Consider the following 72,089-nt stretch of genomic DNA (forward strand, 5'->3'; position numbering starts at 1 on the left):
AAAACAAATAGTAAATTAAAATTAATATTATACAAAATTATACTAATTATTAATATGCAAACTAATATAATATACAGCGTTTTTCTAATGATATAATGCACGTTGTTTTAGTTAATTCTTTGTGTTTCGTTTGCAATGAAGTGCTACTTATGTTATAACAAGTGCAATGGCACAAAGTTATTATAAATACGTGGATTAAAGTGAAGCATGTTTATTAATTGAAGCATATAATATTATTTGGAGTAAATTGAAGCAAATATAAATCGCGTTTATAGGTCATAGGCAGAGCTGGGCAGCGCTACTTTGAAATGTAGCGGCCGCTACCGCTACATGCTCTAAATGTAGCGGGCGCTACCGCTATACTCACTAGATTGTATCGGTCGCTACCGCTACATTAAAATGTAGCGCCGCTACAATGGCCCAAATTATTGTAAATCTCTAAATTTTTATTGTTCTGCAATTGGGATTTACTCATAAACATTTAATGATAATAAAACATTTTCAAAACATATCAATGCAACTTTATTGCCATTAACCTAACGGCCCGAACTAGTAAGGGTTAGATACAGTAAATAAAAGTTAGTTATTTTTATGTTTTACCTTCCCTACATGGATGTCTACTTTAATCTACCAATCTCAAAAATTATCCACATATACATATAAAAATCAGTCTTTTATTTGTATCTATATGTGGATAATTTTTGAGATTGGCAGATTAAAGTAGACATCCATGTAGGGAAGGTGAAACATAAAATTAACTGTGTAAAAATAACTAAGCAAACTGAAAAATTAAAAAATACCTGTAAAATTTACTCGCCAGTCGCAAGCAAATTGAAATATAAAAATAACTAACATTTACTCGCAATCAAACAACACGGAATAATATTTCCATTTAGTTGAACTTTTTCTTTCAAAAATACCAGTATTTCAAAATGAACATCCGACAAGCTTGAACGCTTTGGCTTTAGGATATCCTTTACCAAGGAAAACAACCTCCGCAGTACTAGAAGGGATTGGAGTGTTGTTCAAGGAACGCGTCACAAGGAAATTAATGATTCAGGAGCAGATAGAGCGGTGTTTAGCGGACTTTCAAAATAATTGTTCACTAGTCGATCTTCTTCATTGATGTGACTGAGATTTCGCGTTTTCTGGAGTTCATTAAAGAACGAATCAGCATTCTCCTCGTCATCGCTGCTGCTGCTGGTAGCTTGTGTGATTGTATCAGAAGCTTCACATCAACCAGAGAGATCATTTTCTGTCTGACCTCTCTCAGTTTAGATTCGTAAAATCTATCAAGCAAAATCTAGTAATCTAAAAATTAATTAAAGTAAAATCTAAAAGTACTATTAAGTGAAATGTAAAGGCTTTATCTATATATGTAGCGGTAGCGCTGTAGCGGCAAAACCTCGTACCGCTACTTAAATATCTAGCGGGCGCTACCGCTACCGCTACAATTGCTTAAATATAGCGCCTCTACCGCCACTGAAAATGTAGCGCGCTACTGCCCACCGCTGGTCATATAGGTTGGCAATAATGGCACCATGCAGCCGTTAAAATTACTAAATTATTTATTAATGTAGCTATATATGATTGTGCAATTTTTATTTTTAATTACACAATTACGTAAAGTTTTTTATGCAGTAATGCGTGTAATTTAAAAAATAGTTCAACTTGAACTCAACTTGATATTTCGGTATTTTTAACGTTACGGATGCGAGCGGTCGCGATGAAACGCCGAGTTAAACTCGTCTTGTTCAACTTACAATTTAAATTTTGTTTAAATTTGAATATTTCAATCTTGTCGCAGCCTATGGATTTATTCTCAAATTAATTTAATTTTTTACGTTTGGAAGACATTGAATTGAGCATCAACTGAATTTTAGGAAACATTATTTATCAGTAACATTTTGACGGATAAATCTTAGAGTGAATTGAATATTGGCGAAAATTAATATCGCTTGCAGCTCTTAATAAGTGAACCATCCATTAAGAATATATATCTAACCATCTATACTTTTCATAAATAATATATCTCTCACCAATTCTGCAATTCTTTAGTAATATATCTCTCACCCTTCCTATCATTCATACGAAATATATCTCGCACTATTTCTATCACTTAAACGTAATATTTCATTGTGCAATAAAAACCGCATTAAGGTTTTATGTCTTTATGACAAAAAAAACTTAATAAGGTTATGTCAGAAACCTTATTAAGGTTTTATGTGAAGGTGAAATGAACTTATGTTTTTTTAAGGTGAAATACAAGTGAAATACATTGTCGACTGTGTGAGGAGTAAATGCATCATAACGTGAAAAGCTAACGCTTATCACAAGTGAGCATTTATTCATTGTGGGCAAATGTGGTGTGCAAACGCTCATTACATTTAGGCATCATAATGTGAATAGCAAACGGTCATCACATTAGCGGCACTGCAGCAGAGACTTTAGAATTCACGTGGGCGTCCGTAGCGGCGAGACTGAACTTTGATTGCAATACCAGAGAACCGGACACACTGCTGCTGCTGCTGCTGCTGCTGCTGCGGTTGTGCTGCTGCTGCTGATGCTGTGGTGCTGTGTTGCTGTTGCTAGTGCTGCTGCTGTGGTGGTAGTTCTGCTGCTGTTGTGGTGCTGGTGCTGTGGTATTGCTTCTGCTGTTGCTGCTGCTCCTTCTGTGGTGCTGCTGCTGCTGCTGTGGTACTGCTGCAGTGGTGAAGTTAATGGAAACCATCAGCTGTTCTGAACCTTTCCTAGTTGGCTAAAAGGTGATGCTACCGTGGTGATGCTGCTGTGGTGCTGCTGGTACTGCTGCTGCTGCTATTGTGGTGTTGTGCCGCTGTTTTTGTTGTGATGCTGCTTTTCCTTTTCCACCTGAAGCGCTGTTTTTGTCTCGTCAGGAACTTGACGACAGTTGGTGTTACTACTGTCGAATTTTATAGCTGCTGTTGTTACTATGGTTATTAATATTGATCTTATGTTGATCTTCTGGCTTTAATTATTTTTCTGTTGTCGGTGTTTTTAATTGCTTCTGCTGTAGTTCTTTTTACCTGTTGCTTATGCATTGTACCTATTATTGCTGCAGGTATCTATAAGTTATTCGTGAGCGATTCTTAACTACATACCTAATACATAGCTAATTTAACGTGGCTAGTAGCAACTGATAGGATAGGTAACTCGGTAACCATCAGATGACAGAGTAAAATGTGTAAGGTATAATGGTGAAAGGTATGCTACAAATTGTTTCCAAAGTGTCTCGAAAAATCTCCAGAGAAAATATCCCTTATGTATAATGTGAGGATGTGTTAGCAAGTATTTTTAGAAGAAGTGTTCTTCTGAGAAAGTTCCCCCTAGTGTAACCTGCTAAAATGTCCCCAAGTATGCCCAGGGAAACTTTTTGCATGTATGAATGGATAAAGTGTATTTAGAGTACACCTGCTGACGGAAATTAAAGACACCTGCATCTGAAATTATAGACACCTTTTTTGAAATTACAGATACTTTCACATGAAATTAAATGCATATGCATCTAAAATTGGAGACATATACACCTGAAATTAGAGACACCTGCATCTAAAATTATGAACACCTGCATCTGAAATTAGAGGAACCTGCATCTGAAATTAGAGGCACCTGCATCTAAAATTAGAAACACCTGCATCTGAAATTAGAATCACCTGCATCTGAAATTAGAGACACCTGCATCTCAAATTAGAGGCACCTGCATCCGAAATTAGAATCACCTGCATCTGAAATTAGAATCACCTGCATCTGAAATTAGAGACACCTGCATCTCAAATTAGAGGAACCTGCATCTGAAATTAGAGACACCTGCATCTCAAATTAGAGGAACCTGCATCTGAAATTAGAGGCACCTGCATCCGAAATTAGAAACACCTGCAAGGTAGAACGCGTTTGAGGGTAGAACGTGTTTGAGGGTAGAACGCGTTTGAGGGTAGAACGCGTTTGATGGTGGAACGCATTTGAGGGTAGAACGCATTTAAGGGTAGAACGCATTTGAGGGTAGAACGCATTTGAGGATAGAACGCGTTTGAGGGTAGAACGCGTTTGTGGGTAGAACGCGTTTGATGGTGGAACGCATTTTAGGGTAGAACGCGTTTGAGGGTAGAACGCGTTTGAGGGTAGAACGCGTTTGAGGGTAGAACGTGTTTGAGGGTAGAACGCGTTTGAGGGTAGAACGCATTTGAGGGTAGAACGCGTTTGATGGTGGAACGCATTTGAGGGTAGAACGCGTTTGAGGGTAGAACGTGTTTGAGGGTGGAACGCGTTTGCGAGCAGAACGCGTTTGAGGGTTGAACGCGTTACTGAGTTACTGGTTCATGTAAGGTGCAATAACGTATTCGGTAAAGCTCACCGCTTCTGCTATGGTCCTGGAGATAAGCTGTTTAAATTATTTAATGTCTTTGCATGATGATAGAGTTTATTTTGAACTAGCAATGAAATTTTCTGTTTATCAGTACAGCTAGCCACAACAATAGTACACCTAACAACAGCAGCACGCTTAATCATAGCAACATCACAGCAAGCAGCATATCCAGCAACAGCGGCAGCACTGTGAAAAACTAAAACAATAAAAAAAAACTAAAAAAAAACTAAAACTAAAAAACTAAAAACTAAAACAATAGCGATGAAGTAAGCAGTGTTAAATTCAGTTGTAACTAAGAAATCAACGACAGCGGTGGTAATAAAACTGAATAAATACTTCAAGTAAGCAACTTGCAGTCGAGATGAGGAAGCAACCGCCACCATGCATCAGCCATCAGCAGCAGCGGCAGCAGTGGCAACATGGGCAGCAGCGCCAGAAAAACATGCCCTCGTGTGAGTGTCTAGCCACGGAGGCATCAGTAGGGTATGGGCTGCGCTCTGACCCTCACTTGCTGCCCTCACCGTCCTCAGTTGGGTTCGGGCTCTGGTCTGACCCTCATCTCAAGCAACTGCTAGGACCTCACCGGCGCCAGTCGGCCCTACAGAGCCGGCACTTCTCTCAGGCCGGCCATGGGGCTGCTCTCACGGCCGATCTTGGCCGCCCTCTTGCTGCTCTGGGCACGGACGGCGCACGGCAGAGCTGAGCCCCAACCTGATCCTAAACCCCAGGACTACAGCACAGGTGAGCCCCAACCTGATCCTAAACCCCAGAGCTATAATAAAAGTGAACCCCGACATGGTCCTAAAGCCCAGAACTACAACACAGGTGAGCCCTTAACAGGGACTAAAGTCACTAAACCAATCAAACAGCGATGTGGACAATGATGCAGATTGGTGTGGGTTAGTGCAGATTATTGTGCGTTAGTGCAGATTAGTGTGGGTCCGTTCAGATTGATGTGGGTTAGTGCAGATTATTGTGCGTTAGTGCAGATTAGTGTTGGTCCGTTCAGATTGATGTGGGTTAGTGCAGATTATTGTGCGTTAGTGCAGATTAGTGTGGGTCCGTTCAGATTGATGTGGGTTAGTGCAAATTATTGTGCGTTAGTGGAAATTGGCGGGGGTTAATTCAGAATGGTGTGGGTTAGTGCAGATTATTGTGCGTTAGTGCAAATTAGTGTGGGGTTAGTTCAGATTGGTGTTAGTACAGATTATTGTGCATTAGTGCAGATTAGTGTGTGTCCGTTCAGATTGTTGTGGGTTAGTGCAGATTATTGTGAGTTAGTGCAAATTAGTGTGGATCAGTTCAGATTGGTGTGGATTAGTGCAGATTATTGTGCGTTAGTGCAAATTAGTGTGGGGTCATTTTAGATTGGTGTGGGTTAGTGCAGATCATTGTGAGTTAGTGCAAATTAGTGTGGGGTCAGTTCGGATTGGTGTGGGTTAGTGCAGATTAATGTAGAACTGTGAAAGCGAACTTTTCGAGTTAATACGTCTCGAAGGAAGTCTTCAGATATATTCATATTGATTTGCGATGCATTTCACCCTCACTGACAACAGTAAATGTATGTGGCAAATTCTGAGATTTCCACTAAATTGATGGCTGAATTCCTCGATAGTTGTTGCCGATAAATCGGACATAGATCGTACATGGCTTGCTCTTACTGGAAGATGTAGCTTCTAAATTTTTACCGTGCGGTAACAAACTACAGGATTTCTCTACCATCTTTATGAAATTGTACTAGTATATAAAAAGCATGCATCGAAAAGTTTATTCGCGATATTTGCCCATCCACAAAGACGATTACGTATAAGCAAATACTGCAACCCAAGTGTGGTCAAGCAATATGACTAGAATACAGGCTACATAGGGGCTCTAGACAGAATATTACTTCTGTATAATGTATTATATACAATCGTGATAGTTTGCTCATTTGTCGAGTGCGCATCCAACATAACTGTCGGGAAGGGATTTTACTGTGTCTAAAAACTGTAAATCTTTTTATGATGGAATCGTGAATCAATACAAACAGTGGGAATTGAATTCCAAAATAAAAATTCAATTTTTAATTTGGCGTATTTATTCAGAAGTTAACAAACAAAGGTTGCAACTGGCTTCTTATATACGTGTTACACGAGACTTCATACACGATAGTCGAACGGGTCATTGAATAATGTACTTTGGAATGTGATGTTGAATCAAAGTTGATTAAATGTTGATTTATCGCTATTTGCATTACTAAATTACTGTTGTTAGAAAATTATTAACGGGATTTAAGAAACAATTCAGGGATAAACTCACTGAGCAACATATTTGTAGTCAGTGCTTTATATTTTATTATACTATTTATGATAATTATTATCATCATAATTATGTTAATAATTATTATCATGATTATGATAATTATTATCATCATGATTATGATAATTTTTATAATCATGATTGGGATAATTATTATCATCATAATTATGGTAAGTATTATCAACAATACTATTAAAATTATTATCCTCACGATTATGATAATTATGTATAACTTACACTTGGGTCCACGCAACTTAGCTGGAAACTGATGGATTCGGGATTTTCGACACCTAATTATTAAAGGCACTAATTTTTAACGCACATCATGATTAGTTATTTAACTTATAAACCACAGCTCCTTTAACGATACAAGTTATTTCTTGAGTTGTACTTAAATGGGCTCAGTGAAATGACTAACTTGCAACAGTTCCATTTAATTTATCATTATTATCGATATGATATTTTTCAGTATTCACTGAACTAATTTGTTGGCAGTTACATTTAACCAGCAATACTGAATGAGTAGAATAGTTCTGTTCGTAAAGTGCATAATTAAATATAAGATTTAAATTACTCGTAATATCGCAGTGCAGACAGAACTTTCACTGAATTTAATTAGTTGTTGCTAAAGGCCCAGGTAGGGCATTTCAAGGTTTTATTTCAGGATTTTCATTCAAGTCCACACATTTCACAATGAATTTAATTCATATGATTCAACATTGCAAATCCCTAATATAGAACATTAAATCACTCCGCAATAAATATTACAGATTCCAAAAATTTAACATCAAATTCCTTCCTCATCAATATCACAAATCCTAAATATTCCTTTCTAGTGATACCGATCGGCTAGAAATCTTGTATTCGCTGCCATATTACCTATAAGTCGGAGCTGTGGTAAGTGCCTCATCCCTAACAAAATTTAGAGTCGCCCCAGCTTCTGGTAACCCAAATTAGAAGCTGCCGCGTCTGTAAATTTTCACTGGGTAACAAAATTTAGAGTCGCCCCAGCTAGCCCCAGCTTCTGGTAATCCAAATCAGAAGCTGCCGCGTCTGTAAATTTTCACTGGGATTGAACTCTGGATCTCAAAGTTAGGAGTAACGGTAAGGAAACTGCAGGACTTGGTGCTGATCTGTCTTGAAAATTATTAGAAATTTGAATATAGCAATAATTTATTTTTTATGTTATTTGTACTTTTCTATGCAATGTTTCGAATAGACCTATACTCATAATAACATACAAATAGGCATGTTTAGATTTCTACCATTCATAGAATGAAAGAAATATCACTTGATTTATTTGATAATATTGATTTCACATTTGAAATATATTAAACATGCAGTATTAAATGTTATTAGTTATAATGAATAAGATTTGTAGCTTTGGCTTGAATAAATCCCGACATAATGAGCAAGATTCCATTTAATATATAGAGAAATTTTATTATAATAAACTTAGTTTATTTAACAGTATAAATTAATAAAAAAGCAGTTGACCGTATACGTAGCATAGCTCTATATTGTCTCTAGAGATAATTTACTAATGATAATAGCAAGATCAATGAAGATAAATGAGAGATGAATAGATAGATTTATCAACTAATAAAGAAATGGTTACTACTTACTAGCAAGATAAATGAAGTAAAATGAATGCTGAATAGATAGATTTATCACTAACTTCATTAAATGCGTGGCGTCTTGCTGAAGACTTGGATTCATGTAGAGCGAGAGAGTGAAAGAGGAAGAGGGGCTTGTGTGAGTGACACAAGAGTTCCTTGTGTGAGTGACCTCAAATGCTGGGGCTGTGTAGCGCCTTGTGTATTGGCTACATGCACTAGTTAGTGTTCACTAGTGCACTATTGATCTCATCACAACACGCGCTAATCTTCACTAGCAACAGTCTGCACTATTCAACTCATCACAACACGCGCTAATCTTCACTAGCAACAGTCGGCACTATTCAACTCATCACAACACGCGCTAATCTTCACTAGCAACAGTCTGCACTATTGATCTCATCACAACACGCGCTAATCTTCACTTCACAATTGTTATCATCACAACACGCGTTATTCTTCACTTCACAATTGTTATCATCACAACACGCGTTATTCTTCACTTCACAATTGTTATCATCACAACACGCGTTATTCTTCACTTCACAATTGTTATCATCACAACACGCGTTATTCTTCACTTCACAATTGTTATCATCACAACACGCGTTATTCTTCACTTCACAATTGTTATCATCACAACACGCGTTATTCTTCACTTCACAATTGTTATCATCACAACACGCGTTATTCTTCACTTCACAATTGTTATCATCACAACACGCGTTATTCTTCACTTCACAATTGTTATCATCACAACACGCATGACTGTAATGAAAGGCCATCTAGAAATAGTAGGAGTGAATGAAAATAATACGTAAACATAATCCAAGTCAGCATTAAAGCATCAGTTCGATAATCAATAGTAATATCATATAATTTCAAATAGAAATCGTTGCTAAAATTAAAATTTCTAATGTTCTTCAAGTGTGAACAATGTCTGATAAAGTAACAACTTCGGCATGAATTTGCTTTTTCCTTGAATTAAAGGAAATTAAATTAAAGTAACTAAGATTAATTAAAGTAATATGCCTAAGCTTATTACTTATTACTAATAAGACATGCCTAATATTGAACATTTATTTCTATTTTTTACTGTAATTTAGCCCTTATTATCGACTAAAACCGTATATCATGTGTAAACCGTATATTTTGTGTAAACCGTATATATTCTTATTTATTAATCTTCTAAGAATATTTATTTGATTTTGCTTTTGTTATTATAAAATAATAAAATGGCCATTACATGTTTTGTAACTAATTATTGTGATACATTTTGCTTTACCACCTGGAACGGACAAACGTTGACCTATGGAAGAAAGGTTCTCGATTCTTTAAAGTTAAAAGTTTTATAATCTAGAAATTTACGGTCGAAGTCCGATCAAAGTTGCCTTGTCGAGAATGGTGCAACGTTGAACAGAGAGTTATTTGAGTCAAGCTTTGAACTTAACTATCTCTAGAATAAACTGAATAAGTTTCAAAACAAGCAATGGTTCATTTTTGTTCGTTTTTAATCTTGTACGCATGAATAGATAAAGGCACGAAGGAAATCACTAAACGGGTGTATGACTCCCAAGTGATCTCCTTACATTGCCGAAAGCACATCAATAAATTTATACTCTAAAATATCTTACATGATTACATTTAATTACTGTACATTCACTTCTCTGCTTGACGCAACAATGGCTCTTTTGTTCAACCTTTGCCCACTTCTCTCTGTGCAGCGGACTATGACTACAACGATTACGGAGACGGAGACTATTACACTAGCCCTTCGGAAGTAGTGCCTACAAGCCCGCCCGTTGATGTCGCAAGCTACGGCCTAAACTGCGAATTCGAAGGCAAAACTTATGCCGACGGCGAAAGCTTCGAGCCTGAGGCCTGCACTCGATGCACCTGCTTCCAAGGGGTCGTGAACTGTGAACGCGACCTGTGCAGCGAGAACACTTGTGCCGGAGTGCTCTGTCCAGAGATCGAATGCGAGAACAAATACGTTCCACTAGGTCAATGTTGTCCCGTTTGTCCAGGTGGGTTAAATTGCAGAATTTTTTGCATTTTCTTAATAGTTGTTTTCCTCTTCCTTTCTCTGTGGCGGTGGCCGATGGTTCCGATGCGCACCGTGAATTCGACGTGCAGACAACTACGATGAAGAGAATGGCGCGTATGACTATGAGCCGTACGAAGAATATCCGTATGAAAATTATGTAGATTATAATGAAGGGACCGAAACGGATACCGATCCGGTCGAAACGGATACAAACGGTTTCGACCCTTATGGTGCCTATGATCCGTACGTAGTGGATACACCAGGGTTTGATTCAGCGGCAACGGAAGCCCCAAGGTATGACCCGTACGCAACAGAGGCTCCAAGGTACGACCCGTACGCAACGGAAGCTCCAAGGTACGACCCGTATGCAACGGAAGCTCCAAGGTACGACCCGTACGCAACGGAAGCTCCAAGGTACGACCCGTACGCAACGGAAGCTCCAAGGTACGACCCGTACGCAACTCCAGCTCCTTATGACCCGTACGGTCGTGATCGATACGATCCGTACGACCCGTATGACAGACGTACAGAACCTGACACAACAACAGAACCACCAACTACTACGCCTACCACCTCTACTACTACAACCACTACTACCACAACAACCACTCCGAGACCTCGTCGTCGACCAGACCGAGAGCGGAATGGTCGGAGAAGAAATGGACGTCGAAGAGAACAAGGGGGTGTTAAAAGAGAACGTGGTGGGTTCAGTGAATGAAAAAGCGAGGTAGTAAAATTGTAAGTTGAACGCCGTTGAACTTTGTATTTCTTACTGTGAAAGATAATGGATTTTGAAGTTGATCTTGGTAAGTTTTTTTTGCTAGAATTCTTGCAGAGCATCGAAGTTGAGAGGATTATAATCCGATTAAAAACTGCGGCTGAAGTGGGAGCCTCGAAGTTGAATTCTATTCATTCATGCCTAACTATATCGATTAATAATGAGTGAAAAACAAAAATCTGTGATCCGAAAATTGAGACAGTCAAGTGTCTTGAACTGAGAATGACAAAACCCAATTATTTCTTGATTATCAACGATATATCATGATATATTATGAAATTATGCTATATTAACGGTGTTATCGTAATTATTAACAAGTATTTAGCAATATATGCGGCAAAGACTTTCTCAAGTTGAATAATGTAATATTTCTTTTGTTACAGAAGAGGGCCCCGACACTGTAGTATCTGCAGTAAGTAAACCATGTATACTTTATTATAAATTACTTATATACATGGTATCTCAAGGTTCTAATTTATATTTTTTTTAACATGCTAACGCTTTGTATATTATTCATATTTGCTAGTTTAAATCTGATGTAACAATTTTGGCTTTCATTTCTCGATTGAATAAAATTTCAGAAGAATATTATTGCAACGCTTGAGTTCTGTCACAAAAAATAGGCATGTATTGACGAAATCAGCCCTATTAGGTGTATGTGGACAAAAAAAACCTATTAGGTGTATGTGGCCGAAAACAACATATTAGGTGTATGTGTTTTTTAGATGTTTAATGTGTCTCATAGAAACACAAAGTAGCCATCCAATGTGTATTTAGACGAAAAATTATGGTAGAATAATTAGAATACAATTTTATACCAGGTTGGCCCCGACGGCGAATATGGAACCACTGGACTTCCCGGTCAAGCCGGTTCACCCGGAGACGCTGGAGAACCGGGTGCACCGGGAACCCCTGGAACCCCTGGAAGTCCCGGACCACCTGGACCCATGCCAGATGTACGATAGATAGCAGTTCAAATTGAACCGTGCCAGATATAATATAGTGGTTTCAGCGTTTATTAGGCCGTAGGCCTGTCGCCGATTCTTAACATCGCAGAACATTCACAGCTTGTTGCGGTCTCGAACGCACAACTCACTGCTTCAATTTTGCTTTGCTTAACCGCCCGGCCTCCTCGCCGATTCTGACCAGAAACTACAATACAAACTACTACAATAGTTTGCAATTAAAATTGAACCTTGCCTGGTATACGATAGATAGCAATTAAAATTGAACCTTGCCAGATGTACGATAGATAGCAATTAAATTTGAACCATGCCAGATGTACGATAGATAGCAATTAAAATTGAACCATGCCGGATGTACGATAGAAAGCAATTAAATTTGAACCATGCCAGATGAACGGTAGACAGCAATTAAAATTGAACCATGCCAGATGTACGATAGATAGCAATTAAAATTGAACCATGCCAGATGTACGATAGAAAGAAATTAAAATTGAACCAAGCAAGATGTATGATAGATAGCAATGAAAATTGAACCATGCCAGATGTACGATAGAAAGCAATTAAAATTGAACCATGCCAGATGTACGATAGATAGCAATTAAATTTGAACCATGCCAGATGTACGACAGAAAGCAATTAAAATTGAACCATGCCAGATGTTCGATACATAGCAATTAAAATTGAACCATGCCAGGTGTACGATAGATAGCAATTAAAATTGAACCATGCCAGATGTACGATAGATAGCAATTAAAATTGAACCATGCCAGATGTACGATAGCTAGCAATTGAAATCAAACCATGCCAGATGAATGCTAGATAGCAATAAAAATTGAACCATGCCAGATGCACGATAGATATCAATTAAAATTGAACCATGCCATATGTACGATAGATAGCAATCAAAATTTAACTGTGCCAGATGTACGATAGATAGTAATTCAAATTAAACCATACCAGACGTACGATATAGCAATTCAAATTGAACCATGCCAGATGTACGATAGATAGTAATTAAAATTGAATCATGCCAGATGTACGATAGATAGCACTTCAAATTGAACTATGCCAGATGTACGATAGATGGCAATTCAAATTGAACCCGTACACGTCAGAATACGTTTAACTATTTCTAATCAAAGCCCTATTTCAATTTCATTGACGAATAAGTACGGTTTATAATCATAAGTTGACATATCCTTCTTGTCTTAGTATCTATGTGCCTTTAATTTTAATAACATCATGTAAATTAAATTTTACATTTTCTTGGCAAGGTGGGGTCTGTTTTCTTCTTTATCAAAGCTTGGATTTAGATTTAAAATATTTATTCAACAGATCACTTGACTAGTTCATGCATAAATCTTGCAAATTATTTAGCAAATTATTTGGAAAATATATTTCACGAACAAATTTATAGTTTTTGAAATTTGATATATCATAGTAATACATTTTTCCCAGATCGCACCTTGGTTGTCGCAATTGTCCCAGTCCCAAGGAGGAGAAAAGGGACCACAACCTGACCCGTTCAGCTACTTGCAGGCCCAAGTGGGCCCCATGGGACAGCGAGGCCCTGTTGGTGAGTTCATAAACGATTATTAGCTTTACCAATTTTCCTCACAAGAATAAAATCTCTTGAGATGGAATGGATGATGGGATTATAATCACTTTTCAAAAGCGATAAGGAATAAATAAAAGATTATTACTCCAACCAATTTTCCTCACAAGAATTAAATCCCTTGAGAAAGAATAGATGTTGGGATTATAACCACTTTTCAAACATTGCATAAAAGTAAATGGTAGGTAAACGTATGAAGTATCATTATAGTATCAAAACGCGATAAGGAGTAAAATACGTTCAAACTGGTTTGTGGTTAGATCGTATATAACATTTCCATAGAACTATTTTCCAATTAATGTGATGTCAGAATTGTTATAAAAAGCGAATTAAAAGTTTGCCTAATTACAACACTTCTCTTTGAATTCACTTCTTGTTTGTCAGCTACAAATCTTATAATCGATATTTAACACACTTTTACCTGTCCAATCGATCTGAAATCTTACACACTTGCGTAAAGTTGAAGACAATGCATGAATCAATTGACAGAATAAATAATTTTGATAATTAAAAAATTCATTATTAAAAAATTTTAAAAATATATATTTTAATATTTAAAACTAAAATAAGAAATTCATTGTATGTGTGTAATATCGGAGACACAAAATTCTTTAGAAGTGTTGTCTTTAAAAATTAATTTTTCAACACCTTATTTTTTTGTTCAGGTCCTTCTGGTCCCGCTGGGCCCCAGGGTTTCCAGGGCATCAGAGGCGAGCCTGGCGAGCACGGGCCAGTGGGTCCACCTGGGCCACCTGGGCCACGAGGCATGCCGGGGCTCAGTGGCAAAGATGTGAGATAAAAACAATATTTTAATTTTCAATTAAGGTAACAGAAATATAAGAAAATGTAGGTTACAAATAGCTGAATGAAATTTTTGAGGAAAGTCTATTAATTTTTTTTAAGAATGACAAGATTTGAAAGAAATATCATTATTTAGTTATCTAATTTTAGCTTATTTAAAATTAATTTAACTTCTTCATGGAAAAAAATTAAAAACTTTTTAATCGAGATGAGTGTATTTATTTCCGATAACCACGAAAGTTTTCAATTAAATAATTAATTCTATATTTATTTCTGATACAAAATAAAATTTTGTATAAATTAACTAATTTAATATTTTTTTCGGATAAAAAATAAAATTTTGGATAATTAATTAATTTTATATATATTTCTGATAACAAATAGAATTTTGAATAAATTAATTAATTTCATTCCGTCCGCTAGGGAGAAAATGGCGACGATGGAGCACCGGGTCCCCCTGGGGTCCAGGGCCCCCCTGGGCCACGAGGCCTGCCTGGCATGCCGGGTCTGCCTGGGGCCAAAGGGCACCGCGGCTTCCCAGGCTTGGACGGGTCTAAGGGCGAGATGGGGGCTACTGGAAGCAAGGGCTCCGCTGGACCCGGCGGCCCTACTGGACCCGTGGGCGCCATGGTGAGCTGGATTAAAATATTTTAATTGAAATTAGAGAATAAATTAATATAGTTTTAATATATTTATAATTGAAATATAATATATATAAGATGATTATAATTAAAATATGATATATTCAATTTAATTAAAATTAAAATATAATATATATATATATATATATATATATATACAAATATAATATAATTACAATTAAAATATAATAAGGATTTGTACAAAAAGTTATTAGTGAGTAGCAAAAAAATGTTATGAGAATGAACGAACTATTAGTAAAGATTTTGTGTTATATTTATATGAGAAAATTATTAATTTCGAAAAAAAATTATTCACTTCTTCAATTCTCTTTAACTATAACTTATAAATACAAGTATATAAATAAATATAAATATATAAATAAATATAAATATACAAATAAATATAAATATACAAATAAATATAAATATAAATTTACAGGGCCCAGCTGGGCCTCGTGGAGAAAGAGGCCGTGAGGGACCGCCTGGGCCACCTGGATTGCGAGGCATTGATGGCATTGCTGGGCCTCCGGGCCCCTCTGGAGGACCAGGCAAACCGGGCCCACCGGGCTTCCCTGGGTCAGCTGGGGCCAAGGGCGACCAGGGCGTGCAGGGCCACAAGGGCTCCGTGGGTCTCCAGGGCCCAAGAGGTTTGCAATTTTGCATTAATATTTTTTTATTAAAATTTTATCAATAATATTCGAGAAATTATCTATCATCAATCGAAAATATTTTTTTCACTTGAAAAGTTGAAATGTGCCATTCGTTTTTATATAGAAGGTCGTAATTTTGAGCGAATTTTTGCTATACATATTCGAGACCAACATTTTTACATGTAAATTTCAGTAGATTAAAATTCTGGCGTAATTGAAAAAAACATTTTCACTAAATGTCAAGATTTTTAATAATTTTTTATTACAATATAAAGTGAAGAAAAATATCATTATCAAATCATTCGTAATTCCTGCAGGCGACTCATTATTAAACATTCGTAATTCCTGCAGGCGACTCATTATTAAACATTCATAATTCCTGCAGGCGAGTCATTATTAAACATTTGTAATTCCTGCAGGCGAGTCATTATTAAACATTCGTAATTCCTGCAGGCGACTCATTATTAAACATTCGTAATTCCTGCAGGCGACTCATTATTAAACATTCGAAATTCCTGCAGGCGAGTCATTATTAAACATTCGAAATTCCTGCAGGCGACTCATTATTAAACATTCATAATTCCTGCAGGCGAGTCATTATTAAATCATTCGTAATCCCTGCAGGCGAGTCAGGCAAGCCAGGTTCGCCAGGCGAACAAGGCCCTCGAGGCATCCCAGGCAAGGATGGCCTCAACGGAGAAAAAGGCGCCCCAGGAAACCAAGGCGACCCTGGCCCCCCTGGCTTCCCTGGGGCGCGTGGCCCCCCTGGACTCTCTGGGAGCCCGGGCGTCGCGGGGGCAAAAGGCGCGAGAGTGAGTGAAAATTACGATAAAAAATCATGAAATTTTTATCGAAAAATTTCGAAGTATATTATTTGGTTCAAAATTTGTTATTTGGTTCGAAAATTGTTATTTCGCTCGAAATTAAATGCTCGTGTTAAAATTTGTTATTCGGCTCAAAATTTATTGTTCGCTCCTAAATTTTTTATTCAATCCAAAATTTATTTTCCGGTAAAAAATTTATTTTTCCAGTAAAGTGAAAAATATATTTTAGACCGGATCAAACCTCAAATTATCACAATTTAATTTCAAGATTTAACGGTTAAAAGACTATAACATTCGTATATTTAGGGAAGAGTTTAATATTTTAAATAATTTTTGTTAGAGCCGTACTTGCACATGGTTTAAATATTTTGTTTCAAAGGGTTTGTTTCTTCACCAAAAATTTATTATGGTAAAAAATGCTCAATTCGTCAGGGTTTGAATGGGGAACGCGGCTTCAAAGGAGACCTCGGCATGAAAGGTGAAGCCGGGGCTGCGGGTCCCCGCGGTCTGCCCGGACCCGCGGGCTCCCCCGGAAAGCGCGGGAAGCGGGGCATGGCGGGGCCTCCCGGGGGCATCGGGCCCCAAGGGGAGCGTGGGCCTCCTGGAGGTCGTGGCCTACCTGGTGCAGATGGACCACCGGGACCGAAGGGTTCGTGAATTATTTTTCTCCTAATAAACCTGAAATTAAGTTTTCTAGCCAAGTTCAATAATCTCTAATGCTGACAAAATCTAAATTTTTTCTTATGAAAACAATTATAATCTATGAACCATCAACATACTTATCCGATTTTTCAATATACTTCAAGGAGAATTAGTATAACACAAAAGAAATTTCCACAGTACAAGGAACTTCTTCAGTTTTTTCGAAAAAAGTTTTTTAAAAATAGTTTTTATCGCAATACAGGCGGCTCAGGAGACCCAGGCGTCCCTGGACCCGTGGGTCCCAAAGGGCGTGATGGAGATCCCGGAGCACCAGGTCTCCCCGGGGCCCAAGGCCAACGTGGCCCTACAGGAATTTCGGGCCCACCCGGCAAGACAGGACGGCCAGGAGATCGAGGCCTCCCAGGGGCTGACGGCAAGCCCGGGGACCAAGGGCCTCAAGGCATCCAAGGCCTTCCAGGCCCAATGGGACCACCAGGGGCCCGAGGACTTATTGTGAGTGCTTTTATTGTGTTGCTTTCACCAAACGATTGCCTTTGCTAAAATTAAATAAATTAGATCATGATAAATTTTAAATTTTGAGGGCTTAACAGGAAATTTTTCGCAAGTAATATTTGATAATTCACGAATGACATCTGTTGCCATGTTACATGTTTTTTTAATATTCTCTCTATTTGCTATAACAATCGCTTTTTATCTGTAGGGTGAGCCCGGAAAAGACGGATCTCCCGGAGACCACGGACCACCCGGACCTCGAGGCGACGCTGGAAAAGAAGGTTCACAAGGCCCAATTGGCCCTCCTGGCCCTACTGGGTCACCAGGTGAAAGAGGAGCACCGGGACCACCTGGATCGAGAGGCTTCCAAGGGTTGCCTGGAACTCCTGGAAACACCGGAGCTGCTGGAAAGGACGGAGAACCTGGACTACAAGGAGCTATTGGTCTTCCTGGGGCCGCAGGAATGAGGGGTGCACGTGGCTTCCCTGGAGAACGAGGGGCCCAAGGGCCACCTGGAGCAGCTGGAGCTCGAGGAGAATCTGGAATGCCGGGACCCGATGGCCCACCTGGTCTTGTCGGCAGCCCTGGACAGAAGGGACACGCTGGAGCACCTGGTTTGGTGGTGGGTGTTTAGCTATTTTTTTTGTTAAAATTTTTTCGGAAACCACTGTCTCACTCAAATATTATGGTTACAAAATTACATTGTATTTGCCAAAGAAAAATGTGAATTGAAAATTTTATCGCTCTAACCAAAATTTAATTTGCTAGGGTCTTCCTGGGACTCGTGGTCTCCCAGGATTGCCTGGAGAGAAAGGAGAGCGTGGGGCCCTTGGACTGGTAGGCCCCGAAGGCCCACCTGGAAGGGAAGGCAAACAAGGACCTCAAGGTATCATGGGCCCCAGAGGTCCTCCTGGAGAGCCTGCAGACAAGGGAGATCCTGGCCCTCCTGGACCACCTGGAGAACCCGGAGCCAATGGCATGATTGGTGAGCGCGGTCAGCAGGGCCCTCAGGGTCTTCAAGGCTTCCCTGGCCCAGTCGGACCCGGTGGTCCTCCGGGTCCCAAAGGTCAACGAGGTCTTCCTGGTAGCAAGGGAATGCAAGGCAACCCTGGCGCGGTGGGACTTCCTGGAAGCCAGGGACCTCAAGGTCTTGCTGGCCTTACTGGAGCTAAAGGCCAACGTGGCCTCTCTGGTGAGAGAGGTGAACCTGGCCTCATGGGCCCACCTGGACGACCTGGAAAAGATGGCCTCCCTGTGAGTGAAAATTACTATGTTATGTATGAATACAATTTAATGTGTTTTGTATATATTCAGTATTATCTTTTGCTGTTGGCTTAGTACGTGCAACAAATATGTTACGTTGCACAGTTTTCTCCAACTCCTCGTCTCTGCATAATATGGAAATTTTTTCTATTCACGGTAAAATTAATGTCTAGATTCTACCGCAGTTTTGGCTACTTTTGCAGCTACCTTGATATCGTGGCGCTCAGGTACAAAATTTACATGACAACCTGAATAAACTTGATTTCCCACTCCATCATCAAGGGCGCTCCTGGCAATACTGGACTACCTGGAGTTCCTGGAAACCCCGGCATTAAGGGCGCGTCTGGAGATACTGGACGTCCTGGATTGCCTGGCCCATCAGGACAGCCTGGAGCACCTGGACCCGAAGGAATTAAGGGCGAAGCTGGACCTGAAGGTAGAGTTGGGCCCCTTGGTCAACCGGGTCCTGCTGGAGCTGCTGGAGAGCGGGGACTGCCAGGTCTGCCTGGAAACCAAGGCCCACCTGGACTTAGAGGACCTCAAGGAGCACCCGTGAGTTCTGGAGCAAATTAAGTAAGGAGTCATCTATAAATAATTTATTATCAATATGAATAAATTTCAGCCCCGTACTCCTACCTATCATCCTTCACTTATTAATTGCTCTCCTTCACTCGCTTCATTCATGTAACTTTGCACTTCCATCTATTGCCCATGAAATTCTATGATGCACTTCATACCTCCCGATTGTGACACTTTCACTCTCAACTATCATCACTTCTCTCGGATTTTGCCCTCTTCACTTTCAATTATTGCTAATTTACTTCCAGATTGCACTCCTCTCTCAGCTATCTTTACTTCATTTCCAATTATTTACTTTCCTTTTTCAAGAATTCTCGTGTTGGAGCCATCTCCTCTCCACTGCCTACTATTACCCTTTCATCTCTGGATCGATCATGTACTTCTGAATGCAGTAGCATTACATCAATAGGTAGTATTTATTTACATATTGGAAAAGTATATAAAAGACAAAAGTTCTTTGAATCTTAAATTATCTCTAACTTAAGTCGTTCATTTTCGATATTTTACTCAAAAAAACATCCAAGTATTTTTATAGTGCAATAGTTAAGAAACGACAATTTATTTATTTATTTAATAATAACCTTAGTCGTTTATTCCTGATATTTTATTAAAGGATTGGCCGAGTCCATAGAAACACGGCAAAACATTCAAACATTCATTGCATTCATATTTAGTTTTTTTTCATCACATTCAATAAAAAAGTTAATTTTAGTACAATTTGTATGGAGAGTATATATTTGTACATTTATACAACATTTTCCAGGGTGAACAAGGCACAGAAGGCAAACGCGGTGCAGAAGGCCCCCCAGGACCTACTGGGATGCCTGGGCCCATCGGTCCAGTTGGCCCCGTGGGCGAGACCGGGTCCCCTGGAGCAGACGGCAAGCCTGGCCCGCCTGGACTGTCTGGACGAACTGGTGACAAGGGGCCTCAGGGAGCACCTGGACGGCAGGGAGGAGCTGGACCTCCTGGACTGCCTGTGAGATAAAAATAATTTAATATATATTATCGAATGATATATATCAATTCATTAAATTTAAATATGCCTTTGGACGAAAGTGAACTTACCATAGCAAAGGTCACTATTGTTTTTTCCCATGCTATTTGTAAAATAATTCTCACATTATTAAGTTTATTTATACATTTCATTGCTATTCAAATTTATTCATTGCAACAAACTGAATACTCAATTCGTCCTCGCTGAATTATAGTTTTCAAATTAACTTTTACTTATGAACAACTCTAAAAATTTGGTTGAGGGAATTATCTCTGAAATATTATTTGAAATTTTTGCCGAGTAAATTTTCTATTATGAATATTGAATACGATTGACTGCAGGACCACAATGTTTTTTGAACTTGTTTCTGTTCCTTCAAATAAAATTGAAGAATGTGATTGAAAGCTTTAAAAGTTATATGATTTTAACTCTTGCTAAACTTTGCCACCGATAGGGGCCTCCTGGTTCCGCCGGTCCCATTGGCCCCACTGGAGAGAGAGGGGAGCGCGGTGAGAGTGGCCCTCAGGGAGTCGAAGGCCCTCCCGGAGTTCGAGGTAAACCTGGTGCCCCTGGCCCTCAAGGAGACAAGGGCGACACCGGAAGTGCCGGACCCAAGGGTTCCAAAGGCCACAACGGGCTTATTGGTTTGCAAGGTTTGCCCGGTCCAATTGGTCAACCTGGAGAAAAAGGCCCACCAGGTTCCGTGGGTCCTGCTGGTCCACCCGGAGAGCCTGGCCAGAAGGGTCCGCCAGGTAGAGATGGAGGTATCGGACTCCAAGGTATCATGGGACCACCTGGACCGCGAGGTCCCAGTGGAGAGGAAGGTAAAAGTGGACCACCTGGTGCACCAGGTCCTGCTGGGCCCCCTGGTCCACCTGGAGAGTCTATGGGTTATGACGCGGCAGCTTTGGCGGCTCTTCTTGGACAAGGCCAGACGAAGGGACCTGATCCTCTGCAAGGCGATGACTCGACACTTCCTGCGCGAATCTTAGGCCGGGAAATAAGCGAGGATGAAAGGAGAGAACTTATCGTAAAGGCCTACGAGCAACTCAAGACTTCGTTCAAGAAATATCTTAAGCCTACCGGATCCAAAGAAGCTCCTGCCAAAACGTGCAAGGATTTGAACTTCGCTCATCCTGAACTACCAAGCGGTGAGTACTTTGTTTGGAAAGATTTTGAGAAATCTGCAACCGGTTGAATTTTATGCCAATTTTCAATAAAGTACAATTGAAATGAAAATTAGAAAATATAATATAGGATTACTTCCCCATAACCCTGACTGTGACAAGGATTTAGGCGCATTTAGTTTAACCACATTTTTTGCAATTAGCTGATTTATTGAGCTTATGGAACTTATTTTCGTGTCCATAGGCGAGTACTGGGTTGATCCCAACGAAGGAAGTGTCAACGACGCGATTGTGGTTCACTGCGACATGGACCAACGGTCGACATGCGTTCTTCCGCAGCCCGGCATGACTCAAGAGTTTAACTGGCAAGGAGACCCACAGGGCATCGTCTGGTTAGGCGACACCATCCAGCCTGACCAAGAGGTGAATAGTCAGAATTGAATAGTGAAGAGGTACAGTGAATTTAAAGAAGCATCTCACCTTGAAGAAGAAGTTCGTAAATTTAGTGATTGGCCATTCAGAATGACTTAAACAAGGTTGTAATTTCCATATACTGATGTTGGAGTAAAAGATCTGAATGAGGGAATTTCTGGAGGATCTTTCCTCATAATGAGGTCAATAAATTTCATCAATTACTGTAAGTAACAGGTTCCACCTCAACAAGTCTTCAGCAAGACGTGCCTAAAGATTTTGATCGGGAGGTTAGTTTTATTCTAGTTCTCGAGTTCCACTTTGGTGCAGCCACTTTTTATCTTGGCACAAGGTTGAGCTGGTAGGCCATCTTTCTTCATCAAGAAATCAGCTACGCTGAATATATTTTGATTGCAACAGTCTGTTCAAAATCGAGCATTATCGCGAAATAGACAGCCGTGAAAACTGACCGCGAAATGAATCGTAAGAAACCGCTGAGGCTGTTAACCCCATTGACATACCCCCATGAGGCTGTTAACCCCATTGTTAACCCCATTTTTGAGTTTAATCACAATCATTGTAGCTCATTGTCAGCTAAACCGAGATGAGACAGGATAGCCATGGGTTCCATCAGAACCTTAGCGAACTCAGTTCATTTTTTGGTGTCGTTGTTGGGGGTCGCATGAAAGACGTCGAAGGTGGTGCATCAGCACAACCATGGGTGGTTTTTCTTCGGGTTACCTGGAGTGATACTTGAGCCTTCATGTATAAACCATAATTTTTCCGTACAGTTCCCCTACAGGGTCGACAGAACCAAATGGCGTTCCTCCAATTTTTATCTTTATTTTTCTATTAGCCGTAGATTTACATTGGGAAAACTTTTCATGATAAATAGACTTTCATCAAAAATCATTTTTCTTCAAAAAATGATTTTCATCAAAAAATGATTTTTCATCAAGAAATGCTTTTTCATGAAAAAATGATTTTTCATCAAAAAAACTATTTCTCGTTGAAAATGGTTTTTATTTTTCATTATTAAATTAAATTAAAAGCTTATTTTTCATTAAAAACTATAATAATTTTCCCCGTACAGTTTACCTACAAGGTGGACAGCAACCAAATGGCGTTCCTCCAGCTTCTCTCATCCAAGGCGAGTCAGAAGTTGACGTATCACTGCAAGAACTCCGTCGCGGTCTTCGACGCCAACAACAGAAACTTCAGGAACTCTTTGAGGATCATGACGTCTTCTGACCTCGAGCTCAATGCTCGTGGTAACAAGAAAGTCCGCTATTCTGTGCTCGAGGATGGATGCAAGGTAAATTTGAGAAACTATAAATAATAAATTAGAAATATTTGTATTTGACGTCTGTGGGTCCGATCAAATTTAGAATCCAATAGATAGAATATTGAAAAAACAATCAGTGTTTTAATACGCGTTCTCATTTAGCTTGTTATGTATATATGCCTCATTTAAGAAAAATTTTCTTTAAAAAAAATTAATATTAAATTAAATATATTTGTATTTGACGTCTGTGAGTCCGATCAAATTTAGAATCCAACAGATTGAATATTGAAAAAAACGACCAGTATTCTAATACACGTTCTCATTAAGTTTGATGTTTGTATATGTATCATTTAAAATTTAATTATACATTTAATGATTTTACATTTACATTTATTTAATTTAATTTCAGACGCGGTCCAATAACTGGTCTTCGACGACGGTTATATACGAGACCGACAGGCCGCAGCGCTTGCCGTTTGTGGACATCGGCATGAGGGACATCGGGCAGCGCAACCAGTTCTTCAAAGTGGAAATCGGACCGGTCTGCTTCATTTAGGCCCGATCCTTCTCATTGCACAACGATGTTATAAATTTAACAAATTATGGGACTTCAATGCCAAAATTTAGTGCTACCACAACTATGAACTCGCAAAAAAAAACTTGAATTTACTTGAAATATTTTACATAACAAATCATATAGCGTAAAAAATGAAAAGCAAATACTAATAATCATCACGAATAAGGCGCTTTAATTAGAGATAACAACCGTGAGAGCGTAATTGGTGCATAACACTATTACAAAAATAAATTACACAACTACATTTATGAAGTCGAGCAATAGTTTTGCCACTGTTTTGGCATCTATAGATTAATATAAAGCTAACAAAACTGCCATTTTAAATTAGCATAATTCTCGAAGCTTTCTTTTATTTCAATGTTTACTTCAGTTATTTGCCGAATGGGAGTTAATTTGGCATTTGCAACGGACTTGTATAAACAACATTTTTTCTAGCATTAAGGAATATCGCCCTCCTCCCTTTCTTTTTATTTCTGAATCTATTTCTATTCTTGGACCTTCTAAGTCCAAGCTAGTTGCTGTGACTCAGTTGATGTTGTTTAAAAAGACCCAATTTAATAAGAAATTAACTTTTCTTATTTTAATTGTGGCAAGCGATGTACAATACGTCATGTGATTGTGTATGTGTGAGCGAATGTGTGTGACTTCGAGCAAACTGTGTACATTTTGTATAGATTCTAGTTTAAGGAACGATCGAATGGGATCGAATCGACTTTTTGTACTTGGGAATTAAAAAAAAGAGAGCATGACATGCACTTTATTTCAATAAACGAGAAAACAATAATTTTGCATTTTTTCACATCATTTTTGGAAAAAGGCTAATAAATCGAAAAAATCCTCTGCGTTTCAAACTTCTATTGACAGAAAGTTCCATAACGTTCAAAATAAATTATTAATTAATACTGGTCTACCGATTGAATTAATTCTTTTTTTTAGATCTTATTGTAGTATCTGAAAATTTTTTTACGAAGCAAAACACTCAATTTTTGCGTCAAATCAAACTTTTCCTTAATATGAGTTTGCTAATGATTTACTTAGTCATATTTCACGAAACAAAATACGTATTATTCCTATTGAAATAAACCCTTTTAAATAATCATCCAACTTTCCGACACAAAAAGTGGCTGAGACGCTAAGGATCTCGAAATTTATCGAGTTTTCAGTCATATTATGAAATCTTCAGAGAGAACATTGATATAACCTTTGGAGCACAGTAAAATAATCACAAATTAGGCTGCATCACTTGTTCCAACACTAATGAAATTCTGTGCTCCATTTCACAATACAAATTTACGCAACATTTGCTTCAACTTTCGTCCAATTTTCCTGAAGGCTTAGAACATTGTATCGCCAGACTAGTAGGTTCCATACTCCTCAACTCCATTGTCGTTCAACCTTGATGCCACAATCGACGAATTTCCAGTGAATTTAATTCGGAATAATTCGAAATTCATCACCATCACTCGCTGTTACGTTGTCTGCTGTAGAGGAATCACGTCCAAGTAGAGGCGGTCTTCAGAGTTAACTTGAACGCATGTGCCGAAAACCAAAACCTTCTGCGATGTCGTTTTGGAGGAGTTTTTCAAATCCTTTTCGGTGCAGTTAAACACTTGACTCATGATGTATACGTTGGCTTTTTCAACGTATTAAGTATCTTAGATTTAGTGCCCTCCGAACGACATGTTGAATGCGACGTTTTTGCCTCCATTAGGAAGTTAATTTCGTACTTTTCCACTCTTCTTGCACGATTCCTTCGTTTACTTGTTGCGTACTTAGTTCAAATGAAGAGAATTATTTTTTCCATCCATCCAATTTCCATAAACTGAACACGGTCCTTTGTACGATTCCAACCAGTCAGCATTCGGCAGAACAATAGCTTTGGCGACATCGTTTATCCGCAAACTACAACCCCATCCGATGATCTGAAGTAACAGGAGCTTTGTTAAACAGCACTTCTGTCGAACCGCCATTTCGCAGAGCTAAAATCCGGAAAATTTACCAGCAAAATGTTGACGGCTTAATATTTATTTACTTCAGTACTCTGCCATCGATATGGTGACAGTTCCTTTATTGAAGATGCCTCTTCGCTCGTATCTTCGCTACGCTGTGATTCACGGCCGAACTTTCAGCGTCATGTTAAACTAAAAAAAAAACTGTAAATAACATACATAGGAATAACATTGCTCACTAAAATAATAATTGCAGCTCCCTGGCGACACGGAGTAAAGTGAGAGCTCATTAATTCCTTCACGTTGATCATTAAAGGAAGAGAGCTCGCATCGATCGCTTTCCCTTCTTTGTATATCCTTGAGGCTCAACGAGTGCATTATAATTTACTTCAGATTAAAGGCGCCATCCGCCCTAGGGTGTGACTGCACATAGAAGCTGCCATGACGAACACAAATATGAAGGATTCTACACTCGTACTCTACAAAGAACACTTGAACCGGCATTGAATGTACTGGCATTGAGTCGCACATGCATTAATTTCGACAGATGTTCGCGAAATTCAGAGGGTTTCTTGCCTTGAATATACGTGAAACTTTACGAGTTTTGATATTCAGGTTTCATTGCTTCCTGCATCAATAATGTCGTTTTTTTTCGTGATTAAAAAAATTTTCGTTTGATATATAATAATTTTTTTATTTAACATCATTGATATCAAAGTTCATCCTGTCATTTTTACCCAATGAGGAAAAAATAGGAAAAAAATGTTTCAATTTACAATTAAACTCAATAAAATAGAGAGTAGCAGGATTTTCCTACATATAACATATGAGAAGATTCACCGGAGCTCATTTATTCAACAAACGCACCTCGTTCCAGTTTTTTAGAGCGTATAATGCGTGCAACGTTCTCTCTCTCACTCTCTCGCTCTCTCACTGTCTGTAACTTTTTTCTCTTTCAGTCTGTTTCATTATAAACCATTAAGCCAGAGCTAGTATATACCAACACTTCATCTCGAACAATGAAGCTGTTGCAGACCTGCGTTAAATTTGCTTATGCGTGCCTTTTGTGCGTTGAAATTACCCGCATTAGAGCTAACTCTCTCGGTGACACCAACACACTGTAAGATAAAAGTGTGTGAGAAACTTTGGGAATTTTGATGAAAATTTCGATATTAAAATAATTATCGTGAGTGAGCTCTCACGGTGGTTTTCTAGAGCAGCTGCCATCCAATATTCACTCAACTGCTCAAAATTGAATCAAATGAATTAATTTTTATATCAATAAACTAATTTTGTATATAAATAAACTGATTTTGTATATCAATGAACTAATTTTATATATCAATAAACTAATTTTTTGTATATCAATAGAGTAATTTTGTATACCAATAACTTTATTTTGTATATCAATAAACTAAATAAAACCAATAAAAATTTTTTTGGAGCAGAATTTATATTGATGAGGAGTGACACCATAAGCAACCTATGCTATTCCATATAACAACCTATGTCATTTACTTTCGATACGTTTGAATTTCTCTTTTTTATAATTGAAAATTAAGTAATAATTATTTTTTTATTCACTATTCAATTTGTTAACATACGTCATCGCACAAACCCGTGTTGTTAGAAGTACAAATTATAAACAAATTTTTCCAATAATTAAATTCAAAATTTTATTTGCTAACCCAAAATTTTCGCCATGCATTCTTTTGGAAACTCGAAGCTGCGTCGAGTTTCAACCAACTTATCAACTGCGTTGCTTTCAACCAACTACTTATGAAGCACTCCTGCAATTTCAACCCGAAAGTTTTTTAGGCTGAACATTGAGTTCCCTTTCACCGGGAAGCGCCAGGAAAAATCCCAAAGTAGGAAGAGTTAAAGTGAAGCCGAAGTGAGAGCTTCACTGGAGCTTAACTCCAGCCGCTACGCTCAGCTGATGAAGCAAGGCTGTTTCATCGTCTTTTGTTCTCGTTAATTTTCACAAAAATATTGTTCTTTATGATGTTTACAAAACTATAGTTCTTTCTAATGCTTTCAGAATTGCTATTCTTTCTAATGCTTCCAAAACTATTGTTCTTTCTAATGCTTACAAAACTATAGTTCTTTCTAATGCTTTCAGAACTGTTATTCTTTCTAATGTTTCCAAAACTATTGTTCTTTCTAATGCTTCCAAAACTATTATTTTCATTAATAATTGCGGAACTATCATTCTTACCACACTTCCAATACAATTTGTTCACTAATATTTTCGAATTGATTGAGGAACATATTTAAACGATTGACGATGATGTTTGACTGATTGAGGATAATGTTTGAATGAATTAGGTCGATATATATATAAAATCGAAGACGATGTTTGAATGATGGAAGCCAATGTTTAAATAACCGAGGTTGACGTTTAATTGGTTGACGGCGATGTTTGAATGATCGAGGACCGTGCTTGGAGCGTTAAGACAATGTTTTAACTGCTGAATGTAATGTTTTAATGACGATGGTCAAATGATCGAGGACAGTGTTTGGAGTGTTAAGATAATACTTGAGCAGCCGAATGTGATGTTTTAATGACAATGGTCAAATGATCGGGGATGATATTTAGATGGCTTACAATAATATATAACTAATATAAGTGATCTGGGACCATATTTAAATGGTTAACGAAGTAGTTTGTATGTAAGATGACGATATTTGAATGCTCGAAAGCGATATTGGATTGCTTGATGACCATATCCGAATTATCGAAGACGATGTTTCAGTGATAAACAAATATGTTTGAATGATCGAGGACGAGATCTGAATGGTTGACTACGATGTTTGAATGATCGGTGATGGTATTTGAACTGCTGGTGACGAAGTTTGAATGATCGAGGAGATTATTAAATTATAAAAATTATGATCTTCAGCAGACGAAAATAGCTGCAAATAAATCCTTTTATTACAAGATGCATGGAAATCCCGCGCCCAGCGACGAGCGGCTGTTTATTGGTAGTTTATTTCCGTCCAACACTCATTGAAATAAACGAGTCTTTGTCCAAATATCGATGCGCATTCTTTTTGCCCTCATGTTGGCCACCTTGACACAATTTGTCCCAGAATGTATCAGTGCTACTTGCAGCTAGGAAGCGGGTCGCTATTTTGGACAGTGTAACTAATTTATTTTTCTGAGTGAAAACAATTAGCAGCTTATAGAATGTCAGCGACTGACATCGCCCAGGTCGATATTACCGACTGCAGGAAATTATCATGGTAAGAGAAACAATAAAATCTATGAGTTATTTTTTGAAGACGTTATGTAAGTAATGAGATTATTACATAAGAAAATTTATACTACTTCTATAACAACTCAATGAACATAGACATAGATGAAGTAATCAGAAATTCATGTTATGACTTTGATATATTATCTGCGAAATCTCTAAAATATCAATATTTTGCTTGCAGAATTTTTTGGTTATAGTTGTCACAATAACTTACCAGTTGCGACTAGAAATTTCGAAATGTTATGTTCTTTTCAAACATAAGAACTTATCATTCGTACTTAGAACTTGGCATCGTTTTTGCTTACTCATACATCACATGGGATAAAGCGGAATATTGGGATAAATTGGGATATTTGGATAAATTGGGATATTTGGATAAATTTGGATATTTGTATAAATTGGGATATTTGGATAAATTTGGATGTTGGGATTAATTGAATATTGGGACAAATTGGATATTGGAATAAATTGGGATATTAGCATAAATTGGGATATTGGGATGAACTGGGATGTGGTGATAAATTGGAATTTTTGGATAAATTGGGATATATGGATAAATTGGGATATTGTGATAAATTGGGATATTGGGATAAATTGGGATATTTGGATGAATTTGAATATTGGGATAAATTTGAATATTGGGATAAATTTGAATATTCTGGTAAATTGGGATAGCGGGATAACTTGAGACATTTGGATAAATTGGAATATCGAGAGAAGTTGGGATATTGGGATGAATTGGGATATAGGAATAAATTGAGATATTTGGATAAATTGGGACATTTGGATAAATTGGGATATTTTGATAAATTAGGATTTAGTGATAAATTAGGATATTGTGATAAATTGGAATATTGGGATAAATTAATAACTGTAAATAAAATTTTGTTATTGCTACTCGCTTTAATTCGAGTTAAGCAAGTAATTTCATATGAAATTAAGCCATAGCGATCCATGTCAAGCCAAGTGAGAGCGAATAACATCCTATTAATTATATCAATGCAAGTTACGTTAAATCTAGTAAAATAGGATCATGTGAAGTCAAGTACAGCGCGCCATGTCAAGCATAGTCTTGTCACACACTCTCCCCGGAACCCGACATACATGGTTCAGTCGTTCGCCTTTCGCCCATCTCTTCCTTTCACTCTCGCTGACCCTGAATAGTGTATCCGGGTCAGCTTCCAACCGGGCATTGCTGCTTCTACAGCCGGAAACCCGGCACAGCACGGGTGTGGTGACCTGGTGTTATTTTTTCAAGGCTTAACATTTATTTAACATGATATATTAATTATCTATTAAAATGACATTAAAAAACGGTGAATTCTATTAATCTTTTAACAGGTTGCCTTCACTCAGTCATATACAGTGAAAGTGAGCGAGTATTTGCAATGAAAAAGTATTGACCTTAGATCAATTGGATAGCAATGCCACGGAAAATTAAGCAAGAAAATTTGTATTTAAATTCAATGTAACATAAAGTAAGGTTTCAATAATATTTACCTTATTAACAATGAACAAATCTCTAATAGTTTTAGTATTTTTTAGTTTTTTAGTGTTCATATTTCAAATTTCATCTGAGATCGCGGAGGAAACATATTATAAAATTGACAAATTTACATATTTTGAATTGTGTTAGGAGATGATGTAAACTGAATATTATAATGAATATTATTTTATGTGAGATTTGATGCCGCGAAACATATTGGGTTTGTGAAACGAAATCACAATAAAGTATTATTTATTGATGAATATATAAATTGAAAACATGATATTCCTGAACATTAATTTGAATTGTAAGCATGCATGGGTACTAGACCTGAGATCCATACATTTGTATGTATATAAAAAATGTTTCTTTGAAAACCAGAGAGTATGCCTTATTGAAAATTTTACGAATACTTCCTATCTTTTAGTAATAATTGAAAAATATTCTCTGGTTTTCAACGAAACGTGGTTTATAGAAAAACTTCTGCTTAATTATACTAATATTCGTTAACTTGTATATCTTGATGATATAACTACAGTGGGAGATTACATATTTCTTATTAAAATCTCTGTTTAATACGTACGACAAAACACGAAAAATTCTATCAAGTTAAATGCAATGTCCCTGACTAAAACAGTTTTAAACTGAATTTAAGGCGATGACTAATATTGAGTCTTTTATTAATTTTCCTGATAGCATTCTGGAAACTTTGTAAAATGAAACTTATAAATCACAAGCTTAAAACCCGAAATATATCATAATTCTAAACATGACGATGGGAACTCATATGATGCCACCTTGAAAATCCCAACTCTTTTGAAACTTCCATTAACTGGAAACTGGTGTTGGTAATTGAAGCTGGTAATCTTTTAAAGCTGGTAATTTCCTAAAGTTGGTAATTTACAGAACGCTTGTAATATATTTTACTATTTTACTTTATACAATGAGGCAAAAGTAAAGTGGAACTGAATGCACATGAAGCGCAAGTGTATCTAACTTCGATAAATGTTAAAACTAGTCATTTCCTTCCCATGCTCTCACGTGGTTCAGGTCAGACCGAACAACAATTGAACGGAAGTTCCAAACGCTGTAAGTTCCAGCAATGTTTCATGCCGAAGACTTCGGCTACAACAAACTTTTGATTTCACCGAACCCGGCAAGCAGCTTGGCATATGGAGTCAGTGTGTCACTGGAACGCTCGCAGACAGCAGCTTTTGAGGCTAGGTCTAAAATATTTTTTATTTAAAATTGTTGTTGGGTTTGTCAAACCGTGATTTCAAATACAAGAATTTTATTTTGGTCGAATATTTTAACAGATTTCTATTGAATAATTGATTCTGGTCACATTTTCCGAGCATAGAAGAGATTGTAGCATGAACTTTGATTGCCTGGGATAAATGTTTCAATGGGAAATAGTACGAGATAGCAACTTTATATATCCTCACACATAGAATAAATCAAATTGAGGCAAGAGCGCAGCCCCTTCACACGCAAAAAAATGAACGCGTCGTATTGTCCGAAAACTTGCCCACTTTCTGCACGTAGCACGGATACGCCTTGAAGTCTGGCCAAACTGAATCAGGATGACCCATACAAAATAAAAAAGCCCGTAGTTATTTGGACAATGACCTTCCCCTTTCTCTGAGTGCAGAGATCTCTTTCCAGCACACGTGTGCAAGCCGCATTGAGCGAGTCAGTGTGTCGCTAGAGCGCGGGCGGGTAGCAGGTCTGGAAAGTAACGGAGAGGTCGACCAGTGAACGAGTGCGTAGAGTTGAGAGACAATCTCTCCTGCTTGTCAGCTGCCATTCATCAATCAGTGATAATCTCTTGTAGTGATTGTTGATAAATTTTTTAATTGACGGTTAAAGGTTCTATTTACCTAATGTGGAATTGTGCAGAACCTAAATGTATTCATCTCTCAGCACAATCTCTTATAGTGACTGTTGCTAAATTTTTTAATTGACGATCAAAGGTTCTTCTATTTACCTAATGGGGAATTGTACAGAACCTAAATGTATTCATATTTCAGCACAATCTCTTATAGTGATTGTTGCTAAATTTTTTAATTGACGGTCAAAGGTTCTTCTATTTACCTAAAGTGGAATTGTGCAGAACATTTCAATGTAAATCGATATGGTTAATGCTGATAAGTTTACTGAATTTTGAAAAGGATTAATTGGAAAAAGAATTTTAAAACAGGTTTGGAAGAGAAGGACTGTCAACAAAATTCCGGTTTGTAATGAATTGCATTATAGGAAAAATTTTGCTTTAAATGATTGTTTAAACCAAAGTTTTAAAGTGATTTGCGGCAGGTTTCCATAAATGTGCATTATGGTTTTAAAAAGTTGATAGATATTATTTGAAAACTGTAGACCAGTAGTATGATAATATTTATAACTATATTCAATTTACATTCGAAGAAATAGTAAGATTGAACGGATGAAAAAGTTGTCAACTTCGGATTTTCATGTATGCGCGAGCTTTTTATTTTCTTAACACACATTACTATTTCATTTCAAACTCCCATTGTAAAATTTTCCGTCAATATAGTTACTGATGTACATACAAAATGGTGAATTATGTTAAAAGTTAAGTTTTTCTTGTAGAACGCAGCTGCTAATGGTTGCAGGAACACAAAAAACCGTCTTCATATATAACCATCCCCTCTAATTAGGAAAAAAATAGTTATAATTTAAAACCTAGAGTGTCTTGCTGTGTTTAGTGCTGAAGAGAAACAAGGAGCAGCACAACGATGCAGGCTCACAGATGATGACGATGCTAGAGGCTCAACGAAACGAGCTCACTGCAGCGGAGAACCCGCCAGATGTTGGTAAGTTCTCCTTATTTGTATTGTTTTCAATGTGTTTTCCTTCGCCAGTAGTTCACCTCGGTGTGCTACTTATACCTCTGTGCTCAAGATGACATGGATCTCGATTTGAACCTAAAGTTCGTTGACTAAATATCATTTGAATGTATACTAAACAACGTTAGCAGTTCAATGATATTTGAAACTGCAAGAGACGCTGGAAGATAACATATATTTAATCACCAAATACAATGCATGGAGAATTGCAATACAAAAATTTCAAACTTTACGAGTTTAAGCCAAGATTTTTTAAATTATGAATTCATTTTAAGAATGTATGCATTGATGATGAATATATGAAAAAATACTAATATAGAATTATGTAGGAATGCAAGTCATCGTGAAAATAGGTTTTGCAAAATTTATTTCGTTTCATTAAAAAATGGCTACACAAAAAAGTTTATCGAAAATATAATATTTTTCTCGCGAAGAAAACAGCATTGACTCACTCAGTAGTAAAAGTTGGCACTAACTCAATGGGTTTGTCACGTTTACACAACCATAGCCTTGTCCTCCATTGAAGTATCAGCTTTCCTGCGAGTAAAAGTGATGAATGCCATACTAGGGGCAAAAACATGTAATGCTTTAAAGGGGAGGCGAGAAAGTTTCTGTTCGGATCCTTCCCGTCTTTGTTGGTCGGGGATTAAAGTAGTAATTTAAATTTGTTAAAAAATTTTGCTGCTGCTAGCCTTGGTGCTGCACGGATTTATGCTTTGAATGCAATTGCTATGTTATAGTATGTTGGTCGGGGATATTAAAGTAGTAATTTAACACCAGACATGCAATGAAATGATGTAATATTCATCATGACATAAATTGACGTTAGGAAGGAAGTCGTGCGTTCTGTATATCGTATTGTGTTGGGGACTTTTTGTCGTGTTTTGTCAAGGGAAAAGTTTTAGTCGATTTCAAATCTATGAACTTATATATATATATATGAACTGGGGTGACTCTAACAATAAAAATATTTTCCTAATTATATTTTTGTGATTTTACGAAAGCATTTGAAATAAATAGAAATTTTGATAAGATGTGACACATCTCCAAAGCACGCAGCAGCCGCGGTTACGTACGCTGCATCCAACAATTGCATTTAGAGTCCAATTTCATGCAGCATGAAGGACAGTTGCAGCAATGCTGCATCCAACAATTGCATTCAAAGTATAATTCCATGCAGCACCAAGGCTAGCAGCAACCGTAATGCGACATCGCGGTTCAGAACTGCACTCGCCTACAGAGGCTGCAGAATCCAGAAGCTGCAACGCTCTGTCGTCCGTCACTTTCTCTGCTAGCACAATAGGTTTGCTCTGACGCTGCAGTGGACTGTATGGAAATGAGTTCCGAACTTACAATTGTTTTAGACGTTTTTAGAGTTGGTTTTCTGAATGATTTTGATATCAAAATATGGTGCAAATTATCACCTCGGTTTATAATACTGAACGTTTGAAACGTACCGCCCAATTTAAGGGATGTTAACGATCATAATTTGTAATAATGATTAGTTATAATAATAATAATAATAATAATAATAATAATAATAATAAAATAATACTAATAATAATAATATAATAAATATAATAATGATAGTAACAATAAGTATAATGATAATAGTAGTAATAATAACAATAGTAACATTAAAAAAAGAGTCTCATACAATAAGCCAATTTCAAGTGGACGAAATATTACCATCCATGAGCTGTAGGTCTGTAGGCCTGGGGCTTCTCTTGTTCCTCTAATTTCTGATGACTCATGAGCCCGGGGCCAAGACTTTCGCTTGCTGGGCGTGCGGGCAACAATGTCCGATTTCCTGTGACGGGATACTTAAAATTATTGAAACATTGTGGCTAGAAAAATGGTGTATATTAAAATATTGTAGATAGAAATATGGTGTATATTGAAATATTGTAGATAGAAATATGGTGTATATTGAAACATTATTAAAACACTGTAGATAGAAATATGGTGTAGAAATATGGTTGTAGATAGAAATTTTGTTGCTAGCCAATTTTTTAAAGCATGTTGTAGATAACGGATTTTTTAAGGCAATATAATATATAGCAATTTGTTGAAAGCAATTTTTAGAAGGAGAAATAGTTTAAAGCAATATTATTGATAGAAATTTTTTGGAAACAACATTGTAGACCGCGATAGATTCAATGTTGTATTGAGTCGGTACATCTGCGGTTAATGTATACACGAATTGAAACATGGATTTGAACCAATCAGTCCTTACGGGTATCGTGGGAATTGTGAAATATGCAACAGTTTTGCGCACTATTTATGCCGTTTCAATAAATAAATATGTAAGGGCTAATTTTTAGAGCGTCAATAAATTTCAATAACGAATGATTGTTTGAATGATTTCGGTAATGATTGGGTGATGTATGGTTTTACGGTCATATATATTAATGTTAACGAAACACTGACAAATAATAGTGTATTTGGTTAGTCGAAAGATTTAGGTGAGATTTAATCAGAAGTTAATAATTTCTAAATTCTTACATTTAGCTATCTTTCTTTCGAAACTTGAATAGGAACAATTTCAAGTATCATTGAAAATATGTAAAATTTTTATTAAATTTTTAGTATTTTTTCCTTGACGTGCATAAATAGCGTGGCAAGTTAAAGCCAAATAATTCAATTATCTAGAAATTCAAGTCAAGACTCAGGATATGTCTCAACTTAAAATCCCGGTACATAATTACGAAATTTATTAGATGTTAAAGGTCAGGCTGGCATTTCCAAATACCTTCTGCCAGTCTGCTTCTTCTTTTCTTCAAACCCGTTCCTGACTTTCGTTGGAGGAATGTTCGTCGGAGGAATGTCCCTGACAATGATTCATGCTGCTTGAATGTTGCCTCTCATCGGAAACCAAAATCGGTCTTGGGTTTTCACTTTTGAAATTTTTTTCCGAGAAAAAACACGTATTATGCAATGGAGTTAGGACATATGATTCATATATACTATAAATATTAGTAATCTGAGGAACAATTCTTGTACAAGTAGCGGTAACAAAATTTAAGGTTGCTGGACTACTTACAATTGGAGTTAACTTGTAGTAGTGCAATGTAAAAAGGATAATTATCAGTATACTTGATATTACGTAACACAAAATTTCCGAAATTTTCCGGAATTTTCGGAAGAAACTATTTATTCATGCCTGGAATAATTCAGCTGATGTTTAAGCATCTACGTTACGAGAAGTATTGAACATTAATTGAACCCTTATGTGATTAAAAAAGAGTTATACAGATTACGATCCGATTGTTTTTAAATTCACACCACTTGTCTAGACAAATATGGTGAATGCAGAAAATCGGAACGAAATTAAGCTTTGTGAAATGAAAAAATTTAATGATAGCTACAATCACATTTAATTAGCGCTTCTGTGATGAACATTATTTCCTTAATTTGCCCCTGCATAAATTTTCTTAACTCGTCCTTTTAAAAAAAGTCTTCATCTGAAGAGCCTCGGGAGTAATTGTCGTCATTGAAAATGTAATTAAAGTGAGATAATTAATTACGAGGTCCATTACGAGGTCCCGGCCTTGTACGCCGATTGCGAGATGATGCTGTACATTGTCTGCAACCTCAATGGAGGAATTGCAAGGTTCTTGTTCCATTCATGATAAGATGGAATATTCCTCAATTGATTAGCATAAACAATATAAGGGTTTGAAACCAAGATGAAACCAAGAAATGAATCCCAAGAATCTAATTGGGCAATTTTTGTCGTGTTTATTCATTTTGTAAAAAATTTCTTCTTCAGAGTGGTTTATAGAGAAAATGAATCCAAAGAATCTAATTGGGCAATTTTTGTCGTGTTTATTCATTTTGTAACAAATTTCTTCTTCAGAATGGTTTATAGTACGATATGTATAGTACGAATGGTACGAATGGTTTAAAGTGCTACGATATAAATTGCAAATTTAACAGGCACAAATAATTTAAAAAAATAGCATCGGAATCTTTGACTAATTATTGGCCAATAGAATGCTTACTTTGAAAAAAAAAACTCGTCTCAAGCTTATAAAACATTCGGTTTAATGAAAAATCATACCAATTAAAAAACTTATAGAACATAAATACGTCGCCATGCACAGATCTTGGTCTTAATAGGCAATAAATTTTCAAGAATATAGCTTCCGTATTTGTATTCAAATCCTATTTGCAAGCAGAAACTGAATGCATCGCATGCCATTGTCATTACGTACGCTGATATCATAGCTCTGCCTTTATGTTTACACATGCGACCAGCTGGCTGCGAGTGCTATATACATATATGCTCGTACGAACAGCTGACTGATAGTGCTATACATATGTGCATGCGACCAGCTGACTGACAGTGTTATACATACGCATGCGACCAGCTGACTGACAGTGCTATACATATACGCATGCGACCAGCTGACTGACAGTGCTATATATATACGCATGCGACCAGCTGACTGACAGTGCTATATATATACGCATGCGACCAGCTTACTGACAGTGCTATACATATACGCATGCAACCAGCTGACTGACAGTGCTATATATACGCCTGCAACCAGCTGACTGACAGTGCTATATATACGCATGCGACCAGCTGACTGACAGTGTTATATATACGCATGGTACCAGCTGACTGACAGTGTTATATATATACGCATGCGACCTGCTTAGCATGTAATAATTACGCGGTGGCCCTCGTGCGTACATGCGTACGCGCGCGGCTTCGACCGAGCGAGCGGCCAATGGGCCACGACAAATGTTCAAGAAGCTAAATAGTACATCGCAGCAGCTATTAAAAGCGACTGTATTTGGGTGTGTTTAAGCTTAATACTTCAGCCGACCTGGTGCATGGAAAATTGTTATGGGAAGCGAACTTTAAGTGATGGAAGCTTGTATGAATTTTCTGGGTCACCGATGATAAGAACTGAAAATTCCGGCAGTAAAAAACTCAATAACCTGGAAAACTTGCTCCTAATAAAAAGAATTTGTGGAATAGGATTTTTCCTCAGGAGACAGTAAGTTGCTAGAAGCTTGAACTATTCTTTAGACAAATGTTGAGTCTAGTGAAAATATTGTAGGAAATTAAAATATTGTATGTTAACACAAGAAACATATTGAGAGCAGTCATATAAATATATATTATAGAATAAAATAAAATTGATTGGGGCCGACTATTAAATTTTATTTTGAAAACGATGTTGACATACGTTTTAAATAGTTTTGCCGACATGTTTGCCCTAAATCAACTCATAAATGGCACATACATTACTCATACAGCACTTTATACATTGTGCATACATTACTCATACAGCAACTCATACATTGTGCATACATTACTCATACAGCAACTCATACATTGTACATACATTACTCATACAGCAACTCATACATTGTGCATACATTACTCATACAGCAACTCATACACTGTGCATACATTACTCATACAGCAACTGTTACATTATGCATACATTACTCATACAGCAACTCATACATTGTGCATACATTACTCATACAGCAACTCATACATTGTGCAAACATTACTCATACCGTAACTCATACATTGTGCATACATTATTCATACATGAATAATGACATGCAGTTGCTCTGTTCCGCTGGAGTTTGTGCAAAGCTTCGTATTATAGAATGCAGAACAGTCAGACTTATACCAACATATAAGTGGCATTTATCTTAAGTTTTAAATTCCAAAATTAATACGGTTAAGATTTAAAATCGATTAACTTGTAAAACATGAACTTGAATTTTAATTTTTGATGTGTTTTAATTTTCGGGAAATGTTTCCATAACATAATGAACTTGGCTCACTTATTGTAGTGTCTTACCGCAATTTTATGGTTACTTTTTTATAGGAAAATAACATTTTACTCCACAACCCTCATCATCCCACAAAACATGACCCAACATCTTATACAACATGGACTATATTCCTACTTAGCGTCACACATAATACCACTCAACACCACATAGCATCCCAAACATTAGCCAACATCACACATAACACTACACCCCACACCACATCTCATACATCTCATCTCATCTCTCATACAACATCAGTTGAAATCCTTCCCAGCATCACATATAACGTCACTCAGCACCACACAACACATAAAACACCTCAAATACATCACACAACGCCGCATCACATCTCACTTAACATCACCCGTTCGACCCACGTGCCACATAACATCACACACCATCCCTACACCACACCACCAACACCACACCACCCAACACCACTCCACCCAACACCACACAACACCACACAACACAAGCCAACACCAACCAACACCACCCAACATCACCCAACACCACCAACACCACATCACACCAACCAACACCACCCAACACCACCCAAAACCACCCAACACCACCAACACCACCCAATACCACCAACACCACCCAACACCACCAACACCACCCAACACCAGCCAACACCACCAACACTACACAACACCACCCAACACGACCAACACCACCCAACACAAGCCAACACCACCCAACACCACCAACACCACACAACACCACCCAACACCAGCCAACACCAGCCAACACCAGCCCACACCACCAACACCAGCCAGCACCAGCCAACACCAGCCAACACTAGCCAACACCACCACTACACAACACCACCTAACACCACCAACACCATACAACACCACCCAACACCAGCCAGCACCAGCCAACACCACCCAACACCACCCACACCACCCAACACCACACAACACCACCCAACACCAGCCAGCACCAGCCAACACCAGCCAACACCANCATATATAAAAAAATTATTTTAAGACATTTTAAGATGTTTTATCAAGATATTTTCTGTCTCTTATACACATCTAGATGTGTATAAGAGACAGTAATTACATTGTTCGATGCATCATTAATTTAACAATTTTGTTCGAAAAATAAATAAGATAATCTCAGTGAACTGAAAAATTGTCCAAAAGAACGCTAATTAACTATCAAGAAAAATAATTAAACTAATTATACACGTAGGATCTGTCTCTTATACACATCTAGATGTGTATAAGAGACAGACACCACACAACACCACACAACACAACAACATCACCCCACAACACCACACAACACCACACAACACAACAACATCACCCCACAACACCACACAACACCACACAACACCACCCAACACCCCACAACACCCACAACACCACCCATCACACCACAACACCACACAACACAATAACATCACACCAGTGCAGTGTCGGCTGGCTATGTCGTGGCTGCGGTGAAAGTGATGAGCAGCGAAGTATAACGCAGCAGCACTTGCAGCGCCTGCCATGAAATGTTGAGTAACATTCATCATCAATTGTGCTCATTATCTTCACAATGTTCTATTGTTGGGCGTGTTGCCTAACTGATCATACCGTCGCACAGAAATGGCTGTATAAATGTATACAGACATTTCTGTATAAATGTCTGTATATAAATGTATAGATGTCGATATCATGGCAATGTATAAATGGTAATCATTTATCATTATAATTAATGATGATCATTTATCATTATAATTAATGATCATCATTTTCAATAACATCCAGTGATATGATCTCGCTCCTAAACCACAATTTGTCCTGATTGAATTATTCAATTAGATGCTTTTACTGGCAGCCATTTATAATATTGTGCTAGAACGTTATATTATCCGTGAGACTTACGTAATTTTTCCATGGATGCTACTCATGTCCAAGATTTTAATTATGATTAAATTTTCTATCAGTGAAATTCCAGAATTTGAAAATAATATTCGTTCAATAGAAGTTGAATGCGTTTTATAGACCTATTATAAAAAATAAATGTAATTTGATGGTCTGTCAGCAAGTAACACGAAAACATTTTCTGATTACAAATTACATTTAACAGAGGCCAGAATTCATATTTTTCCTTGAAATTTAATACTAAAGTATCGATAGTACAGGTATATAAATTCAAATAAATACTTTAAACAAACAATAACTGCTCGCATTCGTTGCTAAGTGCTTGTAATTATTAGCACTTAATAAATAAATTTATTATTTCTACATATAATAATTTATTCATTTCAAAATATGCTAGATTATTACATTGTATATTGTATAATATATAAATATATAATTTATTATTATATTGCATTATTATAGGCCAGAGTGACATTTTCATGTCGCAATATCATTCTGTAATTTTACTTTTAAATTTTTTTACGGAATTTCTTCCGCGGTCGCGAATTTCCCTTTCGCGCGCCGTCGCCTGACGAGCGAACGTCGCCTGAAGTTAGGACGTTGTGATGCACGTCGTGGGGTGAAGATGGTGAAGATGGTGAAGATGGTGCAAATGGTGCAGATGGTGTTGATGGTGCAAATGATCGAGAGGGTGCAGTTATATTGTTGTTTAAAATAATCGTCTTTAAATGACATAGGTTTTCATTGCTACAGGCGGTGTAAGCAGTGCAGTTTAATGACCGAATGACAGTTCTGACAAAAGTTCAATCGATACCATGTTGCTTTTGGCGCATTAAAAAAAAAGGTAATAATAAAAAAGTAATATATGAACTTTTCAACTACAGTTATAGTTGAAACAGTTTTTTCTACAGTTATAGAGTTATTGAGTTATTGAGTTATAGAGTTATTGAGTTATTGAGTTATTGAGTTATTGAGTTACTGAGTTATAGAGTTATTGAGTTATAGAGTTATAGAGTTATTGAGTTATTGAGTTATTGAGTTATTCGTTGCTAGATTGAGCAAAAGAAGCAGGTTGCAGTAAGAACAAGCGACTGTTGAATGAATAGCAGGCGTTGCAGGAAGCACCGTTCATGTGCGTGCTTTGGTTCGAAAAAAAAACTTGTGCATTTTGTATTCAAAACAAAAGAGATGAAAAAATACTGGCTGTAATAAATGCAACGCTTGCTGTAAAATAATGAAAAATTAAGTAAATTAATGAAAAGATATGTTAGATAGATATCATGCACCGGGAATAAAGCACAGACATTCGATAACAGTTTTGAAAATACTAGTAATAAATGTTGGGCTGTATTTATTTTCAGACTCAATCGCAGCAGATTTCAGGAAAATCAATAAATTATAATAATTACAATCACAGCAGAACGATACTAGCAATTCCATCCAGTTTACAGCAGCAGTACAGCGCGCATTACTTCAACTGGAAAGCAACATCAGAAGCCAAATTTTACCACCATTTTTATACAGTAGCAAATTAATCCCAGCAACACTAAAATACCCTACGAAGCATAACTAGCATTACTGTTCCATTCAAATGGACAGTAGAGCAAAAACCGCAATACAATACAATTGATATTACCTGCAAAACAATAACAGCAATATGGCTGTAATATAAACGATACTTGAAACAACAACAGTATCGTTAAAATCAGAAGAAAAATAGCGCAACAATTCGTACATTTCTAATAGAATCAACAGAGCCCAAAATAAAATTGAACAGCTCTATTCAAATCAATATTAAAATAACAACAAAAATATATCATATATGTTCTAAAAACAGCAACATTAGAATAACACAACAAAAATCAGCTCTCGCTCAGTCAGAGCTGGTCAGAATGTCTCTTGATCGCTTTCATTCAGTCAGAGCTGGTCAGAGAGTCTCTTGCACGCTCTCACTCAGTCAGAGCTGGTCACAGTGTCTCTTGATCGCTTTCATTCAGTCAGAGCTGGTCACAGTGTCTCTTGATCGCTCTCATTCAGTCAGAGCTGGTCACAGTGTCTCATGGTCAGAATGTCTCTTGCACGCTCTCACTCAGTCAGAGCTGGTCAGAATGTCTCTGGCTCGCTCTCGTTCTCTCTCGTCTGTAGGCTCACAGTCACGCTCTAGTTTCTGACCATCGGCAGCCAGCCTCTGCAATGCTGAGAAAACGTTAACAAGCTCAGCAATTGAAAACTCATGACTTTCTTCTTCGTTTGACCAATCATTTCCCAGTCACAGTTTCATAATTTCTCGATTACATCGCGATGAAAGGCATAGCAAAAAGTGAAGTTTTAGATTGTACCGGAATTGTTTCTTTCATTTGCATGCACGTGGCTGGAGAAATCTTAAAATATACTCTGAGAATCATTCCTTCAGTAATTTTACTTCACTTATAGTACGTTGGAACGGCTATTCTTTTATTAATTGTGGTCATGCATTCTAGAATTTCAACAAGTATGTTTCTTTAAAACGTAACAAACATCATATACATCATGAAATTTTCCAGCCTTACTTGTTAGAACAATTATACGTACAGATTATAGTCCATGCATGTACTTTGCTGCAGGAATGCAATAAATGAACCAAGTGACTTGAGAATAATTACTGGCATGATGTGAGTTTAATTCGGTTCATCAGCATGGAGACATGCGCTATTTGATCTGTAAAAGCAGTTCGAGCATGTCATGCAAAAGTGCTTGTGAGCGCCTGCAGTTCGAGAGTTATGAAAAAGTGCGTGTGAAGTTCTGCAGTTTGTAAAGGTCTTTAGTTACAGTTTGTCAAATAAATTTGCTTGTGAGGTCCTGCAATTCGAGTGAGTCTTTCAGAAGTTTTTGTGAACTACTGCAGTTTGAATGTGTCTTACAAAAATGCTTGTGAGGTAAGGCAAAACTTCAACCCAAGGAAAACTGTGCTGCGGCTCTGGTAAGTACCGACAAACTCACCGCAAACTCTCGATCTGTTCAGGCGCTTTGATAGAAAGTGCAATCAAGTTGATGTGTTTAATCGAACAACATCTGAGGAGGCTTTCTGATTTGCAACGCTGCATGGACGCGGTTCTGAACTCACGGTTAAATGGAATCCTATTCGCAGGAATGACTTAGTTTCGCAATTAATGGTCGAAAGCAGTTTGAATGCAAGTTCATATAATTGATTAAGCTCATAGTTTCATTGAAGGCCATTCGATTGCAAGCATCGGATAGTGAACGTCGGATAATAGTATTTTCTTTGCCACGCTGTCAATATTACAAATGATATCATTCAATTTCGTTGATAATGTGAGAATATAGACATAGAAAGGATACCAGTCGAGTAAAAGCTCATAAGATGCATGTCATCTTAATTTTATTCTCAGTCAGAAGATCGGAATAAATCGACTTCGACTTCATTCTTACTATTTCCAAAATTAAACACAAGTTTTAGAATGCGTCTAATTCTAAATAATTATTTAAGATACCGAATGCGATTCAAATTAAATGAGTACATTTTATGTTATTATTTCAGATTTTGTAGACGATTCAAATTTAGTGCATATATTTAAAAAATGTCATTATTTCAGATCCCTTTGGCGATTAAAATTTCTTGCGTAAATTAAATATCATTATCTAACATTCTGAGAACGATCCCAATTGTATGTATACATTATTTATCATTATTTCAGATTCCGTAGACGATTCATATTAAATGCGTATATTTAATTTTATTATTTGGGATACCGAAGGCGATAAAAGTTAATTAATAAATAAGATATCATTATCTCACATCCTGAGGATGATTCCAATTTAATGTGTACATTATTATTTCAGATACGGAAGACGTGGCAGTGATGGCATCATCGTCGTATGGGTGGCGGAGGATGGCCGCTGTCCTGCTATTCCTTGTCTCTATCCTGCAGCACTGGGAGAGATCCTACGGCCAGAGACCAGCGGACCTACCGCCACACTTAGCCCCCCTTCTGCTGCTGCCTCAGGGGCGTGCCATCGATACTAATACTTATTGTGAGTTGACACAATGTTGTGAGTTGATACGAACCCTTATTGTGAGTTGATATGAACACATATTGTGTATTGTGAGTTGACATAAACATTTATTGTGAGTTGACACAAACGTTGTGAATTGATACGAACACTTATTGTGTGTTGACACAAACACTTATTGTGAGTTGACTCAAACACTTATTGTGAGTTGACTCAAACACTTATTGTGAGTTGGCATAAACACTTATTGTGAGTTGACACAAAACCTTATTGTGAGTTGATGCAAACACTTATTGTGAGTTGAAACAAGCACTTATTGTGAGTTGACATAGAAACGTGTTGTGAGTTGACACAATATTGTTAGTTGACACAAGGACTTATTGTGAGTTGATACAAACACAGTTGACACAATCACTTATTGTAAGTTGACACAATCATTTATAGTAAATCTTCAACGTCAAAAATCCTTAATGCTAAAATCATTATTTCGAAAAAGTCGTTATTATTTAAAGCCGACAATAGTTTTATAAAAACCATATTGAGATAAATTTTTATTTTGTTTGTGGTGCAGTGCTTCGCGAAGGACTCGTGTACGTATTTTATTACGAATCTGAAGCACATACAAAAATCACATTGGTAACGACAGGTTTTAACTGCCGAAACAGAAGGTTTACAAAGAAACGCACTTAAATTCAATAATTAATTTATAGCGTGATCATGTTGCCAACCCAGGTAATAACGTAAAACATCCTAAAATATTTAAAATAATTGTTTACAATAATTGTGTACAATAACTGTTCAAAATAAATGTTTACAATAATTATTTACAATAATCGTTTTTTCAACAATTATTTCTTTGCAATAATTGTTTCTTTTTAATAATAAAAAATAAATGTTTTAATAAATGTTTTAATAATTTCATCGCAATAATTGTTCGCAGATGACGCGAACTCGATCTCAAAAAAGGCATGTCATTCTCGCGGCAAAACCGGCAAATGTATGTTTGTGTGGGAGTGCATTAAAAAAGATGGAGAACATCTCGGCATGTGCATGGAAGGTTTCATGTTCGGTTCCTGTTGTGCCAAGAAAGAGAAAAACCCCGATCTGCAATCAGAAGCCGGCGAGGAAGATTCATCTTTTGCTGGTTCTACTGACCTGAAGCAACTGTCAAAAAATCTGACAACCACTGAACAAACTCTGAGCTCTACGCCATCTATTTTATTAACACCAGAACTTGCAGCAAGTTCAACTGTAGTTAATATATATGGACCCAACTCTCCGCCTAGCACATCTTTTCATTCAGTTGTAAGTGAAGTGCCATCATCATTTGTGATATCAATTACTCAACGGCCGAATACGATCGCTGATTCTACCGAAAAAATTGTCGATGGAGTTTTTGCATCGGAAATGTCAAACAGAAATCCTATCAGATTTCCAACTGAACACTTGCATTCTGGGTCAAACGCGCACGATTTTCCGACTGCGAGCAGCACTACGGAAAGAGGAGAGAAATCCACCGTACCTCACTGGAGTAGACCCCAAGATTCCAGTATAAAACCTCCGGTACCTCCCGCTAGACCAACCAGACCTCCAAAGCCAGTCAAGTAAGACTAACGTCTATTTAGAAGGAATATTAGCAATATATGAATGATCCGGAATTACAGATAACGTATTTTTTCTTAATACGTTTCTTCTAACTTGTTGGCATCATCTCTAAGTCCTTGGATTGGATGGACTCAATTGAGACGACTGCTTGTTTTGCTAACGCTTGATTTTATTTAAAGAACTTATTGTTTTAACGAGATTCTCTTCATTGCAGACCAATTAAAGACCAATGGTGGTATTATCCAGTGAAACCTACCAAGCGACCTCAAACTGATGCTTTCGGTTTGAGTGGCATCAATAATCGACCCTTATCCATCACAGCCGACAAAAGAACAACATATTCTCCAGCAACCACTGCTTCAACCACCACAGAATTATCTACCACAACTCGAGAACATATCACAACTACAGCCCCAACCACAACCACTGAACCAACAACTATAATTTTCCCTTCTACCACAAGTACAACAACTTCGACAACTACTACTTCTACCACCACTTCTACCACCACTGAGGTACCTACAACATTCGAACCAGTCACAGATATTCCTGGGGTATCATCTACTGGACCTCTGGCTTCTGGCAGCCACTCTGATGGAGGTGAGATATAGATTTCAAATTTGTTTATTTTCTGGTAATAATTTACTATCTATTTAATTTACTATAATAATTTACTAAGAAATATTTATCAATTGGAAATCAGAGAGATGTTCTTCCGATGAGTCTTATATTATAATATTGTAATATTGTATTATAATCTTAAATCAACTCACTTGCTGGACGTATAATCGCAGACTACTGAAAATAATTTTCAGTAGTCTGCATTCTTACTTTATAAAAATTAGCTATTAAACTAACACTGGCAAATTCTCATTCAAAGGCAAAGTTCCCCGAGGATGGTAAATAAGTTATCGAATGGGAGTTATTTAATTTATGACAAGCGCTTATGGAAATTACACCCCTCACATATATCGTTTTATTATTAAAAATTAACCAATTTTTCTATCACTCAATGTGATCATTTATTCCACTAATTAGATAAAATCACAAATGAACGAAGAATTTAATTGCAAGCATTAAAATGATTTAAAATAAGTACTCAATGTCTAAATGAACGTTTTAAAGATTTATACGCATTTATTGCTTACTAGAAAGTATTTAGTCTCGGCGGATGAGCAAGAGGCTGTGGCTTTATTAAATGAATCCACGACTTGTGAGCCACAGGAATTGCCCACGTTTTAACTTTCTTCGTGTTCGTATATTTTCTCTTTGCGAATAATTACATTGTTCGATGCATCATTAATTTAACAATTTTGTTCGAAAAATAAATAAGATAATCTCAGTGAACTGAAAAATTGTCCAAAAGAACGCTAATTAACTATCAAGAAAAATAATTAAACTAATTATACACGTAGGATAGAGTATAATGAATCTTCGTATGTAGTGTCTTTTGTAAATTATATATACGTGATCACGTGATCAATAGGCAATTTCTCATGAAAATCGAGAACACAAATTTGCACGGAGTAGAACATGCAATCAGAATGCATTTTCTATTCGTGTTCTTCCGATATTAACAAAAATTTTATTATTATTATGAATAAACGCAATCACTGCATAATCACAGTACTTTCCAAGCTCCTAATTATTATATGTAAATTACTTATAAGTTTATTTTGAAAATCAACAAGGAGTGAGTTTTCATTGACGCTGTCAAGCCTCAGCATTTCCCTAACACGAGAACGAAAGTGAAAGCTTGAAGTCTCGGCATCAACGATAGCTTGTCGCCTTAAACGTGAGCTGCATTGCAATAACTTGGTAATGTCTAGTCCATTAATATCTGTAATCCTTTAATTCATTCTGTAAGCTTATATGTCCACCTCTCTCTCACATGCAGGTTTTCGTTTAAGTATTCACTTCATGTTTGCGGTTAGCTCATTGAATATTGTAGAAAGTATTTTAAAATCTTTAAAATAAAACTTGATTTGCAAACGAATCAATCATTTTATAAGTATCATTGTTTATAAAAAATTATTCCTCTTTTTGCATTTTTTTCAACTCCTTAATACTTTTTTACTGGAATATTGGCTAAATTTTTTAATCAATCTATAAGCAATAAAAATTCTAACATATTTATTTGACAGTCTAGCGTTCGCCGAGACCACTGCGAGCTGTTCATTATAAGCTCAGTTATAATATTTTAGTTATTCTAAAAAAATAAGCGGGTAAAACTTGATTGGAATTTGACTGATCGTAATCACTTTGTATGGCCGTTTAGAAGTTTAGATTAATAACGGGTGACTTCCTTTCCTTGCTCTCAGGTTTGTCATCAACGGAATTAATTATACATTCAAAGAATTAACGATGTATACAACATTCAATATTAGTGGAAATAACATTGATTCCCATTTACTATACTGACCTGACCAAACCATCTGGGTCTAAAATATCATCATGAGCATAAAATAAAAATTAAAATACTTAGGTTTAATTTGAATAATACTTGGTTTTTCGCTAGGCATCTCATTCCAACAATTCATCCGTCAGATACCTTCTCTTCGATATTTCACTAACGGCGCTTATGACCGATTAAAAACATGTTTTTTCGCACAGGTTAATTGCATTCCTGGCTGCTTGAAAGCTCCGAAAGTAGTGAAAGTAATTTTAAAGCTCTGGGTTCTGTATCTTTTATGCAACATGTTAATACTCCTAAGTCCGGGTAACGCCTAGATGCCATACTGTTTTAAATACTTTCATGTTACATGAATGAATGTTGTCGAAATTGAAACGAATTGAAATAAATCTTCTCGCAGCGCTAGAAAACTTGCAAAAAATTTAGTGTTGTTGAAATAAAAATAATGTCCATGATGTGTGTATTATGTATATGATTCTCCATCCATTTTTTACTAACAATATTGCTCATGGCATGTGATTGCTTAGTAACCCGCATCCGTCATGACGACATTTATACTTCACATAAGAGAAGGATAGAATTCAATATTTAGTTCTTCTCTCAGAATAACCAACAATGTTAATCTTATAATGGTGGTTACATTAATTTTTTAAAACGTTTTTTTCGTTGCAAGTGACTTTGAGAGATGAATTTGATCATACTCAAAATTTTTTAAGTGTATGCTCCAAAAAATTCGTTTTCTAACAATACATCTGTAAAAAACTTGCCAATTGTACAGTAACTGAATCATTTTCCATATTCGGACAAAATAATCTGTCCCCGTGCGTTTTCTGAATTTAAAGATGAATACTTTGCTTTGTAATTTGCCAGAAGTGAAATATTTAGCATTTTATTGCGTGTAATATTTATTCAATGATCTTTTACTTACTTCATTAGAACTCGAACCAAGTTTTAAAATAAACGCTGAGATCTGAAAGCCTTATCCTCGAACAAACCTTTTGATGACTCATCTTATAAAAGAAATTTTGATCTAAATTGAGGAGCTAATAATTTGTAATCGTCCACCAAAAATTGCAGTAAAATAAATTATTCTAATCGTTTTATTATCTTTTTTTCGTCATCTTTCATCTATCGGAAGAATTATCTACAGTTCGCCCTAGAAAATTACACATTTACGCCGTAAAGTGAATAGTAATGTAATACAAATATTATTTTACGTAGACTGTGGCATAGCTACGATGGGACCGATGCCCGAGGGGCGAATTGTGAACGGCAGCACATCAGCGTTCGGCAAGTGGCCGTGGCAAGTGTCGGTTCGGCGCATCAGTTTCTTCGGGTTCAGTTCCACTCACCGATGTGGCGGGGCTCTCATCAACAGCAGATGGGTGGCCACGGCGGGGCACTGTGTTGACGAGTGAGTGACGGGGGGTGAATAATGGGTGAAATATTTACCCTTGAAGCTATATGGGAACACGGTGAGACGTTGACATGTGAGTGACTGGGGGTGAATAATGGGTGAAATATTCACCTTTGAAGTTATATGGGAACACGGTGAGACGTTGACATGTGAGTGACTAGAGGTGAACATTGGGCGAAATATTGACCTTTGAAGTTATATGGTTATATGGGAGGCGTCGGTATGTGAGTGACGGGGGGTGAATAACGGGTGAAGTGTTTACCTCTGAAGTTATATAGGAAGACGGTGAGACGTTGACATGTGAGTGACTGGGAATGAATAATGGGTGAAATATTACCTTTGAAGTTATATAGGAAGACGGCGAGGCGTTGACATGTGAGTTAATGGGGATGAATAATGGGTGAAATATTACCTTTGAAGTTATATAGGAAGACGGTGAGTCGTTGACGAGTGAGTGACTGGAGAGTTGTATAGATGAAATATTATTAAGTTATTTGGAAAAGAAAATGAGTTGTTGATGAATGACTGACAAGTGATTTGCTGGGATGAAATATTTTCTATCAAGTCATTTTGGGAATAACGTGAGACGTTGACGAGTGAGTAACTGGAGATTTGTAGTGAAAAACTTTTACTATAATTTTTTTCTGGAAAGAGGTAATGCCGACATGATTGAGTGATTGGAGGTTGGTCACGATGAAATATCAAACAAAAAATTATTTGTTAAGATGGCGTAGCGTCGGCGAGTAGATACCAGATGGTATTGCTTTGTACGGAAAATTTTTTACGTAATGCTACGGAGAAGATTTCAAATGAGGGAGTTTTTTTGTGGTAGGAAACATTAAAAAAATACTTTAAATCGAAAGTCAAAATAATCGACAGTGACGAGAGATACCCGCGAATTAAGGATATGCAATTAAAATGGATGAACCGACCTATAGAAGGAATTTTATGAACACTTAGAAAACATTTAAAACTTATTTCTCTTAATAATACAGAATTGTGAGTTTTCTGGTGCGGTTAACGAAAGTCAATAATAATTTATTGAAGAATGATAATTTTTTGAGACAATTTTCCTCCAAGTCAACTTTACATAATTTTTTACTTAATCTATTTAACTAATATAATGAATGGCAAACGAATATGTTTCTAAATATTTTCTCAAATGATCGTCGTTATTTTAATAATCAAAATTACCAAGTAGGAAATTCATTATTTAATTCATCATTCTTCTCCAGTTTATTAGTGGCTCAAATCAGAGTCCGCGTTGGCGAATACGACTTCAGTTCGGTCTTGGAACCTCATCCTTACGTAGAGCGATCCGTGATACGGAAAGTGGTGCATCCGAAGTACGACTTCTTCACTTACGAGCACGACTTAGCTTTGGTCAAAGTCGAGGAGAAGATCAACTTCGGCATGCATGTCAGTCCCATTTGTCTGCCTGGCAACGATGATCTTCTTATCGGCGAGATGGCAACCGTGACGGGCTGGGGCAGGCTGTCTGAACACGGCACTTTACCGTCGGTGCTGCAAGAGGTGAAAATTCTAGACCAAAGAGATTTATGAAAGCTACTCTCAGAAATTTGAATGGGTCTAGACCAAAGAGATATACGAAAGCTACTCTTTCGTAATATATTTTCCAAATTCATAATATATTTTCTTTTTCGGGGCATATTTTCCAAAACATGACATACTCTCTTATTTACAGCACTAGTACAGGGCTGGAAAAAGTCACTCGTCTTGCTTAGGGTAGATCAAATACATGTGAAAGATCTCAATAAAATCCACACATTGATGCTCAATACTTAAATCGTCAGAGGAGCAGAAATTTCTAACCAAATCCTGAAATGTATTTGTATAGACTCGTGTAACAGATTTTCATAACTGGCATGGAGTCTTAGCCAGTCTTAGCCTTAACAGATTGGCAAGGTTTGTCCACCAATCCCAAATGTTAAATCAACGATCGACGTTTTAATTAATATTCGCTTCAGAACTTTCGAAATCTGTTAATCAGCCCAATTGAATTTTTCATTTTTTTTATTAGATAGATGAATAATGCCGTTCGAAAGATGTGGTAAAAATATTAAGATTCGATTTAGAAAGAACTTTGATTAAGCATATTTGGATTACTGCCGTGCAATGATCACTTCAAATAACAAGAAATAATAATTACGCAATCGCTATATTGTTAATGAGTTATTGTTGTTATTAATATTAATATATTTACCGCGTAAAGGCCTAAATACATGAGTTGTTATTATCAAATAATTTAGCTCTTATTCTATCCGACATCAGCTGTTTTCATTTCACATGCTTTCTTTTTCATTAAGAAAGCATGCTGCATTCATTAATTATTTTGGCAATTAATCGACAACGATATTGTTCTGCTAACACGGAGCACAATAATGCATTGTTGAGAAGCTGGTAAGACAAATTAGAAGAGACTGAATATTGGTTGAGGCAAATATTTTGTTAATAATTTATTTCGCAGGCGTCCGTCCCGATCATGAGCAACGAGAAGTGCCGGCAGTTGTTCATGCGAGGCGGCCGCAAGGAGAGCATTCCTGACATCTTCCTGTGCGCGGGCTACGATGACGGCGGCAGAGACTCTTGTCAGGTGCGTGTTGCTTGTCAATCATCTCTTGTTAAGTGCGTGTTGCTTGTCAATCATCTCTTGTCAAGTGCGCGTTGCTTGCCAAAGGCAGAAGAGACTCTTGGCAGATGCGTGTTGCTTGCCAACGGCAGCAGAGACTCTTGCCAGGTGCGTGTTGCTTGCCAACGGCAGCAGAGACTCTTGTCAGGTGCGTGTTGCTTGCCAACGGCAGCAGACAACAGTGGCAGAGACTCTTGTCAGGTGCGTGAAATCTGTATTATCTTCAGTGCAACTCTTATCTTGGCAATAAAATCTATTACAAAAACAACGATTGCGTAATCAAAGAGTTTGGTCTCAATTTTCACCGATCCTACACATGTCACGTGAGTTTGGTACGCTCTTAACAATTTAATTCTATAACGACATGATTAAAGAAGAATCTAATTGATTGTACCTGGATTAACATAAGATTGAAGAAATCTAATTCCCATATTCACATTCCGTAAAACGAGAATTGCCAATATAATTCATCACGCATTGTTCGTGATGTTCAATGTTTTTATTAGCATTCATTGTATTTCTCCAAAATCATAATTAATTATATAAAAAAATTATGTGTCTTCTCAAAATATAATTATGTCTCTATAATTGTGTCGTACCTTCTCAATCTTCATCACAATTCCCATTCCATCACGTATAACATCACAAAGAATCTAAAAGCAAAGAAAACGCTTAGCAAATTCACCAAATCGATATTGAAGGCATGTATCAATATTTAATTCAATATCGAAATGATGGATTTGTTTGGCGTTTTCTTCGCTTTTAAATTCCCTGTGAACTTGCGATATAAGTAGACTGATAACACAAGTATATGTATAACATATAATATATGGCCTTTCAATATCAGCGAGATCTCCATCTAATCGGTCAATATTCCTGTGAATATTCAATATTCCTCTGAATATTCAATATTCATCTGAATATTCAATATTACTCTGAATATTCTTTATTCCTCTGAATATTCAATATTCCTCTGAATATTCTATATTCCTCTGAATCAGCAAGATCTTCATCTATTCGGTCAATATTCCTCTGAATAATTCATTGATTCGCGTACGTGTTGTCTTCATTTACATGGTATCTTCAAGGAGCGGCAGATTAGCTCGAGATTACATTCTGATCTTTTGATCCTTCTTTGATCTAGCGCGACCTACTGCTCATCATTCATGCAGATCACACAGGAGTCAATACACAGCTTACTGAGTACACTTGATCTGCGCTAGATCGTTTATGCGTGCTAGAAGTTTGCCTATTTCCGAGTGAGAAATTGTGACAACAAAAATACGTGACAACAAGATGGAAGCTACAATTCAATCGCCCGAATTATACGGTTTTAATAAGGTTTAACATGCAAATTGGGATGATACATAACGTAACGAAAAATATACAACGTCCTTCTAAGTTGATTTATTCTTTTGACTGACGATAATTAGTTTTTGACGTTGTTGTAAAAATATGCCTCGATGCAGCAATTTTCTAATCACTGTCAATTATTTCTTATGCTTTGGTCACTTCTAAATGATTGTTCATAATATTTTGCCTATTTTAGCTATTAAAACTTGTACGAAGACAGTATTCACCGCCCCCACAATACTTGTTTCTAATCATGCGTATTGTTCAAAGAACAAATTTTTTTCAATAACATGACGGCTAAAATTACGTCTTTGGCCAAGTTAAAGTCTCTATGGCTAAGTTTGCATTCCAGAGAGTAACTTTCAAATGTTTCTGCGTTTTGTAAATTCTGAAAGTGATAAATTCAAAATAAATGTTTAGTGATTCAATATTTCCACAAATAATCTCTGTCTAATTCTGCGAACGTCAACTATATGTATTGCTGTCTGATGTCGGCAGTTGATCAAAGTGACTTGGATCTGAAATTTTAATTGGACATTGACTGTCGCTCGGGAAAAGATTGAACCGAGCAAAATCTCCCCTGAGAAAACTGTCTGGTTTCTGTGGTCATCGTGTGAAAAGAGTGATTGTAAGTCGCAGCAATTTAAAAGTCTTCGAAATTCAAATTGGATTGCGTGTTGAAAAACAATTCTTTTCTGCGAATAAAATGATTCTTGCTGTGAATAAAGTTTTAGTGAAACATTTTACAGCGTTTAGTCGACGCTTTCAACATTCAATTCAATTTTATTGCTGCGTGGACTTAATATCAGTAAATTTTAATTGAAGGATTTGGTTGTAATTTTAACTCAAATGTCATGACTTTTTAAGACGACTGTAAATTATACGTTATGTCTGACGTCAACTGATCGACTGATCACCCTATGTTTATGTTAACTTTTTTTGCCATAAATGAAAAACAATGAATAACTTAATCTCTATCTCAATATAACGGATCTGAACACAAAGATGGACAAGTTGCTCTTAGCCTTTCAAATAAAATCATTAAATTGTAAACTGTTCAAATAGCATAGAAATCAATGTTATATTTATTTGCCTATTAGTGCAAAATAAGCAAACTGTTAGTGCAGGAGACTTGTCAGCTGCAGCCTCGGTTCCCATGAAGAAGGATTATGTCGAAATTAATAAATAAACTGCATGAAAATTCTGATTCGAGATCCCACTAATAACTGTATCGTAGTAATACGGGTATACAATATATAAAATTCATCAGAATTTCGAATCCAAATTTGAAAAACACAAATTTTAAAAATAGAGTCGTGTGCCAGCTCGAGCCTTAAGAAAATTTATTATACATCAAATTTGTTTATTAATATTATTATATAAAATTACACTTCTTACGTATTAAATCATCTTTTCTAATGAAATTTTTAATGATAAAATTTGTAAATTTACATTTGAATCTCCTTCTAGATGCCCATAACCTTTTTTATTAATAATATTTTCAAAGACTAGAATCATGTGACAGGTTAGGATAGGAGACAATTTCAAATGTAAATTCGTTTTAAGGCAAGAGAGCAAAGATATTATTACTCCTTATATCAGAACCTAAACTCTCATTTGACAATTTAGATATCGTGACAATTTAAGTAATAATCGGACGTGCATTTACTGATACTTAAATTTCCTAAATAGCAGCGTCGCCGCTGAAGAGTCGGCCGAGTTTGGCCTGAGCCTATCGCGTCATTTTTTTTCATGAAAAATGCCGAGAAACAAAATGTGCCTTGATAAGGAAATTCTAGCTGTAACTGATATTGATGATAGGTCCTCCACATAACTAATAAGATGTAACCTAATTACGTAACATATATTATTATATAAGTTACCTACTCACAATGACTCTCACCTTTGCGTGTTCAAGGAGACTTGAGTGGTTCTCTGTATCCTCCATCCTCCACATAACTATTAAGTTTTAACCTAATTACAAAACATATTTTTATAAGTTACCCACTCACAATGGCTGTCTTTTTATGTGCTCAGGGAGACTTGGGTGGTCCTCTGCGTCCTCCACATAACTCTTAAGATTTAACCTAAATACATAACATATTTTTCATCAGTTACCCACTCATAATGACTCTTTTCTTGTGTGCTCAGGGAGACTCGGGTGGTCCCCTGCAAGTGAAGGGGCGGGACGGACGATATTTCCTGGCCGGCATCATCTCTTGGGGCATCGGCTGCGCGGAGGCAAACCTGCCTGGAGTCTGCACCAGGATATCAAAATTTGTGCCTTTCATTCTCAAGACGGTTACCTGATTTGAATTTTCTTAATTTTTCTGCAACAAGTTGCAGAATTTAATATTTTATTAAATTATTTTAATAATATTTCAAAGTTTCAAGTTTTGAAATATTAATAAAAATTTATTTTTAAATTTTATTTTTTATTTATTATTTTTAATTAAATTTAAACAAAATTTAAAATTTTGTTTGAATTGAATTTTTTTCAAAACGCAACCTCCTTCATACTAAGGAGGTTGCGAGGCCCAGCCTCGGAAAATATAATTTTAGATTTCCTGCGACTTGATGCTGAATTTATGGCTTTCATACTAAGGAGGTTTCGTTATGAAGCCTCGGAAAATTTCTTTCAAAATTTGCTGTACTACGGCGAAGAATTTGTGGCTTCAATACTATGAAGGCTTCCTGATGAACCTCGGACAATATAAATTAAAATTTGCTGCAAGATGGTTAAAATTTCTGGCTTTCATACTGATAAGATCGGGATAAAGTCATGGAGAATATCATTTAAAAAGCGTTGCAACCTTATACTGAACGGATCTGAAAGGTTGCAACATAAGGCAGAACTATGGCTGCCAAATCAATAGCAACACAACTGGGGCGCTACGCAAACAATGTTTCGATGTGAAGCAATTTTTGTTCATTCAGCCTCTGAGGAGTATTTAATAATATTTTTCATGTTGGTTATGAGGAGTAAAATCGATTAACTCTGCGTGATGCAGCATTTTCTTTTATATTTACCTGGACGAACTTACAAGTCTTTTCTATATAGTTTCTCACAGTGTAGATATCAAAGAAGTATTATTATTTTATTGTACCGAACAAAATGAATGTAACTATAAACATCATCTTTTTTATACTACTTCTTTATGTAAATAATTGAAGACCTGTTTTAATTAGTGAGTTGTATACATAAATGAGCTGAGAAATATAGGTTCTATAATGTGTAAATAACTCTTGAAATACATCATCATTGTGTCATATGCATAAATAATACGCTGGTTATTTCCAATTCTTTGTTGAATGCATTTAAAAAATATCATCTTAAGCTCTTAAAATAAATAACCATCCTTATCTTTAATCTCTGTGTTAATTACTTTAGCTTGTTACAAAATTTGGCTTCGATTTATAATCGAAGTTCCTCCATGTTTGGCTTCGATTTACAATCCAAATGTAGGTTTATGATGGTCATTTCATCGCTTACAATTATTTTTATTAGACTTTGCTTTTTTATTTGAGGAATCATTTCACCATCGCAATTCTTTCACTAGAAAGGATATTTTTTGATAATTATTCAATGAATACTTATTTCTATCATGCGATTGATTAAATCGCAAATTAACCAAGGATTTAAAAGCAATGGAAATGCCTAAGGGATTTGCTATATCCTCATTGAAAACGTTCCGGAGGCCAGCTCCTTCATCAGTTCAGGAACTTCAGGATTGCAAGTAAATTAAATAGAACGACGAAACATACACAGATGAAAAGATTTTTATATTTTGGGCTGTACTTCGAATGCTACAAATATTTTTTTAGAATTCTTTCATATTCTGAACAAATTATTAAGAAAAATAAACGCCAATAGTTCTAATCTGGTTGAAATTGATCATCAATTTGTTCACACGTTTATCCTTCCGTTTAAACGGCAGTATAGATTTAAATCTCTTCCATATACATTTGGTCCTTCTACTGGTTATCCGTGCGTTCTTGAAGTTTTTGAACTGATGATGGATATGGTCTCCGTAATGTTTATTTTTCAGTTCTGTGTGAATAATTGACGTATTTTTCTTGCCATCGCAAGTGCTGTTAAATATTTTTGATGAATTGCAAAAATTATGGAAGAATTTATTTATCCTTCATGACGTATAATTTGTACTGTCAAAAGGAAGTTTTCGAAGCGATGGAAAATCCAGGCAAAGAAGTCAGCACCGACATGTAGTTATGTTGAGAATTACATTCCAAATCAACTTTAGGTAATAGATTTCAATAGCATAACAAGTTCGGATTGCATACTGTAGAATCTGGTCTGACAAAAACGGAGGACTGTCATAAACGGGAGAAATTCAATGGTTTCGAATTGTCATAAATCAGTTTTAATGGTAGATGTTCTTTTTTTCTTGCACAAGAAGCGACAGAAGAACATATCTGAGCTGCGATTCAAATGAGCCGTAAATTCTGAAAGAATCTCAAAAATCTGTGATGCGTCTCAATTTTATTGCTTTTTCAGGTGCGCTGTAAAATGGGATTTAACATTTTTTCTTATAGCGAAACTTCCGAGGCTGGGTGATTTGGAGCTTTTTGTGTGTGTTTAGAACAGCCTAAATTATCGCCTCTCAATTGCGATTGCAGTTATTGACCTCGTAAAAATAACATGCTGCTGTCTTTCGCTCTCGTTTTGTGATCAGAAGAATTGAACTCGGATATATAATATTTGTCGATACACTCGTTTTAACGAAATGACAAAGATAGAGTTATCGGGACAGGTTTTATATCTCTTGGCATTAAAAGTGAACCCATAAATTCGGCAAAGTAACCATACATCAAAGTTTTTAATCCATTTAAGTTAAATCATGTAAGGACATTTTCCATTGCGGAATGTTTTTAATATTAAATAACCAAATCTCAAGCGTTTTCTACAATCCTCTCCAGTGAAATGGATTCTCTTGTTTGTGCCTAGGGCGCTACTGATATCTGGATAACTTTTTTCGCATCATCCTTAATTTTCTTTTAATGTTGCAAGTTTCGCGAATCCTTCAAGAAGATTAATTAAAGAAGCTCATAAAAGTTAGGGAAAAGTTTGGTTCTGCTATATTGTTGTTCCTGCTTTTGATGAGGTGCAGTGTTGGAAGAAAATGTCTGTGCGCCTGAGTTGATTTTTACGTGTTGAATTGAAACGACAATGCAATGTTGAATTAAAAACTAGAAAGTCTACGTGTATCTTAGCGCGGTATGAAAAAGGCTAGAAAGCCTCCGAGTGTCCTTGCTCTGAATGAGTTAGACTAGAAGGTCTTCGGGTGTTTGAAAACTGAATGAGCGAGGATAAATAGTCGACGATGTTTTAGCACTGAAAAAAATACAGCGAAGTCTACCCAAACCCTGGATGAGATGAGATTATATAGAGTCTACGGGAGTTTAGCAAATAATAAAAAAATTAGATCATTACTCACTGCAGTGAGAGACAGAGAGCGCATTTTCTCGTCCGCCCGTCCGTGAAGTCACGGAGAGACGGACGGACGAACGGACGGACGGACGGACATGACGAGCACAATAGCGCCTATTTTCCATAAATGAGAAAATGCGCTCAAATAAGAAAATGCGCTAAATTGTGCTCTAGCGCAGAAAAAAACGTAAGAACAACAGAAAGAATAAATGTAACTTAGTCCAATATAAGAAAGACTAGAGAGTTTGCCGTGACATAGCCCCAAATGAGAATGACCAGAAATTCTACCTAGTCCTGAAAGAGTTAGACTGGAGAGTTAGCGAAAATCCGAGTAATACAATAAAATCTTATAAGTAAGACCTACGATTAACATTCAAGTTAAAATGTTTTCAGACAAAATTTTCAAGTTTTCAAGTCCAAATTTCTCCACAACTTATTTTAAGCCTTAAATTATCGAAGAAGATCACATCGCCATTATTGAATAACACCGTCCTCATGTCTGGAGTGACGGTCAGCTTCTCAATTCAGCAATGCTCAAGAATTTTCCATGGTTTATCGATATCGAAAAACGATGATAATTTTCTTCGTTATCTCTGGATTAGAGGAAGAAGTTTCATAACACGCCCTGAATTGATTGGATAATATACAGGTTACATTTATCGTACATATTGTTAATAATAAGCTGTCGTGAAGTACATGGTAAGGCGCTTAAATTCGAGTAGGAACATTTTTCACGGTTATTAATCTGCAGTAAATATTTGTTGAAATAATTAATTGACTATTTAGTCCATAAATAATTAATTGGGTTATTTTTAATTATCGATCAAGTTAATTTCGAATTCTGATTCTCTTAATTAATAAAGCCAGTGAAGCGTCAATTAATATCATATGTTAAGGTATACATTTATTATTATTTATGACAGCACGTTCATAAGTTTATAAAATGAGAGTGCCTTTTTTTCTCCCCCTCTCTCAATTCTCTCTCATTCTTCATACTCCTTCCTCCCTCATAGCTTTCGTTGTAAGTGAACGTAACCGAGGTAAGAGGAGTTGATCTACCTCATAAAATCGTATTATTTCTAGTCAGAAAAAGCAGCTACATGATTCTCAGTCGAGCCTCTGCATTTCTCGGGAGGCTCCAGCACAAGTCTTATCTTATGGCAGTCGCTGCCGCCAAAAAGTCGTATAATCCACGAGAACCGTAGCTTGGATACTAGCACGACGAGGGCATTTTTACAACCCCTTACATAGGAAATAAACCCCATGAAAAATCCGGCGTAGTAAAAAGTGCGGAAAAGCTAGCAAGCGGCAACCGATCAGAACAAGCTTCTTTATCTGCAGTGAAAATGGAAGTAAACCTACCCAGCCATATAATATATGGCACTGAGCATAATTCTGGAAGTGGGCTGGTTAAATATATGGATTAAATTCTCATTTTAACTCTAATTTTTAAAGGAGATATGAGTGCCATATATTTTTTTCACCTAATAAAATAAGATCACTTTTTATTTAGATCAGTTAATGACAGCGATACCAATGCTCCAAATCGTCAGCATTGCATTCATGAATATTTGAATAACTCAACTTTCTCTAAGATCAAAATGATGATAATAATGAAAATATGATTAAAAAGGATAATAATAAACTTAATGATGATAAAACACGTTACCAAAAGGTATCATGATGATTTATATTAAAAACCAAAGGATTGGTTCAAATTATAGCTCTCATGGCTACGTACAATAGATGAACGCGTGGGTCGGCTTAATGAAGAAAAAATAGCCGCAGTTCACAGGTTCCGATAGCTGAATCTTGCCATGCAATCGATAACGAGCATCAGTTCATTACGGCTGCAGATCAAGCTACGATACGCACTGATCTTCACTTCGAAGACCTTAATAAAGGTCGCTCCGATTCATAAGGCAGACAAGATGGCAACCATTTCTCCGACATTTCTCGTAACTGTGTTCTCATTACTGTGTGGAGCCTGGCCGGATGAGGGCACTAATTAAATGGTTATTGCTGCCTCGGCCCGTCCTAGAAGCCTTCGCTTGTTAACTCAGAAACCTTAACTTCTAGACGCGCTGGGTGTGCAAGCAATAGGTGCGGCTCAGCGCTGAACTTTCCACTGAAGACAGCCTTCACTCGAAAACTTTACTTCGCGCAGAGTCTCGCTTGTGACGTTCAGTCTCGCTCTCGTTCAGAGTCTCGCTTGTTTATTTATTATTTCGTTCAGAGTCTCGCTTGTGACGGGAGAAGTTATGAATGAAAACAAAGAAGGCAAGTTAGTGAAATAGAAGAATTCCATTTAAAATCTACAATGAATGGTCAATGATTGAATGAGCGCTTGTGATAACAGAAAGCGATCATATTTGTCTTATTGTTCATCGCCAGAAATGATTATATAGTCCATTTACACGCCGATCGGATTGAATGCAAAATCCTCGGTTTCTAATTTATCCATGACAAAATACTGAATGAGTTGAGAATGCAAATGACTGGTCAAAATTATATTAACTAAATGAGGCAGTAAACACGGGAACAATGACAAAAAATTCAAATCGTGCATTAATTGTACGAACATCATTCTTTACCAGCGTCACATTTTAACCTCAGATAGATTTTTTTCTTTTCCGATATTTTGACTTCAAATTACCCTTCTTAATTTACTAAGCGTTATTGCTCATTCATGAGCCAGAAATTGTAACCTTCTTCAGCTCACCAGGCAGCTCTCCTGAGACTCCAAAGCGACCCAAAGCTAGCATTGCTTTACTTTTTACTCTTTGCCATAGAAAGAAACGTTGCTTCACCTTCTCATTTTGTTTGGACTCTTGGGCGCGCGCAGCGATTTTGTCGAGGGCTTCTACCAATTAGAGCGAAAGAAGGCTAGGTTTTCGTCATGGTTCATTTCCAATGACCTGAGAACTTACAAAAAGATTGATTTAGTTTCTCATGTGAGAAATTGAAAAACACTTTTGAAGTTGAATGGTTAGCGAAGATTCCTTAATTTAAATTTAATAGTAATTAACTGTACCTTGTTATCGATTGGGAACGAAGAGAAAGAATTTTTGATGATATTAGCTTTGATTAATCTTTGCTTTTTAGCATAAATTAAAACGAGAAACATTTGATAACATTTGACGAAGAAAATGTATTAATCTTCAACAGTCTCAAACAGATATTTTGAATTACAATCTCGGTTTGCAAAGTTTTCATATATGTCAGACGGAAAGACATTTATTTATTTACTGACAGTGATCACCAAATTATGCAATCTGGTTTAGAAATATTTTTTAATATGTCTTTGATTTTTCACAGTGCAACAAGTATTACTTTATTTCTGATTAAAGTCATCGAAAATTTAGATTCCAATGTACATGTCGAAATTTTTCTACTGAAAGAAGACAATTAAACTAGTTTAATCATTTTTTGCTAAAAGAATTTCCACTATAAATACGGATTATTAATACTAACTTGCAACCCCGCCTGAATGGTCAGTTCCATTTTTTAGCTCGATGTCACCTCGTATGCAAGCGACGCAGGATTTAGGAGGATATCGTGAGACAACAGCTGTAGGATTTAAATCCAATTAAGGTGAATCCTTATCGACGGCAGTGATCACCATGAACTCGCTTCACAACAATACAAGAGCTTCATGGAACTTTTCATTCAATTCTTCAATTTGAATCCTCCCTGTTAATCGTATAGCTAAAAGAATTGCGCCAAGAATTCATTATATTGAAATTATAATTAATATATTCAGAAAACCTAACTTTAGTTGCGGTACTGCTGCCCATTCGTTGCTGCTCATAGATATAATTTAAAATTCATCATTCTATATATAAAAAAGTATACTTGAACGAAATAAATAGATAAATAAATCGATGCTTACTGCATTTTCCGGGGAAATTGAGAATTTTTATAGAAAATCAGAGAGACCTACCTAAAAATATGAGATAAGTGCTTCGTTTAACTTCATGTCAAGTCCATATTCATATAGAATTATACAACAATATTACAATAATAAAATAACATGAAGTCCCATAGAGCCCATATAATGTAATACGTGCCGATGGCAATAAAATACCATATTTAATATAACGCTAATGAAAGCAGACAACAAAATCAAGATATCTCAATAAAATCACTCTAGATAAAACCGATAACATTGCATAAAAATAAACATAATAACAAAAATATGCAAAAAAATGATGATTTAAAACAGGAAATAAATGAAAAAACATTATTCAACAAGTGAAACCATCATCATACCCAAATCCAAATCAATGCCAGTGATAAGAAAAGGATAGAATTTTGTCTTTAAAAGGAATAAATGCAATGCATTTTGAAGTCAACCGGCAACTCATCAACATATATAAAAAAATTATTTTAAGACATTTTAAGATGTTTTATCAAGATATTTTAAAAACTGCATCGCCTTTTTGATTTCCGAAAAAATGAAAGTGCTGTTTAAAAAGCCAAACTGCTTGTGTCTAGCAAAGTTTCGTCTAGTTGATTCAGGTCTTTTTAAGTTCATTGTCGTACATTAGTGGTGATTCAGGGAGAAATACCTACAATGCCAAATTTATTTCAAATGTTTTATGAAGTCAAGGCAATTTTGGTAAGATATTAGTTCATGGATAGTTTGAGCCACAAGATTTAATACTTTAATAACATTCAAATTAAACTAAAATCGCCCAAATGAAAATATTGAAATTTAAAAATTATCATGATAATTTTTTTCTGATGCTATAAATAAATAAAGAAGTGAAATTGAGAATATTTTCAACGAAAAAATTTCGGTGACAACTGCATCATCAGTTAAAAAATTTAATTCTACAAGTAAAATCATTACAGAGATTAAAACTTGAATCGAATAAGAAAGTCGAAGGAAGAGAAAAAGTAATTCAAATTGAGATGTAATATTTCTATTTCACGCAGAATACAACAGAAAGGGTTGTTCAGACAAGGTTATGAAAATACCTCGAATTTCTTACGACATTTCTTTGGTTTAAATTAGAGAATGATTCATTTTACCTATTTCTTGTCTACATTGAATGAATTTAAAATTATTTGGTAAATATACACGGGTTTTGGTGGCAACCAAAATAGCGTCTTACAAATACAGTGGCCAACTGTTGGCAATAAATTACACGTGTTTTGATTGTAAATTAAAGACAGATATGCTCACAGTCGGAGCTGGAGATCGGCCTTGAGCAGCAAAGTGAATTACGTGGCTAGTGAATTACGAGAAGTTCGCCTGTCCGCACGGTCAGCTGCGCTGACTTTGTCAGCTGTACGAGTTAGCGTGTGCGGAAAGTTCGCCTGTACGCACGGTCAGCTGCGTTGACTTTGTCAGCTGTACGACTTTGTAAGCTTTGAGTCCAAACTCGTACTTTAATATTTGTAGAAGACATGGAAACTTTAAACGTTTAGTTGATTCTAGCTCGCACAAGAGTAGTTCTCTTAAACAATTAAAAATTTTCCAATTTGTTTTCTATCGAAGAAAAATTGCCCATGAAGAAAGACAAAGTTAGATTTAAGTTTGATGATTTTACACGATTTAATTCTTAAAGCACCGAAAAATTTCAACAAAGCATTGTTTTGAATTAATACATTAAAACGACTCTGATTTGCGTGTAATTTTCATCGTTAATTAATAATATTTGATCAGTATAATTCTTAGGCGAATACTACGATTCAATTAAAGCTACCGACGCGATGCCTTACCTCAACATCCATTCTTTTAAAATATTTCGTGGCGTTCAATGCATCACTTATTTAACCTCAATTTGGAAAGTTCCAGTATAGTTCCCTTCAACCATCGATGTCCTTCTGCATACGTGATTGAATTAAAAAAATATAATTCAGTACTCACTGCAGTGAGTGACAGAGAGCGCATTTTCTCGTCGACGACAATGTGAAGTCACGGAAAGACGGATGGACAGACGGACGGACGGACGGACGGACATGGCGAGCACAATAGGGAATTTTTTCCATAAATGAGAAAATGCGCTAAAAATCATCTCAGCATCATTATATATCTAAAATTTTTCTGTAATTCCATTAGATTTGGAGCGAGTCTCGGTAGTCATTACGGTCAAATTACGCATCTAAGTTTTTTCCTTATACAAGATCCACTCTTTAAGTTTCCTTTTCTTATTGAGCTTCTAAAATGACTCTGGGAACGGTTCACTGGAACCGTTTGGACCCAGTATCTTGGTTCGCCATGCACAGTAATTCATAAAAAATGGTAAGCAAACCGAGCTTTCGAAACCGACCGAAGTGCTTCCAAAACTTTATAGAGGAAATGCAGAAAATTTACATAGCTTTAAGAACGAGATTGGAAAGTGGTAGGGAAGTGCCCGGCCATGTTTCGAACAGCAACGACAAAAAAATACAAATTCGACAAAATTTAATATAAATTATTTTTTCACACATTTGTAGCTTGTTTTCATTGTCAACGCTTTTATGTAGGAATAATTTATTCATAATAAAGTGGTGTAAAGAATTCCTGCTTAAAATGTTACACTTTTTTATTACAACCACGAATCTTCGTTCAAATTCAAATGAAGATATATTGGTATTGCATGTAGTTTCAAAGAATTATACTGTATATTGTTGTGTAGCTCCGGATTTTATTCTTCATGCTTCATACGGAGACTACAAATGACGGCATGAATTTATTATATCAGCACTTAGACCCTAGAAGAAAGAGTTCAATGTTTGTCAACCGTCGGTCATTGATCGGTCAACCATGATATATTTCTGTATAAATATCATAATGGCAGCAGATATTCAAAGAAGACGATGTCTTACTTTATATCTAAAATGATATCAAAAACTATCATGCAGGTTTTTATCACTTCTATTTATTGATTACAGCACAAAAACGCAAACTCTTATCAACTAATACTATATTTAATGAGGCTATAAAATGCCCGGATGTGATAAATACTGGAAACAACTGCAGATATCTCAAATTTATTCGGGGATGAAATTTATTCATCGACAATTCATCGACCAAATTGAAGTAAGGAATGATTTCAAATAAAAGTAATTAAGATGTAACCACGAAATGTACAGACAACGCATGCAGACCAAATGGCAGGGATTAGTTATTTTAGGTATCAAATATTTTACTGAATAATATTTTTAAAACGCAGCTCTTTAAAGTGTGTTACTGCGTTCATCGCGGTTGACTAATATTTCAGCTTCACACGTTTCAGCTAAAACGATCGGTTTCATAGAAATTTTAATAGAATATAAAATAAATGAAATTTCGATAAAATATAATTAATAAAATATGAAGAAAATTTAATAAAATTTGATAAATTTTTTTTCTTGATAAAATTGAATTTTACCAAACTATTTTAGCTAAAACATTTTCTAAATAAATTTTGCGTCGGAATCAATTAATTCCCAGGCTTCGTGCAATAAGCAGGTCGACGGGACTAATTTCCTTGCAAGTACCGCTCAATAAACAGCTTCCTGTTAGTGAAGAGCCCGATAGCGTGGCAACTCCAATTATTTCACGCAGTTTAAATAGAATTTTTGGCGAATCGTGTCCTTTGTTTGTCGAAAGCTACTTGCACTTCACTAATTAAACTAATGCAAACCTAGCAAACATTTTAGTCGGGCAAACATTCATTCCAGACCCTGCAAGGACCAAACTTATTCGAGCTGAACTTGGTTACAGAAATCCCGGTGTTGTTGAAATGTATACGGAATGCTATTGTATTATCAGAATTTGTGCTGACTCGCATAATAACTTTAATATATTTTTTAATGGATTTTGTTATTTAATTTAAGTAAATGCAAAAATTACGTAACTACTTTTGCTTTTTAATAATAGAAAGTAGCTGTGTCACCGATGCATCTTGAAACCAGTTTTGCGTTAAGGCCTTTGAAAAACAGAAAAGCTTTACAATATTTGTAGACCGAGAGCTTTATATTTGACGAGCATCGTTTTCCAAAATATAACAAAGTTAAACGAGCTATTAATTTTTAAATTTAAAGGGAAACTCAAAATTTTGCTGACATCAAGCACGGGTTCATCGAAGAAAGAAACATTTTTGTCCAATCGGAAGTAAACAAATTGGTTATAATTTTTAAATCTCTGGAAATCATTCAAATATTTTCCGCAATATTAGATTTGGAGCGAACCTCAGTAGTAATTACGGTCAAATTATGCATACAAGTTTTTTTTTATAACAAATATATAAAACAACATGACGCTTGGACTCAGACTGAAATGCCTTGCAAATAAGCAGAGCTTCAAGGGATTTGTCAGGATCTCATGGGACACTTCGAAGCTAAAGCTCGAGTCGATGAAACCTGGAGCTTGCGACGATATTTAAAACAGAAAAAAAGAATCGGGCTGGGGTAACTGAGATCAAATCGCAAAATACAGAAATAGAGGTGCTTAATCAGCCCTAAGAATTCCTCTGATTATCGGAGATGCAGGCCGTAATAATATAAAAGTAGTTTATGAACCTATTTTAAATCAATATTGTGTCTCTGTAACATAATATTCAACGTCTACTGAATTTCCCCGGTCATGTCGAATTTCACGGTACTTTTTCATATTATTTACTTGGCTTTGTTTATGGCGGCAGAATTTTGCATTCGTCGGTTTCTTCTGAGAGAAAATCATGCACACCAAAGAATTTTCACACAATATACAGCCTACCGTATTTCTGTGTACAGAAACCGTATTGTAAAAAGAAAAATGTTACGTCTCACAGTATTTTTAGAGGCAACATTTGCAGTTCTCTCATAAATATGAGCATAAATTAGAACTTCAGCAATATTTTAGGCACATATTGGGTTCGCTGTTGTATTAATTTGGAATTCAAGCACATTGGACATTTATCAGAGCTGCGTTTTGAGTTGCTCAGGCAACTATAATCGAAAATGCAGTGAGTTTTGTATTTTTCCGAGACAATATCAGCAAAGTCGAATTTTTACGAAAGGCATTTGTTGTTTACGGATTTTGGTGACAAAGTAAGTTTCGCCTGTGTATGATAGGTTTATCGATAGGAAAAGATGACAATTCGCATTATTATATCATATGTTTCTTTAGACGTAATTCTTGAAAACATTCAATATATCACATTTTTTATTAAAATGTAAGCTTTGTTGTATTTCTTAGTAAAGTACCTACGTTAATTGCCGAGATTTCAAGGCAATGAAAGCCTTGCTGCATATCTAAGAAAAACACTTTACCTGATGACACTTTTAAAGGCAGAGCAAGCTTTGATTTAAATATAAATTTGTAGATGTAAATTTGAAATCGTCATTTTACTCTGAGCATTTACATTTATTACGTGAGTATTTTTAAAGGAAATGCAAGTCGCGACGTTTTCTGAACGCTACATTTAATCAGGCAGCTGATGATGCGTGCGCTGCGGCTGGAGACGCTTGACATATTTTCCAGGGTAAAGCACTGAATTTTTTCCCTGAATGTCAGTCATAAATCTCTCCAAATCTTGGTTGATTGATGAGCCGCTGAAATCCAGGTGAAATATAAAATAAATGAAAGCGGGGGGTGATATTTCGATGTAAAATTTATCGTGCTGATGTAATCTTTAAAGAAAACTTATATAAGTTTTGATATTCAGTCATTTTATAACAGTCACTCCCCTTTTTTATTGTGAAAGCCCTGAATAAAAGTAAAAAAAAAAACAAAATAAAAAAAAAGAAGTGAAAATCTAATCACATCTTCTTGTTCAAAATTTTAATGCGAAGCATATTTGTATTTAAAATCAAACCTCCTTGAACAATTTCTCGACCATAACATCACCTCATAAATGACTGATTCATGTCCGTACGCAAACGCACTATTGAAAAACGCTAACATATTAGTTACTGAAATAATTGTAGAAGTCAGCATGCAATTATTTATCAATGATAAGTAGCACATGTACAAGTATTTCATGTATCACCATCGATTCTTATAGTCATGATAAATATGAGCCACTTCATTTTTTATATAGTAGTATCTATACTACGTCTCAATTTCTATTTATATATTATATGTTCTTTGAATGTTTGTGTTTTTGTTTGAAATCTGGTGCCGTAAATACATAAGGATTACTGGAGCTCGAAACCACTATATACTGTACTTGTCGTGTCGAGGTATTGCCGTGGAATTTTCGTTATAGCATTTCATGAGACGTCGCAGAATGTCTAGTTTTATTGCTAAATTTAAGTTCGGTATAGGTGAAAATTTAATGAAATTAAAACTGTAGTTAAATTGAGGGGCAAATTTCTTTTAATGTTAAATGGGGTCGTAGAATAAATTTTTTAGCATGACTCCAACAGGTCTACCTTTGGTTTGCATTTTTTAATACAAAGCTAAATCGAAAGTGAAAACGAGATTTTTGTCAATTATTTCTATTTCACAGGATTTATTAATACCGCCATGCACCGGCATTGCTTGTAAATTATGTGTAATATTGTGGAGCAATATTATACCAACCTTTGTAATAGTTATCTATTAATTTAGTTTAGATGACTCGTCATAGAAGTAATAACTTACTTACCATATAACCCTAATGTTCAGCGATCCTACATAATCTCCTGGCAATAGAACACTTCGATCTTATGCTGCTGAACGCCGCCTCAAATCAAGGCGCATGTCTAGCAGAGCACCACCTCTGTTATTGCCTCGCCAGGGAACGCTTAATTCGGATTACGAGTATACGAGAAAATGAGTTCGTTGCTACGTCATCAATTCGGTAAGACGGACAGCGGCTTGCTATCACAGCCATCGATTATTCTGCAGGACGAGTCCTGTGGTCAGAGTTGGTTTGCGGTTTCGGACACATTAACTTTCCTGGCTATGCGACATGTTAACCTTACTGGATATGCGACATATTAACCTTCCTGGATATGCGACATGTTAACCTTACTGGATATGCGACATGTTAACCTTACTGGATATGCGACATGTTAACCGTCCTGGATATGCGACGTGTTAACCTTCCTTCATATGCGACATGTTAACCTTCCTTCATATGCGACATGTTAACCTTCCTGGATATGCGACGTGTTAACCTTCCTTCATATGCGACATGTTAACCTTCCTTCATATGCGAAACCTTCCTGGATATGCGACATGCTAACCGTCCTGGATATGCGACGTGTTAACCTTCCTTCATATGCGACATGTTAACCTTCCTGGATATGCGACGCATTAACTTTAACGGATATGCTACCTATTAACCTTCCCGGATATGCCACACATTAACCTTCTTGTATAGGCTACGCGTTAACCTATCTAGATATGCGACATTCTAACCTCTCTGGATATACGACTTATTAAGGGGAGCGTCTGGGTCAAAAACTAACTTTTTCATTTACGGACGGATTTCTTTGAAACTTGGTACACATATGTAAAACAAAAATTTAAGACTTTTTTGTTCGTGTCAATTTTCCAAAAATTGATAGAAAACGTGAAATTCATAGAAAACGGCAAAAAAGGGGGTCCTCAAGAAATCTATCTCCTCCTAGGATTTTCAAGCTACAACATTGAGAGACATATCATTCGATGCGTAAAGACCATATCTATAAAATAGCGTATACGTTTTTCGAAATTCTAATTTTTGTGGATGTGGGGTCATTTTTCGTAAAATTTTTTATTTTTCCTCCCTTCCCCCCCCCTTTTTGCCAAATATTTCTCAAACTATAACGAAATAACAAAAATCCATACGCAATTCTGTAGATCTCTCCTATGCAAATCGAATGATATATGTCTCATTGTTGTAGCTTCAAAACTCTAGGAGGAGATAGGTTTTCCGTTACAAAAAGTTGAACTTATCAGGACAGCGCGACAAAGTTCCGCGCGCCTTGAAATAGACACTCAATGTAGCATAGAGACCAAACTACAGGCTTCTGCAGCTTATTTCCACTCAAGGA

General features: G+C 36.4%; 2 protein-coding genes across 4 annotated transcripts; both read left to right on the top strand.

Moving 5' to 3' along the window:
• The first annotated feature begins 4,844 nt into the window (after positions 1-4,844).
• Positions 4,845-24,739, top strand: LOC108674516 (collagen alpha-1(I) chain). 3 transcript variants are annotated; one of them, XM_047885054.1, is made up of 20 exons: positions 4,845-5,125; positions 10,435-10,639; positions 10,730-11,046; positions 11,507-11,535; positions 11,945-12,079; positions 13,547-13,664; positions 14,369-14,493; positions 14,928-15,134; positions 15,585-15,792; positions 16,420-16,607; positions 17,052-17,268; positions 17,524-17,774; positions 17,983-18,396; positions 18,543-19,028; positions 19,320-19,589; positions 20,380-20,595; positions 21,068-21,764; positions 21,985-22,163; positions 23,245-23,466; positions 23,846-24,739. In XM_047885054.1, the coding sequence occupies exons 1-20, from the start codon at positions 5,014-5,016 to the stop codon at positions 23,990-23,992; spliced, it is 4,743 nt and encodes a 1,580-aa protein (XP_047741010.1). In that variant the 5' UTR covers positions 4,845-5,013; the 3' UTR covers positions 23,993-24,739. The 3 variants fall into 3 exon arrangements, with proteins under 3 accessions (XP_047741010.1, XP_018017966.1, XP_018017963.1); XM_018162477.2 differs by lacking the exons at positions 10,435-10,639; positions 10,730-11,046 and adding an exon at positions 10,023-10,325; XM_018162474.2 differs by having other exon boundaries at positions 10,435-11,046.
• Positions 24,740-33,271: 8,532 nt separating this feature from the next.
• On the top strand, positions 33,272-57,048 carry LOC108674515 (serine proteinase stubble-like). The gene is made up of 8 exons (XM_018162473.2): positions 33,272-33,539; positions 45,110-45,301; positions 46,221-46,884; positions 47,100-47,485; positions 50,520-50,712; positions 51,951-52,248; positions 53,204-53,329; positions 56,870-57,048. The coding sequence occupies exons 1-8, from the start codon at positions 33,476-33,478 to the stop codon at positions 57,026-57,028; spliced, it is 2,082 nt and encodes a 693-aa protein (XP_018017962.1). The 5' UTR covers positions 33,272-33,475; the 3' UTR covers positions 57,029-57,048.
• The last annotated feature ends 15,041 nt before the right edge of the window (positions 57,049-72,089 follow it).

The sequence above is a fragment of the Hyalella azteca genome, unplaced genomic scaffold (assembly GCF_000764305.2).
Source record: "Hyalella azteca isolate HAZT.00-mixed unplaced genomic scaffold, Hazt_2.0.2 contig16827, whole genome shotgun sequence".
NCBI classification, from domain to species: Eukaryota; Metazoa; Arthropoda; class Malacostraca; order Amphipoda; family Hyalellidae; genus Hyalella; species Hyalella azteca.

What these genes read in the sequence shown, in the direction of transcription:
- LOC108674515 (XM_018162473.2), top strand. Translation starts at nt 33,476, where the DNA reads ATGATGACGATGCTAGAGGCTCAACGAAACGAGCTCACTGCAGCGGAG. An exon ending in GGAGAACCCGCCAGATGTTG is followed by an intron (nt 33,540 to 45,109) that starts GTAAGTTCTCCT and finishes TTATTATTTCAG; the next exon opens with ATACGGAAGACGTGGCAGTG. An exon ending in GCGGCAGAGACTCTTGTCAG is followed by an intron (nt 53,330 to 56,869) that starts GTGCGTGTTGCT and finishes TTGTGTGCTCAG; the next exon opens with GGAGACTCGGGTGGTCCCCT.
- LOC108674516 (XM_018162474.2), top strand. Translation starts at nt 5,014, where the DNA reads ATGGGGCTGCTCTCACGGCCGATCTTGGCCGCCCTCTTGCTGCTCTGG. An exon ending in CTGGACCCGTGGGCGCCATG is followed by an intron (nt 15,135 to 15,584) that starts GTGAGCTGGATT and finishes ATAAATTTACAG; the next exon opens with GGCCCAGCTGGGCCTCGTGG. An exon ending in CAGGGGCCCGAGGACTTATT is followed by an intron (nt 17,775 to 17,982) that starts GTGAGTGCTTTT and finishes TTTTATCTGTAG; the next exon opens with GGTGAGCCCGGAAAAGACGG.